The 72,089-nt window shown below is 45.1% G+C and overlaps 2 protein-coding genes and 2 long non-coding RNA genes across 4 annotated transcripts; 1 reads left to right on the top strand and 3 right to left on the bottom strand.

Moving 5' to 3' along the window:
- Positions 1-14,262: 14,262 nt before the first annotated feature.
- Positions 14,263-19,372, bottom strand: LOC125756298 (uncharacterized). Its single transcript, XM_049410780.1, has 5 exons — positions 19,158-19,372; positions 18,971-19,081; positions 15,958-16,208; positions 15,072-15,282; positions 14,263-14,419 (listed from the first exon to the last, which is right to left on the bottom strand). Exons 1-5 carry the CDS (start codon positions 19,333-19,335, stop codon positions 14,289-14,291), a joined length of 882 nt encoding a protein of 293 aa, XP_049266737.1. The 5' UTR covers positions 19,336-19,372; the 3' UTR covers positions 14,263-14,288.
- Positions 19,373-19,816: 444 nt separating this feature from the next.
- Positions 19,817-23,052, top strand: LOC125760375 (uncharacterized). Its single transcript, XM_049420389.1, has 2 exons — positions 19,817-21,214; positions 21,700-23,052. The coding sequence occupies exons 1-2, from the start codon at positions 19,936-19,938 to the stop codon at positions 22,968-22,970; spliced, it is 2,550 nt and encodes an 849-aa protein (XP_049276346.1). The 5' UTR covers positions 19,817-19,935; the 3' UTR covers positions 22,971-23,052.
- An 8,065-nt stretch (positions 23,053-31,117) lies between these two features.
- LOC125756332 (uncharacterized) lies at positions 31,118-33,636 on the bottom strand. The gene is made up of 3 exons (XR_007414382.1): positions 33,524-33,636; positions 33,296-33,436; positions 31,118-31,235 (listed from the first exon to the last, which is right to left on the bottom strand). It is a non-coding gene; the product is annotated as an uncharacterized LOC125756332 (long non-coding RNA).
- An 8,403-nt stretch (positions 33,637-42,039) lies between these two features.
- Positions 42,040-44,090, bottom strand: LOC125756328 (uncharacterized). Its single transcript, XR_007414378.1, has 3 exons — positions 44,068-44,090; positions 42,455-42,638; positions 42,040-42,169 (listed from the first exon to the last, which is right to left on the bottom strand). It is a non-coding gene; the product is annotated as an uncharacterized LOC125756328 (long non-coding RNA).
- Between the last annotated feature and the right edge of the window lie 27,999 nt (positions 44,091-72,089).

Below are 72,089 nucleotides of genomic sequence, written 5' to 3'. Positions count from 1 at the left end.
TGTACTCGCTTACCCTCGGTATTTTTTGGCCCTGTATAAAGACCGCATGGTCTTCGTGATCATTGAATACCATCAATCCACATTTTGTTGCACTAAATTCTAGTCCTAGAGCCTCACATTCCCTTCCGCATATATCTGCCAGTCGCTGTATATCATCTTGACTGTCCGCAAATAAGACAATATCATCAGCATAAAATAGACCTGGAAGCTTCTGCTCAACCATCGTGCCGACCTGTTTGTGTGACAAATTAAATCCAATGTTGCTACCTTCTAGCGCTTTTTCCATCCTCACAATGTACAGCATGAATAACAGCGGGGACAAAGGACATCCCTGTCTCAGCCCCTTGCTAATTTCAACGCTGTCCTTGCTACTTATTCCTTCCCATTCTATACAAACTGTATTTTCTCGGTATATTTCCCTCAAAAGCTTTATACAGTCGTCACCTATGCCCACTTCTTCCAGTATATCCCACAAAATTTCCTGATCAACGTTGTCATACGCCCCGGTAATATCTAGATAAGCTACGTATAAGGGCCTGTTTTCTATTTTCGATATTTCTATACACTGAGTAAGAACAAACAGATTATCGTCTAACCGCCTGTCGATTCGAAATCCATTCTGAAGTTCTCCCAAAATATCATTTTGTTCCACCCACGCTTCTATTTTTAATTTTACTGCCTGCATCGCCAACCTGTATAGCACCGATGTAATGGTTAGCGGTCTATACGATCGAATGTTATCCTTTTCTCCCCTGCCTTTATATATTAAGTTCATTCTACTTTTTCGCCAACTGTCTGGTATTTCCCTCTCCTGTAAGCACTTTTCTACGGCTTTCAGCAGTGCTTCTTTAGTGTTATGTCCGAGTTCGTTAATGAGGCTGACGGGAACCCCATCTAAGCCCGGTGTAGTGCGCTTAGGAATTTTTCCTTCGGCTTTCTTCCAATTGAAATTCTCTAGTACTACATCTTCGTCGGTTGTACTCCTTTGCGTACTTTTACTCGCCGGGGGAATCCCCTGGGCGACCTTTTTAAACGAATCGGCTGTTATCTTTCGGATGTAACCTAGCGCTTCATACCCTTCCAATTGATTTCCTCCTTCATCTACCATATGTTGTTGCATTGTGACAGACTTCCTACCCAGCGCTTTTAGGTGGCTCCAGAATATCCTAGGCGCGGCCTTCTTCTTTTCGCGAATCTCTGTCATTCAGCGTTCACTTTCACCTTTAATTTTTGCCTCGACTAATTTCTGCACAATGGGTTTTTGCTCTAAATATATTTCCCATATTTGGTTGACTTCGTCCTGTGGCCGCTTCTCCTTTTTTGTTTGTCGGTGCTCCCGTGATGCCTCACGTCGCTTCTCGATCGCCTCCCGGATTTCTTTGTTCCACCAACTTTTTGGCTCTCTCTTTCCATTCCAACAAATCGTTTTCTTTTCTTTTTCCATTTCTTTTGTGATTATATGTAGCAGCTCACTATACTTCCAGTCTTTACCTGGTAGTTCGTCTACTTTTTCCTCAACTCTTGCGGCTATATTTGTTATTTGTTTGTCACTTAGATACAAGCTGCCAAACTTTGATTCTATGTTCTTATTATCAGTTTTATATCCCATTTGTAATATTATGCGTTTATGATCACTACCCAAGCTGTTAATGCCTTCCTCGTCTATTCTCATCTCTCTAAGTTTGTCATATATTCCTTCTGTCATGAGACAATAATCAATGCTCGATTGCCGGTTTCCGACTTCCCACGTGATCTGCCCCTCACACTTAGGCCCCACGTTAACTATCTCAAGACTATGTTGCTGGCAGAGATCTAGCAATAACTTGCCATTGGTGTCTGAATATCCGTCAAGGTCATGAATGTGAGCGTTCATGTCCCCTAGAAGGATTATCTCGGCATCATGACCAAATTCTTTAATATCGGTGCTTATGCATTTCACTATCTCCAGATTCTTTCCTCTGCAGTTATTCCCCGTCCACAAGTAAGCTACACCTAGCCACGTTTTCTTTCCACCTACTGTGCCCGAAACCCACATGTGCTCTGAACACGTTTGTTTCACTCTATCGAATTTTGTTCTGCTATGGATTAGCATTCCAACACCCCCACCTCTCCTTTCCGATGTGATCCTGTTACATCCTTCCCAAATATAATTGTCAATATGTGGTGGCTCTTCCAAGTCTCTAAGGTGTGTTTCTGTAACCGCATAAACACCTATCTGTTCCTTGCTTAACTGCTCCTCAATCTCTAACCATTTTGCCTTTTTTCTGCCACCCTGCATGTTTATGTAACTAATTGCAACACGCGCCTTCTCCCTTCTTTTACCTTTTCTCTGGACCTTAGCGAGTCGCAGCGCCGCCATGCGGTGACTATGGGAAGGCATCAGCGGGGTGGCCACGCCAAAGCGCGCGCTCAGCACACTAGCCAGTATATTCTAGGCACTATCCGCCTCGTGCGCTGCTGCTTTCAGTGGTACTGGTGGCGCCACGAACGGCGGACGGTGGCGATAGGTGGATATGCGCGGCTCATAGAAGCCGTGGGCAAAGCGCCTGTTACTCTCCGTTTTTCTATTCATGTTTCATTCTGGTTTGATATTTGTACTGCTGACGCTGCTCCACTAGACAACCATGCCGTCTGTTACGTCGATTGTTCTATATTATTTGTTTTAAAATGACAGGCCCGTTTTTTTATGCGTGCGCGCGAAGTTGTTTGCGTGATCTGTTAACACAGATGAAATAAAAATTGTTGCAGTACAAAACATCATTCTTGTTTTATTGAACACCCCAAACAGTACAACAACAATGACTATTACGGCTGTATGCCTGCTTAAGAAACGCACAAAAGACACGCGATTTTATCTTCGCCCAACACTCGTAGCACTCAACTAGGCCAAGAAAACCAACATCTAACTTGCTGAACGTTTTAACAGCCGTCACACAGCTGCATAATAATGCGTGAAAGTACTTAAGCAAATGACCAACAAACACTCAGACAGCGTTTTTTTTTTTTGTTCACAGACCGTGTTAACATATGAGAAAGTTGTAACTGCATTGCAATCACATATTTCGGAATATCTAATCACTTTCACCATTGAAGCCACAATCCTCTAACACATGCGCTTTAAATTGATCATGGCATTACTCAGACTTATATAGGAAATGCGCACGCGTGGCATTACTCAGATTCATATAGGAAATGCGCACGCGTGTAATGTATCTCGTATGCTAGATTCTCCTTTGGTACGTGCAACAAAACATAAAATGCGATTCTGGAAGTAATGTTCGAGGAGTAGCGAGCATAGAGAAGGGCAACTATTTACAGCTTCACTCACCTTTGCAAAAACGGTATTCCAATTGCAATTCAATATTAACCGACGCAACAACGATAACAACACACTTGTTGCACACAGGCGTACCAGGTTGACGCGCGAGGCCAAGCGCGGTATTTTACGTGTAGCACTATCGTGCGCGTACAGTACGCTAGAATATTCTGGCACAATGTCGTCAAGCTTGCAGTCACTTCAGCGGTTCCCACGATGTAGCACCAGTTGACGTCCTCGCGTCATCAAACTGCTACGACGCCGAGAACTACGCACACAGCTGACTTGGAAAAACGCGGTCTTGCAGGAGGCCATCTTGTCCCGCAACCAACGGACAAAAGTACACAACTGAGGCGTCTGAAACATTGCCGTTGATGAGATGGCAGCTGAACGAAATCAGGGCTCATCGTCCGACGTGTGGCCACCGCCTTAACACAATATTAACGTTGCAACGTTCAAGGAAGACGCGATGAAAGCGACGAGCCCGGCCGGTCTGGTCGGGTGCGCTACAGCACAGCGCGCGCTCTCACGGCCACCGAAAGAAATAAAAGAAAGCGGAGAGAGGGGCACCTAGGAGCATCGCGTATCGGTGGAAGCAAGAGGATGTGTTGCGTCGTTGGTGTGGCGTATTGTCGAGAGATGGCGCTAGTTTGTTTTTGCGCAACGAAATCGCAAACTTCATTCAAAATGCATGAGATCCTATGGGGGGTTGGGAGAGGGCACAACCGTCTTAGCCGAGCGGTGGCGCCACCATACCGATGCACGAGGCGGATACCAAGAGTGTCACTCGTCAACGTCGTCTTCTTCTTCTACTGCATACCAGAACGCGCGCTTCTCACGAGCTAGAGGTGGCTACTACAACGCTACAAACGGAGGATGGACAGACCCACAGCATAAGGAGCTTCGCCCCTAAGAAACACGTGCAGAACGCGTGCAGCGTGCGAGCAAAGCAACGCGTTTTCAAGGCAGCTTGAAGGGGACAGCGGAGGGGTCAACACTCGAGTAACGAGTTTTCTCCAGCGCCCGGCACCGCAGCGCCTCCCACGGCGTGGGTCTCCCCTGTGGCTAGCCGAACGTTCCGTACTGCGTGCACTCACTACAGTCGTTTCGTCAGTCACGGAAGCCGTCGCCGCAGTCGACGTGAGAAACCCCAGGCCCCTATAAACTGTCTAAACCACCAACAGAAGCAAGCGCGCTCCTTGCGTTTTCACCTCGGACGCACAAGCTGGTTGCAGCACTGTGGAAGCTAAGGGGCTGCTTAGCCAATAGGAAGAGCGAACACCCCTGGCGATGTATTCATCCGCGCAGCGTCGTCTGCTCGGCGTCCCCCTAGCGCCTGTGCTTTTACCGTTGCGCAAAACACCAGAGCCGCCAAAAAAAAAAAAAACGCGCGTTGTGCAAGTAATGCTACCGCACGTAGCAACGAACGCTCGTAGCGATGGGCAGCAACGGTAGCGCCAGAACAGTGCCTCTTCGGAAAAAAACAATAACATGGCAGCACACGTCGACGCTGGTTCCTTGTGCCCCGAAATTATGAAGTCGCCGTCGTGAGCAGTGTGCCCCGTAAGTTCTAAACCGACGCTTGTGTTTGCATTATAGTTGCGTCTTGACGCCTCGAAAGCAATGTACTCGTGTCTATTTCGCACTGTTTCCATGATTCATTTTCAAATTCTTGGGTGCAAGGCTTAGCAGCGGTGGCTGAACAAACAAATAATCTCAATAATAAGGTTAAAACATACCTAATGCTTTGTATTCAGCGTGAGATGACACAAAGCGATGGCCGATTCCTCCGTTTATTTATTTTTGTCCGGGCATAGGGCAAGTAGCAAGCGCGAGTTCGGATTGCCTGTGATCGCGTCTGTATGGGGGCTGCCATGTATATTATAATTAAATGCTTCTGACATACATTCGAATCGCGATTAGCGCATCACGTATTGCTGCGGCGTAGCACGTGCCAAACAAACGCAGTTTTCTTAACCTTCTGCAATATAATAAAGCAATTACAAACAGACCTATCTTTTGCTGCTCAAGCGTGTGCTTTGTTTACACCTTGTAGCTTCAACCCTGCTGCAACCAGCTTGCGAGATGGAGTATAGACGATTTTCCGCAGCGGCGCACGGGCGCTGCCATGTTTGATCACGTGATCGTAACTGGCCTTCCCCCAGCCATTTGCCCCAGCCAACGCATTGGGCCAGCGAAGCGGCCGTGGCCGTACTACACAAGCTGGTTGCTGCTGGGTGTAAGCAAGACACATGCTTGCGCAGCAAAACATAGTTCTACATGTAATCGCCTCAGAGTTGAAAACGTTGAGACATTTGCGTTTGTTTGGTACGTACCACGCCACAACGATAAGGGATATGTTTAATCTGCGTCGTATTTATGGTGTATGTCTTTATTTGTTGTATTAGCAACCGCCAGTAGCTGGGGTTACAAGCCGACATGGCAGCACCCATGCAGACGCGACACCCCGCTTCGATCCGAATTCGCGCTTGCTACTCGCCCACTGTCCTCACAGCAATAAATAAATGGCAAAATCGGCCATCGATTTGTGTCAGCTCACGCTGGAGAAGAAACGTCAGGTATGCTTTGTCTTTATTATTGCGATCAGCTGTGTTTATTTAGCCATGCCTGCTAAGCCTTGTCTCGGACAATATGAGAATGAATCTTGGAAATACTGCAAAATACCGACGAGTACATCGCTCTCCAAGCTTCAGGACTTGAATATAAAGCAAATAAATGCGTAGGTTTTGAACTTACGGGCCACGCAGCGCAGGACGACGACGTGATAAATTCGAGGCGGAAGGAAACTCCATCCACAGGTGCCACCATGTTTACTTTTCCGGCGCTGCCGTCTGCGCCGTCTGCTCGCTTTTACTCGTGTGCGCGCAGACGCTATGGGAACGCCGAGCAGACGACGCGACGCGGATGGAGACATATTCAGCAGCGCTGCCAAAGGCCACGGCAGGGGGATGGCCATGGAGACGGCCACGGTGCGGTGGCGCCAGTGGCGCCATCTAGTTTGATTTAATAAACCAGCTGCGGAAAATCGTCTATAGACAGACGAGCCGGCGAACGCGTTCGCTGTAGGCTCGTGCGCAACTGCAACGCACGAAATGATTTCGCTGGTATCGCGCTGGCCCAGCGTGTTGAATTCCGTTCAGTTGGTTTCGGATCACCACGGCACGCGCGGCACGCAGCAACGTGCTCTGCAAGCCGGAGAGAGCGACGTGCCTTTCACTGCGCTTCTAGCACGTAAACAAGAGAGAAGGATATGCCCAGTAAATATGGCCGACTTCCAGTTTCACCCGTAGAGTTTCCTACAAACTAGAGGGAACTCTGGCGCTAGTGTTTATGGGAGCTGCAACGCATGACGCTTCAGCCAGCATGGGAATGACGGGTAGTATACAAATTTGTCTAAACTTCGTACTTTCGTATTGTAGGGTATGTGCGCAAAGCTCGGACGAACACAGGAAAAAACGATGTAGACAGAAGGAGCGCAAACTATCAACTGATTTATTCTTTCTTGAAATAGCTTATATAAGCTTCTTCAAACGTCACAAGAAAAGTGGATAAGGAGAGAAAGCAAAGAAATCATGCCCACCTCATGTCAAGCAAAACCTACGCAAGAAATTGCCTTCTGCCTTATATAGGTTAACCGAAGTATCGCTTACGCAATCATCTCCCTTCTCTTTAATGATAAAAGCTTCCAACAATTCCCGCCCCAATCTGTTCCTACTCCTTCCTAAAATCTTTATCTTTTTAAGCAAAGGCTCGCATCCTAAGCATGTGCCGCAATGAGCGGGCAGGTGCGCTCCATCTTCATTTCGAACCGACAAGGCATGCTCCTTGGCGCGCTCATTTATGCAACGCCCCGTTTGTCCCACGTAGGACTTTCCACATTTGAGGGGTATTTCATACACCACTTTCGTGGCACATTTGACAAAGCTTTCAGCATGCTTGATTCCGCAACCATTGCGTAGGGATTCCTTTCCGCCAATCCTTGAACATAATCCGGCAAGCTTTTTGGGTGCTGAAAACACCATAGCGACGCCATGCCGATTTGCCACTTTTTTCATGTTATGGCCGACCTTGTGCATATACGGCACAACAATGCGCTTCTTTTTCGGTGGGCACTCGGTGCTGCCACCACGTCTTCCATCATTTTTGATCTTCTTAAGAAGATTGTCAGCCACTGCTGTGATTACCTCACAAGGGAACCCGGCCGCTAGAAGCCTGCCAACTTGATTATTGAAACTTTCATGCATGGTATGCGGACATGATTTAGTTAGAGCGGAATGAAGGCACGAACTTGCAATCGCCCTCTTTACAATCTTTGATTGCGCAGAATCAAATGGCATAAGCGGTTTCTGCGCTCGCGGTGCATATTTCCAGCAAATATGGCGTCTTCCGATTTGTAAAGTAACATCTAAAAATTGTAATGAACCATCGGAAGGGATCTCGTGTGTAAATTTCAAACCTTTCCCATGAAGCCTGAAAAGGTTTACAATACTGCTGACTGAATCCGTGTAAGTCCGGGCGCTCTGTCGTGATAAAAGTATCAAAAAATCGTCGACGTATGTAAAGGTGTTAAGAACCCCTTTATTTGAAAATGCAAGCCCTAGTGAGCGGTCAATCGCGGCTAAAAATATGTCACAAAGGACCGGGGCAACACAAGATCCTATACAAATTCCTTTGCGTTGGATATAGAAATCATCATTAAAAGAAATAAAGGTGGATTTTAAGTAAAACTCTAGCAAGGACATGAAACTGTCTACTGACACTCCAGCAGTGTTCTGAAATCCAATAACACCATTAGTTTCAATGCAGTTTCTGACGGCCACAAAAAGTTCACCATGAGGCACCGAATAAAACAAGTCCTCCACATCTATGGAAAAGGCATATCCTACATGTACATTGGAATTCAGAAAACCAACTAGTTCACTGGAGTTCTTTGTAGCAAATGGGTCATCAACATGCAGGGCACTCAAATGCTTCTGCAGAAAGTGGCTAATTAGGCACTGCCAGGACCCCTTCTCGCTGACAATCGTTCTAAATGGAACCGAGTCCTTGTGGGTCTTTGCAGTAAAGAAAACGGTCAGATCTTTCTTTCTACACCCTGTGATTGAACTTGCAAGCTTACTAAGTTCTAGGTCTTTGCACAATGCAGCTGCCCTGCCTTTCACCCTCGTTGCGCCGGGCCTGACACGCACAAAATTCTTGGCGATGGCTTCATCGGCTCTCTTGTTAAAATCATCCTCTCTTAACACTACAAAGCCTCCATTCTTGTCAGCCTGGATCAACCGCAGACTGTTCTGCTTGAAGAAAGTAACGACACTTTCAGTTGGATCCTTGGCTTTCTTTGTGGTCTTTGGGTTCACGGCTTTGTTAAGGGTTTCCACACCTTCTAGAAGGCATCTTTCACGCCCCTCTTGGTCGACCTGGCTTGAGATACTGCGGTTAAACGCCAGCAGGTCTTGCGCAGGCACTGAAGTCTCGTAACTGAACTTCGGTCCTTTGCTGATAGTGCAGGCAACTTCTTCAGGCAAAACCACATCTCCCAGAACTACAAAGCCTTTTTGCCCATTGTTCTTGCGTGTTCCTCTACTACAGCCAAGGACTTGTTGAAGGCACCTGGCCCACCAAAATTCAGTCATCTGTGCAGCAAGTCTTCTAGTAGCTCGTAGGTTGATTTCGGCTTCCCAGACCGGTCTCGACGCATAGCAGATCATCCGCAATAGATCTTGTAACCTACGCACCTGGCGCCATAGTTCCTCTCTTAAGTATCTGCAGATGCGCCTCAAAAGTCCCACGCGCGGTTTGAGGAAACCAAACATCGCACTTACATCTTCTGGTATGAGTCTCTTTCGCAGGCAGAAGGCGATGTACCTGGCGCGGCACGTTGAGCTAACGATGAGGTTCACACAGGCGTTGATTTGTAAAGGTGAGGGAGAAACATTCATGAAAGGGCCCTCGTTGCTGATCAGGTATCTTAGAAGAACTTCTTGTTGGGCGAGTTGGTGCATGACTTATTGTAGGGTATGTGCGCAAAGCTCGGACGAACACAGGAAAAAACGATGTAGACAGAAGGAGCGCAAACTATCAACTGATTTATTCTTTCTTGAAATAGCTTATATAAGCTTCTTCAAACGTCACAAGAAAAGTGGATAAGGAGAGAAAGCAAAGAAATCATGCCCACCTCATGTCAAGCAAAACCTACGCAAGAAATTGCCTTCTGCCTTATATAGGTTAACCGAAGTATCGCTTACGCAATCATCTCCCTTCTCTTTAATGATAAAAGCTTCCAACAATTCCCGCCCCAATCTGTTCCTACTCCTTCCTAAAATCTTTATCTTTTTAAGCAAAGGCTCGCATCCTAAGCATGTGCCGCAATGAGCGGGCAGGTGCGCTCCATCTTCATTTCGAACCGACAAGGCATGCTCCTTGGCGAAGATGGAGCGCACCTGCCCGCTCATTGCGGCACATGCTTAGGATGCGAGCCTTTGCTTAAAAAGATAAAGATTTTAGGAAGGAGTAGGAACAGATTGGGGCGGGAATTGTTGGAAGCTTTTATCATTAAAGAGAAGGGAGATGATTGCGTAAGCGATACTTCGGTTAACCTATATAAGGCAGAAGGCAATTTCTTGCGTAGGTTTTGCTTGACATGAGGTGGGCATGATTTCTTTGCTTTCTCTCCTTATCCACTTTTCTTGTGACGTTTGAAGAAGCTTATATAAGCTATTTCAAGAAAGAATAAATCAGTTGATAGTTTGCGCTCCTTCTGTCTACATCGTTTTTTCCTGTGTTCGTCCGAGCTTTGCGCACATACCCTACAATAAGTCATGCACCAACTCGCCCAACAAGAAGTTCTTCTAAGATACCTGATCAGCAACGAGGGCCCTTTCATGAATGTTTCTCCCTCACCTTTACAAATCAACGCCTGTGTGAACCTCATCGTTAGCTCAACGTGCCGCGCCAGGTACATCGCCTTCTGCCTGCGAAAGAGACTCATACCAGAAGATGTAAGTGCGATGTTTGGTTTCCTCAAACCGCGCGTGGGACTTTTGAGGCGCATCTGCAGATACTTAAGAGAGGAACTATGGCGCCAGGTGCGTAGGTTACAAGATCTATTGCGGATGATCTGCTATGCGTCGAGACCGGTCTGGGAAGCCGAAATCAACCTACGAGCTACTAGAAGACTTGCTGCACAGATGACTGAATTTTGGTGGGCCAGGTGCCTTCAACAAGTCCTTGGCTGTAGTAGAGGAACACGCAAGAACAATGGGCAAAAAGGCTTTGTAGTTCTGGGAGATGTGGTTTTGCCTGAAGAAGTTGCCTGCACTATCAGCAAAGGACCGAAGTTCAGTTACGAGACTTCAGTGCCTGCGCAAGACCTGCTGGCGTTTAACCGCAGTATCTCAAGCCAGGTCGACCAAGAGGGGCGTGAAAGATGCCTTCTAGAAGGTGTGGAAACCCTTAACAAAGCCGTGAACCCAAAGACCACAAAGAAAGCCAAGGATCCAACTGAAAGTGTCGTTACTTTCTTCAAGCAGAACAGTCTGCGGTTGATCCAGGCTGACAAGAATGGAGGCTTTGTAGTGTTAAGAGAGGATGATTTTAACAAGAGAGCCGATGAAGCCATCGCCAAGAATTTTGTGCGTGTCAGGCCCGGCGCAACGAGGGTGAAAGGCAGGGCAGCTGCATTGTGCAAAGACCTAGAACTTAGTAAGCTTGCAAGTTCAATCACAGGGTGTAGAAAGAAAGATCTGACCGTTTTCTTTACTGCAAAGACCCACAAGGACTCGGTTCCATTTAGAACGATTGTCAGCGAGAAGGGGTCCTGGCAGTGCCTAATTAGCCACTTTCTGCAGAAGCATTTGAGTGCCCTGCATGTTGATGACCCATTTGCTACAAAGAACTCCAGTGAACTAGTTGGTTTTCTGAATTCCAATGTACATGTAGGATATGCCTTTTCCATAGATGTGGAGGACTTGTTTTATTCGGCGCCTCATGGTGAACTTTTTGTGGCCGTCAGAAACTGCATTGAAACTAATGGTGTTATTGGATTTCAGAACACTGCTGGAGTGTCAGTAGACAGTTTCATGTCCTTGCTAGAGTTTTACTTAAAATCCACCTTTATTTCTTTTAATGATGATTTCTATATCCAACGCAAAGGAATTTGTATAGGATCTTGTGTTGCCCCGGTCCTTTGTGACATATTTTTAGCCGCGATTGACCGCTCACTAGGGCTTGCATTTTCAAATGAAGGGGTTCTTAACACCTTTAGATACGTCGACGATTTTTTGATACTTTTATCACGACAGAGCGCCCGGACTTACACGGATTCAGTCAGCAGTATTGTAAACCTTTTCAGGCTTCATGGGAAAGGTTTGAAATTTACACACGAGATCCCTTCCGATGGTTCATTACAATTTTTAGATGTTACTTTACAAATCGGAAGACGCCATATTTGCTGGAAATATGCACCGCGAGCGCAGAAACCGCTTATGCCATTTGATTCTGCGCAATCAAAGATTGTAAAGAGGGCGATTGCAAGTTCGTGCCTTCATTCCGCTCTAACTAAATCATGTCCGCATACCATGCATGAAAGTTTCAATAATCAAGTTGGCAGGCTTCTAGCGGCCGGGTTCCCTTGTGAGGTAATCACAGCAGTGGCTGACAATCTTCTTAAGAAGATCAAAAATGATGGAAGACGTGGTGGCAGCACCGAGTGCCCACCGAAAAAGAAGCGCATTGTTGTGCCGTATATGCACAAGGTCGGCCATAACATGAAAAAAGTGGCAAATCGGCATGGCGTCGCTATGGTGTTTTCAGCACCCAAAAAGCTTGCCGGATTATGTTCAAGGATTGGCGGAAAGGAATCCCTACGCAATGGTTGCGGAATCAAGCATGCTGAAAGCTTTGTCAAATGTGCCACGAAAGTGGTGTATGAAATACCCCTCAAATGTGGAAAGTCCTACGTGGGACAAACGGGGCGTTGCATAAATGAGCGCGCCAAGGAGCATGCCTTGTCGGTTCGAAATGAAGATGGAGCGCACCTGCCCGCTCATTGCGGCACATGCTTAGGATGCGAGCCTTTGCTTAAAAAGATAAAGATTTTAGGAAGGAGTAGGAACAGATTGGGGCGGGAATTGTTGGAAGCTTTTATCATTAAAGAGAAGGGAGATGATTGCGTAAGCGATACTTCGGTTAACCTATATAAGGCAGAAGGCAATTTCTTGCGTAGGTTTTGCTTGACATGAGGTGGGCATGATTTCTTTGCTTTCTCTCCTTATCCACTTTTCTTGTGACGTTTGAAGAAGCTTATATAAGCTATTTCAAGAAAGAATAAATCAGTTGATAGTTTGCGCTCCTTCTGTCTACATCGTTTTTTCCTGTGTTCGTCCGAGCTTTGCGCACATACCCTACAATAAGTCATGCACCAACTCGCCCAACAAGAAGTTCTTCGTACTTTCGGCTCCGTTTGGCTCCGCGTCGCCTGCATCCGCTTTGTCGCAAAACGAAGTTCAGCAAAAGTCAGCAGTTTCACTTCGCCACTTTAACTTCTTTAGGCTCAGCGATTCAAATCTGGTCACGAAGTTCACAACGATCCATTCTTTCATGCGAAAGAAAACCAAAACATAGCAATAAACAAAGCCACAAGTACGTTTGAAGCAGCAAGCACGAAGACTAGGTAAATTTGTGTACTATCCGTCATTCCCACGGTAGCTGAACGATCGCAGCGCCAGAGTCCCCTCTAGTTAATTTTAGGAAACTCTATGGTTTCACCGAGGCTTCACCGATGTCCTCCGTGGCGATGAAGCTGACGTCTCTGCTCCAAGGGTCTTTTATAGACGTAACGTCGACGCGCGCGCACGCTCGGCACAGCGACGCTGCGCTAGCAAACGCGCAGTACTCTATTAGCCCCGAGAACGAACACTGGCGGCGTGGCAGTCGCGGTGATGTGGCGTCACGGCAAGGACTCGCTTGCTCCGCGGCCGAGGATCGCCTTTTTCTGCGCCCGCAGCGTACCCGCTCTTTCGCGATACAGTGGCGATTACTGCTCATTCTTGCAATGCTGCAATGCAAATCTCCCAAGGTAGAAGGTGGAAGTTTACGCTACTAGCGGAAGTTTAGTGAGCTGTAGAAAGTTTGGATAGTATAGCTTGTAATGGGCAAACTCCCGTCCGAACGGAAGACTCACTGCGAAAGTGGTAATGCATGAGAGGAAGACATTCGTTGGTTTCACCGCCTACTCCAAGACATAAGGTGCTAAAAAAATTTGCGCTAATGGTTCTAACTCCATCACAACTTGGCGTAGACTACACGGTTAGAGCATGCGTCCTGAAGAATTACAAATGAAATTAGTACGTTTTCAATTCACTAACTACATTGCGGTCTATCGTACAAGTTATGTCTGACTTTGCAGATTATAGGTGATTTGACAAAATTGCGCTTTCTGCTACAGGAGACTCTAGATGAATCTGTCTATCATAAAGAATCACTTAATACATCCGGAACATTTAACAACATAATACTGCCACACACACAACCCTAGCAAAAATTCCCAATAGAAAACCAATAGCCTATTGGTTTATGAAACACCTATTGGTCTATTGGTTCCTATTGGTTCCTATAGGTCTATTGGTTCTTATAGGTCTATTGGTTCTTATAGGTCTATTGGTTCTTATAGGTCTATTGGTTCTTATAGGTCTGTTGGTTCTTATAGGTCTATTGGTTCTGTATAGGTCTATTTGTTTTGTATTTGCATATTTGAACTATATTAGCCTATTGGCAATGTATTAGTTATGTATCTGTCTATTTGCCATTCATTAGCCCATCACAAATGGTCTTGCATAAATGTGTCGTTGGTGTCAGTTTTCATGCAGAAGGCCCACAATGTGGTTGCGCTCCTACAATGACAACAAGAGTAGATGAGTGAGAAGTGTTCAAAATATATTATAAAAACTCAAATCTACAAGGGCCTTTTCTGTCCCTTCATTAGGTCTGCTATTTTACATGCCACTATTTTTCCGACACAACTGTGTCTCAAGGCAAGTTCGGCAGGGCTGCTGCACCGCCGTTCAAGGTAGTGGTGGAAAAATTCTGAAAATAGAGCCGTAAATCAAAATTGAATCAATATTTTTCACATAATAAAATTTAATTCTAGCAATACCAGTTCTCCCGGCCCCTACCAAAACCCTACCCAAATGCCAGAGGGCAGCACAAGAAAATGGAATAGGCGGATTGCCCTGCTTGCCATATAGCATAGCAAAGCTCAGCAAAAATGGAAAGTATGGACTAGCCATATGTCAATCATGAAGAAGACATCACGAAGTTATTTTAGCCAAGAGTCAAACTAAAATGGAAAGTTGCATTTTCTTCTGTCTTGTCATGCATTTCTTTGTCATCATGGGTAGTTTGAGTACTTTTGATTAATGGTACTGAGGGCCTACTAAGTTATCAGGCTTGTTCCAGAGTGTTCCTCTAGCGGTGAAAATAATGTCGCAGATTAGGTTTCCTTTCTCGATTACTAAAGCACTTCTGTGTATATTAATGTTTTTGACATTCTCAAGCATTTACTTACACTTTGACATAAAATGTTATTTGCCTCTCATATACCTATAATTTTGACAGCAATTTTGACGAAGTTCAGGGCGTAGTTAGAAATGATCTAGACATGTCATTCACTGCACATGTGAACGTCATGTGAAATATTACATACCCATTATAGCATTTTAAATAGGCTCGAGCGTACCTTTCAGAACACCATATTTTGCTGGATCCAAGGGTTGCTTGGCTTCTGTTTTAGTTCTATTTGATGCAGCGCCCGTGACACTTCTGTTAAAGAGGCCAGCAGTTGAAAATATTTTTACACTGGCCTCTCGAACAAAAATGCCATCTTTCGGGCGCTGCATCAGATGGTCATAAACTGATTTTTGTATCCACACACCGCTGCCCAGGAACACCTGAAACAATATAACCGCAGCAAGATTGTCACAAACCAAGTTTGCCAGTTACAAAAAATCAAGCCATGAAATACTATTTGTTACTCGACTGTTCATGCCACTGAAATGGGTAATTATGCCACTCTCAATTCTCACCCCACAAAAGGAAGGCAGCTACTTGTGGATAGTCATGAAAAACTTCATGGATATGAATATAGAACAGTGGGTGTATGAGATGGAATAAAATTACGGCGAAAAAAAGGAATATGACAGATACAAACGATTGGCACTGATTTATGAAATCACCCCAAGGTGAATTTTTTCAAAAAACGGTGCCATGCGGTCAGATACAGCACCAACTGGTGGTCTAGTACAATAAGCCTATTCGTTGAGCTCCCCTGATTGCTGCAATTAATATATAATTTAATATTAACAAGATTCTTTCAAGGCTATTAGTACTCTATCTTAATGCTCACTTTTTTCTTTCTGCCATGGAGCTGCACAAAACACAACACAGAATAGCAGACAAGTCCCCGGGCAGTACAACCAGGTAAAGTTCATTGCATGAATGGGAAGATCCAGCACGTCAGGGTCACAAATCTCAACATTTCAGCACAAAACTGAAAAATTTGTTTGAGCAGGTGAACTGGCCATTTGTTTGGCTGTACTAGTAGGAAATGAATGGACTACACAAACCTCATTGCCAATCTGTGAAAACTGCTTTGGGGGTCCCCGCGTCTCGCTGCTTTCAGAGTCCTCCTGGCTTACTGAGTTTTGATTAGCCTCTTCTGAGGACTCTGGCCTGGTCGACAATGCCTGATCAGGTGCAAGCACAGCCGGTGAAGTAGTTTCTGCTCTTTCAGGTGAAACCCGCACCGGTGGTGAAGGTTTTTGCTGGAGTTGATGCACGCAGCGAGGCTGTTTTTCCTTAGACAGCCAGTGGCTTTCTGCACAAAAATACACAGTGGTATAACCATCAGTCTTCTATGCCCACTGCAGGACGAAGATTTCTTCTTTCTTTCTCCAATTAACCTGGTCCTGTGATAATTGCTTCCACACTATTTGCAGTCCAGAACTCTGAACACCTGCTGTAGACGTGCGATGAATAGTAGAGGAGATCATACCTCATTTATCAAGAATTTTATTGCTTTCTTCATTAGGACTATGACAGGTGTGGAGCTGCTATAGATTTATTCCAGTATCTTTACATATGGTATGTGCACAGCCCAATTCTGCAACACCTGCTTGACTGTGGAGGTAATGAATCCAACATTTTCTCATAATCTGTGAAGTCTGTCCACAGGCGTTGGTTACATTCCATGCACTTTTCTGGGCATATTTGACAGTGGGAATATGGTCTACTGTCAAATAGACTGAACAAAAAAAAACCTGGTAGATCAGGTATATGCGGGTCTCCTTAAAAATGATGAACAGATTCTAGAAAAGCGGGATACCCTGTATATGCAATACCTCATAATTAACACTGTACCAGACACTAGGAAAATTCTATCATCTAAATAATAAGAAACAGGACATCAGACTTCAAAAAATACCGGCCAAAATCTTCTGTCCATTGCCTAAAAGGTAGTTACAAAGGCAATAGCCAATATAACTATGACGACCTTCAAGGGGCCCTGCAACACTTTTTGAGCATGGTCAGAAAACGTTGCCAATCGGTAGTCAAGGCTCCCGAGAACACGCGTGCAAATATTGTAGCGCAGCACGTGGCCTAAAATTTACAATAAATTCTCAAAGTAGGCTAAAAATCGCCTTCTGTTCTCTCGATAAATGACGCTACAGGCTGAAAAATCACCGTCTCACAGGCCAAGTATGAGCCATAGACTGATTTGAGCATGGCGCACTCAGTTGTTACTGGGGCCGCGACTTGTCCACATGTGCCCACGCGATCACACTAAAAAGCCGCGCGTTCGGAGAGAAAGGGAAAAAAAAGAAAAGGGCTCAAGGTCATGAGACGTGCATGTGTGATGTATTTTCTCTCTCCTTGCCATCCCTCCCTGCTTAGCTTCCAGCACTTTTATTGGGATGAGAAAAAAAAAATGCAATTGCAGTGTGCTACAAATCCTTGTAACTCCGCTCATACGGGACAGATCCTGAAAATTTTTACGGTGGTGATTTCGTGAGGCAATGAGCTACTTTAGTGAATCCATTCCATGGCTATTTGTAAAAGTGTTGCAGGGCCCGTTTAAGAGTTAAAATCAACAAAAACAAAAAAATCATGCACTCGAGAGACAATCATTATTTTCAGCTGAATAGCCTTTAACGTTCATCATCGATACAACTTCAATATAAGTTAAACAGTCATAACAAACATGAACCAATAATGTGCAAGCTAGCTCTTAAGAGATAAAAATTTACCATCGACAATGAAGTAAGAAATGTGACAAAATGCAAACCTGTCTTGAAGATCCTACTACACAATGCTTTTTCAAGCATTTCCACCCTTCCGTTTAACTTTTCATTATTAGTTTTGAGCTGCTCGTTCGCAGCTTTCAACATGTCATTTTCTTGTAGCAGTCGCTGGGCCTCGGCTTCCCAGTCTGGGTCACTGCGGCCCTTTCTGGGAAAAAGTGCGTCCATTTGCTCCTCTCGAAAAGCATCTTCCGCTTTCTTTCTTGATTTGCGCTGCTTGGCAGCTTTTTTCATAACCTATATTTAAAATAGAGATAAAAGAATGTGACCAAATGATAGGAGGTATTCACATGACGTCATGTGCAAGGGGTGCTAGCGTGGTGGTCACCATACTTGTAGTCTCGCACGTGAATGTAGTCGTCAAACCACAACAAAAGTTCTCTGGAGCACCGCCAAACATCAGGCTGTCAGAAAAATGTGGTAATCTTCACTGCATAAGCAAATTATTTGGTACATAGATTTGCTTAAAGCTGATACATGAAGAAAAACTGTCGTTAACATTAAATTACAGAAAACTCTTAAAAATCTATTCCTATCTGTAATATGCCTTTTTCTGGGATGACGGCCACTAACTCTCAACAAGACAGCATGAAATAAATTAGGATAGGGTATTTTCACAACGAGGCAATAAAAAATACATCACGGATTGTAGGTGCGGCAGCCTAGATTTCATGTCCTTGCCTACCCAATCACAGGAAATGAGCTGGATACCACATATGCTACATAGATGCTTACCCAGTTAAAGTTACTGCTTAAATAAATCGCATGCTGTGCCTATTTTTAAAATGAATTATACACAGGCTTTAGCTGGCCTACATTATATTTTGTTGTGACGATATGTGGAACAAACTTGATAAGCCGCTTGGCGCGCTCTACTGCGTACTACATGCCGCATAGTGTTAGTACGAGACAATAAACGCGTTTTCGACACAAAACGCACGTCGCGCATACAGGACGTTCAGCACAGCGGACGGCAGAAGTTGACCACGAGGAACAAGAAAAGGCTGAATATATGTCCGATGCTTCGGCAGGCAGTCTTGAATTCGCATTTCTAACCTGTTCTAAAACGCGCTAACATGTACTGCGCAGCTCGACAGTTTTCTCGGAGCTAGTGGTCTCAACTTTTCACGCCGACAGGGCGTACACAAAGACAAAGGGTTAGCGCGACTTCTAACTATGGTAACGGGCAGAACATGTGTGTCTGGCTTTTAATCTAAGTCTTCGTTTTGTAAAAGCATACTGAAAAGCACAAAAACAGACTGCGCACAATCTTTCTAACCTCCGCTAGCGAGGCTGCGCTTGAGACCGATGAGACATCGCTGTCGTCCGACACCGGAGGCTTTGGCCAAGGAACTCGTTTTTTCTTGTTGTTCCGCTTCCTCCTGTGTTTCTAAGAGAAAAAAAGTGCTATAAAACAAGGGCAAAATGCAAATAAATACCATGCAAGCGGCATGCGCGAGACTCACCAAACAATCGAAGCACTTGGGCCTTGAAATACCCTTTTTGCTTCTCGTCCTGCCAGTACACTTGGTACCATTTTTTCGAATCGAAATCGTGCACATCATTAGCTGCGAAGTGCTTCATCTTACTCACGCTGACGACAACCTTGGCGTTATCATCGCGGAACCGGACCAGAGCGTACATCGTGTAGGTTAATTAACGGTCAGCCAGAGAATGAGACTCTCACTGTACCACTGTACATCATACACAATACATACGGCTTAGCTTGGCCGCAGTCTGGGCTTGTCTTCGTTCGGCCGAGCACGCACGGCTGGTCACAATATTTTCTCCTATATATATATATATATATATATATATATATATATATATATATATATATATATATATATATATATATAGTTATAGCACAACTTCTACGACTTAGCCTAAATATTTTTATAAAAAATAAATATGGTTCAAAACATTTTCAAGCTTATAACTTGGCTGTGCCAATTAAACCATGAAACGGGTGTTAAATAAAAAATCCGGGGGCGCGCACACATGAAGGCTCCCTAATATGTTCACGCATGCAGCGCCGCCCCGCGTCTACGCCGAACACTGGTTTTATGTCGGGCTTTCGGGCCATGTGCTAGCCATGTGTTCTATTGTAGTTCTGTGCGTTCTGTGGTGCGAGTTCTCGATCGACAGAAAGGTGCGTCTGTAAGTTCCCTTTGTTGCACTCCTACGACTCGTCGCCCTTTGCTGGATCATCGTCGTCGCGTCAAATTAAAGCTACTTGCTTCAATGGATGAGAGCGATGCAGAAGCTGACTGCGCTTCTCAACCTCGCCTTAAGAAGCGGAAGCAGTACTTGGAACCCGGAGAGCATTTCGTGGTTCCGCGAACAACGCTTTGGCGGCTCGGGTTCCAGACAAGTGGTTCCAGCGGGGTTCCAGCTCCGGTTGCAGGCTGCGGTTCCAGCCAGGTGACTCTAAACGCAGTGCCAACAGATTGCTTCTCCAGTCCAGTTACCTCACACCCGGAGCAGAGTGACGATGAATCTAACGATAGTCATCGGTCAGCACGTTGCGCCGACGATGCAGTGTGCGCGGAGGACGGAGCCAGCACGCACAGCGCGGGCTTGACGGAGGATCAAGGCGCAAGCAGGCCAAGCGATGAAGACACCGCGAGCAACGTGGGAGACTTTTTAAAGCTCTTCTCGTGTGAACCTTTGCCTAACTCAAAGTTAAGCGTTGCCGACGCTATGGTCCTGTTGATGGCCTATGCGACATCAGCAGGACTGAATTGGAGTGACATGGAGAAGCTTGTTCAAATAATTAATCTTCTACTTGGAGCTGAAGTGCTGCCGTCATCGCAGCATTTGCTACGAAAGGCGTGGAAGAACTGGCAAGGGGAGTTGATTCAGCGCCATTACTTTTGCACATCATGCAGTACGCGCGCTGTGAATCCAACTGGACGAGATTTCGTTTGCTCGAATTGCGATGCACAAAATTGGGCTCACAATTTTTTTGCTGTGTTGAGCTTAAAAAAGCAGATAGAAGTTTTGCTTTCTAAGGAGGAGTTAGCCGTGGCACTGTTGGATTCCCTGAAAAGAAGAAAAGATCGAGGCAGTGGCTCGGGAAGTTGTGGAACTGTAATGACGGACATCACAGATGGCGCCTTGTACCATAGGCAGATGGAAGGCTGCCAATGGAACGACTTATCGCTTGCCTTCAACACTGATGCAGCAAAAGTATTCAATTGCAACAAGACTGCACTGTGGCCTATTCAATGCGTCATTAATGAGCTGCCTGTGGCATTGCGCTGGGGCAACGTGTTATTGGGGGGGCTTTGGTTCGGCAAAGGCTACCCAAAAATGGGCCAGTTCTTGGATGTTTTTGTAAAGGAGCTCCTGGACACCGGTTCCGTGAAGTGGAAGTGCCATGAAGAAACGCTGCAGTCACGCATCGAAGTGGTCTGCTGCTGCGTAGACGCGCCAGCTCGTGCAGCAGCGCTGAACTCGAAGCAGTTCAGCGGGTATTTCGGCTGCAGCGTTTGTCTTCACAAAGGAGAAAGACACAGCGGTAAGTCACAGTTTTGTTTTTCTTGTATATAAATGTTTCTTACACTGTATGCCACAGAGAATAGCAGTCTGTATATTGGACATTTTGTGCAACCCTATTAGGCAGCTAACATCAATTCCCCTAGTATTTGTTGGTACTTAGTAGCCTATTCTGCATTTCTTTGTGTGACTGTTATGTCGTGCACATTGATACAATCTCTGCACCATTTATCGCCATAAGTAGACAAAAATCGGAGAGGGGGGTTGGAGGGCTTGGCTGCTAGGACGCTTGCATGCTTATAAGCGTGCAAGCCCCAAGTGTTCAGTGTGCAACAAGCCCCCCCCCCCCCCCTTTCTTACCTGCTTCCTAGGAACTCTTAAGACAACCTTGGATCAGCTGCTGCCTTAGCTGTCTGATATTGCTCCTATATACTTTGATGATATTGATTTTAAGACTTGCTCATTTTGTGCTGTACCCTGATTAGTTTGAATGCCTCACTTATTCAGGGTCCATGAAGTATCCAGTGCTTGGAAGCCCAATGCCTGCCCTACGGACAACAAGTCAAGTGAAGTTGGACATGCAAACAGCCGTGACAACTGGTGAACCTTCGCATGGTGTTAAGGGACCTACGCCACTTGCGAAACTCTCAAAATTTGATTTAGTGTGGGGCGTATGCCCAGATTACATGCATGCTGTGCTTGAGGGTGTTGCCAAACAACTTGTCGAAATATGGCTAAGCCAGGTCCAGTCGCCAGCTTACATTGGGGAGCCATCAAAGTGCCAAAGAGTGACTGCACGGCTTTTACGCCTAAGGCCACCTCAGTTTTTCACACGACTACCACGTACACTGGATGACCGCAGCATGTGGAAGGCCAGTGAATGGAAGTGGTGGCTTTTATTCTATGCCGTTCCATGCCTTGATGGTATTCTTCAAAGGAAGTACCACGAACATCTGTGCCTTCTAGTCAATGGCATTTTTTTTTTGCTGAAGGACAAAATTTCGGAAAGTGACCTCAAAGAAGCGATGGACAACCTTTCGAAATTTGTGCACAGGGTTGAAGATCTGTACGGCAAGGCGGCGATGACATTTAATGTCCATCAGCTGCTTCACCTGCCACAGAGTGTGCAGCAGCTTGGACCTTTATGGTCCCATTCAACATTTGTGTTTGAATCTGGAAATGGCACATTGTTGAATTTGGTTAGTGATGCAAATGGTGTCCCCCATCAAGTTCTTGAGCGTTTTGCAATGCGCCTACAGCTTTCACACCTGCTGCAATCTGCGGCTTTTTCTGAAAAAGCACGGGCACTGTGCAAAAAAATGACTGGCACCTGTGCTTTAGAGAGCCCGCCTGACAGGCCACTAGGCAAAGGCATTTTTTTTACAGAGATTTTAAGTGACGAGACAGTTTTCATTGAAAAACTGGGCTACTGTCCCAAAAATGTCATGGAATACAAGAGGGTGTGCCTCAAAGGACAAGTTTTCCATGTGCATAGTTATCAGAGAACAAAAAGAACGTGCAACTCCTATCTGAGGAGCAAAGATGGTGAGCACTACGTGCTGAATAATGTTTTTGTGCTGGAAGATGGAACATGTGTCCTTTTATGTCAGAAGCTTGTATGTCAGAAGCACAAAATAGTGAACCACATGCACATCTGTGCTGATGTTGGAGATCAAATGGTTTTGCTTGGTGCTGATGTAGACAGAGTTTGTGTCGCGATGAAAGCTGGAAAGACATTGTACATTGCCGACATACCTAACATGCACGAACGGGATTAAGTGTAAAAGTCGCAGAAACTGGAGCATATCTGCTTTTACTACTGTATTTATCATGGGCTTTCTACCGTACGCATTTTGGTGTGTGCTACCATTGCTGCTGGATTGCCTGAAGGCATTGCAAGGATATAAAGAAATTATAAGGACCTGCAGAGTCCCTTATGTACACGTATGATATAACAAGTATTAATTGTTGAGGTTTAACATCTCAAAACCACGAAAAGATTATGAGGGACATTATAGTGGAAGGCTCCAGAATTTTTGACCACCTGATGTTCTTTAACAGGCACCTAAATCTATACACGAGACTCAAAACATTTTTGCCTCCATTGAAAATGCGGCCACCACGGCTGGAATTCAATCACGCTACCTTCAGGTCAGTAGTTAACCACTAAACCACTGCAGCAGGATCCTTACGCATGCAAGAAAAATTGGTTGCACACAAACTAGACGAGGATGCAGAAGGTGGGGACAAGCAAGCGCAAATATGAACAAACTGGCCCAGCAGGAAGTTCTTATGATCCTTTGTGCTCAAGATGACTCGAAAATGAAGGCCAGCCAGTTTAGCCATATTAGTGGGCACTTTTTATCTCGCTTAAGTGCTGTAATAGTGAAGTAAAGATGGAGCTTGTGCAGTCATGTAATATTTCCATTTTTTGTGTACATATATGTTTTTACTAATGTGAATGCAATGAAGATGAAGTGGGCAGCTCGCACTTACCTCACAACGCAACCTTGAAATATATAGGTCTAAGGCTTTGGCCATAAAAATATTCATATGCCACATGTTGTAGGAATCAGTGTTATATGTGAAGCATATTGCATATATTTGCTCATCCCATGTAAGTAGGAGTTCTACAAAGCATTACCAAATAGATTAATGCATTTGTGTAAGGTGTTTGCATGGTGCAAGGGGATGTGTGTTGACACTGTTGTTATGACAACAGTGGCATATAAATTTTTTTTGTATTCTGACGAATGAATGCTACCTCTTCCGGTACCTCCACCAATCCTGAAGTTCATGTAACGTCATGCAGTCACAGTGTAATAAGGTATAGTTGCTTTCGATAGCCACAAGGTCTGCTCACCCAAAATAAAAGCATGCATGCGTAAATCGGAGATCAAGGGGATTTTTATTCTTTTTTTTCCAAAATCCATTTTCCATCAAGAATTTGACAAGGAACTGAAACAAGGAATACTAGTGAGTTTGAGGAATGTTGTGTGAAGTAACAGGCCTGAATTTTGGGGAAACGAGGCATGCATATTGCACCATGACAATGTGCTGGCTCATACATTACTGCCTGTTTGCAGCCCCACTGAGAAAAACATTTCACTCTGATTGGGCCTAATCACTGCTGTCTCCAGAACTAGCATTAGAAGATTTTTTTTTGTTTCGCAAATGTAAAGGCAAATTAAAAGGACAATTTCCAAGACCTTGAGCAATTTAAAACAACGCAGCAAAGTACCTGTGCAGTGCCCCAAGAATTGCATTCCAGGAGGCTTTCTTAAAACATGGCAGAATCGCCATTATAGAGGGCTACTTTTATGAGTGCGGTGCTTAAAATGTGCAATGAACTATGAATTTGTAGAAAAGTTTGGCTTCTTTTTTAGCATGCTTGGTATATTTGTGTATTTCACTTTTTTGTTGTTGTTGAAATGTGTTATTTGCATATTTGCGTATTTATAAGCAGTGATATAAGTGCTGCCCCAAACAGTTTTGTTGGTAACTGCTCCAAATGTGCTCCGAAACAGCACTGAGAAATGTAGATGGGGGTCTTTGACCATGTAACCAACTCACAAACCCTTAAGGAATTGAAAACAATCTGTATGCTGTCCATGTAGTATGCTTGTATGCAGTTTTCTCGACTCTTGATTTATGCAACCAGAACTGGCAAATCAAGCATTTGTTCGTTTAGCTGTTGTTTTTTTTTTCAACTTGGCACACAGGCAATTTTGTTGAATTGTGAAAATTACAAGATTGCTTTTATGTCATAGCTATTATGAACTGCTGTTTTGGCAACAGTTGTGTGTGACTGTTTTCTTCTGTAATGTGGTATTGAGCTTCACTTGTTTGGTATCATTTCTGCTAGAAGTGGTGGCATTTTAAATATACAGCTGATTTCACGGCACGTTTGATAACTAACCAGGTTTTTATTTGTTTTTTTCTTGCAATTTACATTGACTGCTGTTCGTGAAATACATTTCATAATAAGTATTGGTATTTCTGAGATACTTTGGCAATGCTTTCAATTCCAGGATTTGTATGACATATTTTGTCATACGCTCGTAAAATATCAATGCCTACTTCAAACTAGCGTTTTTTCTGCTACAAAAATACCTATGGCTGGTCCAAAGTAGTACTTCTGCTCCAAAACCTGCTCCGAAAAGTAAAAGTCACTTATATCACTGATTTATTTCCATATTTGATATTGTTTGTATAGTTGCAATCCTCAACATATGCAAGAAAATAAAAGTAAACTTCATGTTTGCTTATTCCTATGTAATAAATGCTGTTTTTTGGTACTCTTAATATCTGCAGCACCTATTTGAAATAAAATCTGCTATCAACGCATAACCTTTGCGCTTAACTACAACTGCATAAGTGATAGTAGCGTTTCTCTCAAAGGGCAATGGTGCCTATATAATAAAGCTATTGTTTTTTGAAGTTGTCTGTGCGATCATTTCCTGGCAAGCTTCTGGCAGAATCTAGCTCCAGCTTGCTCACATCTGCATGATATATCCCAGTAAATCATGAATGTCCATTAGATATCCATAGAATGCTAGTCTCGGGATATTCAGTACATCTTCTGGATATCTACATTTCTCCATATGACATTTCACGGATGTACTATAGATCATCTAAAATGCACCCGCATAACGCTCTCAGTACGTTGTATGGATATTAAGGCTGGATGTTCTGTACATTTAAAAGATGTTTTTTCGAATAGGCAGCACACAAAAGGGCAACAAATACGCACACATAAAAGACGCAAACACAAGCACTGACAGCGCTTGTGTTTGAGTCTTATGTGTGCGTATTTGTTGCCCTTTTGTGCACTGCCTATTCGAAAATCCCCAGTAAACCACGAATGTCCATGGTACGTAGCGGTATAATCCAAACATCTAGGACGAAAGAAGACGTCTTATTTGCGTCTGAAAGATGTCCAATTTTCGCTTTGCGCAATGTGGACGTCTAAAAGATATACAAAGGCTTATTGTAACGGACGTACAATGCACATGTACGCTGTGTGAACGATGGACGCATTTTGGACGTCAGTGACAGACGGTGCACATTTGTGCTTATTTTTCACAAAACACCGACCTTCAAGGGATTAGAAATAATCAACGAATGTTTCAACGACACCAGATCGGCGCATCCACTGAAGTCTGGCATTAATTCCTCGCGTTAGTTGGTTGGTTGGTTGGTTGGTCCTCAGTTACTTGGCGCAACCCACCACGGGGGATCGGCCATGAAACAGGCGGTACCTTATTTTAGAAATTAAATTGTTTTACAATACGAATAAGTTTAGGAATGAATGTTTTAAAAAATTAGATTCACTGGTACAATCCAGATGCTAAAAAAAAAAAGCTCGCAGAAAAGGATGCAACAAAAGAGAAAGAAAAAGAACGGAATAAATTGGGCGTTTGCTGATGAAAACACCGCTGTCGTCTGCTCCTCAACGCTGCCAAAGGCGCGCGCTGCGTGTTCCCCCACCTCTGGGCGGCTCGCGGTTTTTTTTTTTCCCGTCCCTTTTTGGTTTTCCTTTCTGCGTGGCCTCCGACATTAACCGGCGGTGCACGCGCGTGCCAATCTCGGAGGCCATGCTCCCTGCACCGTGGTTGCGGCTCTGCGCCGCAAGGCGCCTTGTCTGTCGGTGCGGTATGAGTTGTGCACACTGTACCATCGGTGCATTTCATTTGTGTTATTTTTGTGATGTTATCTGGCCATCCACGGACGCCCGTTCTAACGGGAGAGTGATATTTGTTGATCCCGGCCCACATCTTGAAGCTTACATTTTAAGTCTCAGAGGCTATGCTTACTTCCGTTTGCAACGCAAAATACGTCATGGCCGCCATGGTTTGTACAAAAAAGCATTACTTTTGTAAAAACTTAGTACAGTTACTTTGAAATTAAAATTAGTGGCAATACAAAGCATGAATTTGTACGTAACCTTTCCCTAAGTTGTGACCATTGTTGTGACCACTGAGGTTGTGACACGCGTCGACATCGTACCCATCACCGCCATCGCCATCACGTTTTCTTTCGCACATGTACGCACATTGCGCATTGCCAGCATTGCGCACATGTTTGGACCAGTCGTGGTTTGATATTGAGGTTTGGTCCTGCCAGGGCCAACGCTGCCAGCAGCGACGTTTGTCCGCCGCTTTTTATCTGACGTATGTGTACTTACGTTGACCGCTGTTGGGTGTTGTGTGGTGGATGTTCTCTGGCTGTGTCGCGTACAATAAGAACGGTAGAAGAGTTTCTGAACTCCGGTCGCCTCGGCAGTGCGCCATTGGCCAGCAAAGGTACGTTCTCTTATGGTTTCCTTTAGTGAATAAGGCCGTTGTGTATTGCGTGAATAAATGTTTTTGTTTATTTTCGCAGTCGCGTTTTCCTAAACGCACAGTTCTGTATCGCCGTGCATGTCTCGGTGATATCGACATCATTACTTCCGCTTCGTTTCCTTAACACTGTAGTTTCCTTGATGTAATGGTTTGTAGCTGCCAGAGTAGCCATGATAAGCTTAGTTTAGCGTGTCCTTTTGTAGTACTGTGCATTTGTTAGCGTTGTTTTTCGTGGTATGTCGCAACTGTAGTTCTGTTTTTATTTGTTTAGCTGTGTGCGCTTGCTTGTTGTCTCTTTCCCTAGCATGCCAAAGCTTAGTTGGAATAAGCGCCGTGCTCAAATCAGCCAATGGTGGAACTGTGCACAAACACGCTATGATTTGTGGACTAACACATCATTTGTCGAGAGAAGAGGGAGCAATGTTTAGGTGACTTTGAGAATTTATTGTACAATCCAGGGCTCGTGCTGCGCTATAATATTTGGCTTGTGTGTTCTCGGGAGCCTCGACTACCTATTTGCAGTGCTTTCTGATCATGCTCAAAAAGTGTTGCAGCGCCCCCGTAAGGTAGTGATACCGGCTAGGTGAACTGATTAGCTCCTATATTGAGAATTAGAAAAGGGAAAAGTACAGTTTGCCTTCATGGAATGGGGAAATTTTCTTGCAGTTCATTGCAGTCAGCGATCCAGTTCCTTAATTCGCTCCTGAATACTGCTTGATCGCATGCTTATTCAAAGGCTGTTACCCAAACAATCTACACGGACCTCATCGAGGTTGTGTGCAAGCTAGTATTTGGAAATCTGATATATATATATATATATATATATATATATATATATATATATATATATATATATATATATATATATATATATATATATATATATATATATATATATTGTCTCGCAGAGAAAACGAGCCCTAAAAGTAATCGTCTGTCCTATATATATATATATAATCCAGCGTTTGCAGCCGTATTTAGTGCATAACACACCTTTCCTTTCATGTTAGCAGTTTTAATAAAAGCAGCGCTTCATTGTTTGCACCTGATTGGGAACTAATGCATCACACACAAGGCTTAGTCGTGTCCAGTATGAATGTTCTCAAGCTTGCAAGAAATGTTCTCAGTCACCATTTAATGATGATGACACCATACTTGACACCCTTGATGGAAGGCCGTTTGTAGCAGGTTTCAGCTTTGTACTTGACTCTTCAGTGCAGTTAATGCCCTGACTCATTTTATCCTGGAGAAAAGACATATTACATTGGATAATATTTAACTTTCACCTCCTCCAGTTAATTACTTAGCTGTCATGTTTTTCAAATAATTTAACCTACTTTTCTTGAAGCAGTGCGCCTTCATGTCAGATTTTTTGGGGGAAAGACCGACAGTCTCTGCGTATCTTAATACTTTTTCAATTTACGATAGTTTTGGGTGCCCCCTCAAAGTCATAGAATTGGGGCTCCATTGATGTGTTTTGCAAGAGAGCCACTTTATGCATAAAATGGAAAGAGCAATGCGACAAGTTTCTCTGGTTCAAGCAGTTTCATGAACTCTCGAGTCCTTTACTGTACCGGCTTTATTTTTTTTTACCTTCCTTTCTACTTGAATCCAGGCACACAGCGATCGGACTGAGCATATCAAGTAGCCCCTCCTGTGACCCACAAGACCACACTAATTTGGCCAAGGAGCCTGTCTGGACTTATGTTGGGACTGCTGGCAGACAGTGTGTTTTTTCTGGACTTATGTTGGGACTGCTGGTGGACAGTTTCTGTTTTTATGGACTTATGCTGGGACTGCTGGCAGACAGTTTCGGTTTCAGTCTTCAGCTGGTGCACAGTTCACTTTTATCATACTGCCTCATTTCTTTTTAGTGTATCTGCGTTCTCTAGACATTTAGCCTGTGTTCTTACAAGTTGAGAGTACTCTTATGGTTTACAGCATTGCTTTGCTTATAAACTTATGTGATACTGCCTTGTTGCTTTCGACTCACTTCATTCTCTTGTCATTTCGCCAGTATTGAAACACTCTTATGATTGTATGTGCAGTAATCTTTCAGGGCATTGCATTGTACTCATTGTGTGTAACAAAACATTGCAATAGCCTGGCAAGAGTATTGCACATTTGATGTGTTATCAGATGTGTTATGTGCTATATACCTAAAAGGAACAATGTGAGGTATGCAGCGTGCTCTCCATAGAAGGCAGTACAATACAACTGCTCTTTTATGCCGAGACACCTGCACCTACTTCCAAAATCATAAATACTAAAATTTACATAATAGTGATTCGCAACAGTTACTTTCAGGTTACAACAGTACATATAACTAGCACTCAAGTGAGCGAAAAGTATTGTGGCCTACAGTCTGTCGAGCGTTCGTTTTTGAGAGCCATAATTAGTGCACCTCACAAGCCGCTAGACGTCATGCGGATGCGTGTTTAAGGAATGAACATCTTTTAATATGTACTGATGGGCTAGTTGGTGAGCCATGATTTTCGAATAGGCAGCGCACAAAAGGGCAACAAATACGCACACACAAGACGCAAACACAAGCGCTCACAGCGCTTGTGTTTGAGTCTTATGTGTGCGTATTTGTTGCCCTTTTGTGCGCTGCCTATTCGAAAAACATCTTTTAAATGTACGGAACATCCAGCCTTAATATCCATACAACGTACTGAGAGCGTGATCCGGGTGCATTTTAGATGATCTATAGTACATCCGTGAAATGTCATGTGGAGAAATGTAGATATCCAGAAGATGTACTGAATATCCCGAGACTAGCATTCTATGGATATCTAATGGACATTCATGGTTTACTGGGTCATGGCTCACCAACTAGCCCATCAGTACATATTAAAAGATGTTCATTCCTTAAACTCGCATCCACATGACGTCTAGCGGCTTGTGAGGTGCACTAATTATGGCTCTCAAAAACGAACGCTCGACAGACAGTAGGCCACAATACTTTTCGCTCGCTTGAGTGCTCGCTATATGTAATGTTGTCACCTGAAAGTAACTGTTGCAAATCACTATTTTGTAAATTTAGTATTTATGATTTTGGAAGTAGGTGTAGGTGTCTCGGCATAAAAGAGCAGTTGTATTGTACTGCCTTCTATGGAGAGCACGCTGCATACCTCCCATTGTTGCTTTTAGGTATTAGCACATAACACATCTGATAACACATCAAATGTGCAATACTCTTCTCAGGCTATTGCAATGTTTTGTTACACACAATGAGTACAATGCATTGCCCCGAAAGATTACTGCACATGCAATCATAAGAGTGTTTCAATACTGGCGCAATGACAAGAGAATGAAGCGAGTCGAAAGTAACAAGGCAGTATCACAAAAGTTTATATGAGCAAAGGAATGCTGTAAACCATAAGAGTACTCTCAACGTGTAAGAACACAGGCTAAATGTCTAGAGAACGCAGATACACTAAAAAGAAATGAGGCGGTATGATAAAAGTGAACTGTGAACCAGCTGAAGACTAAAACCGAAACTGTCTGCCAGCAGTCCCAGCATAAGTCCATAAAAAACAGAAACTGTCCACCAGCAGTCCCAACATAAATCCAGAAAAAACAAACTGTCTGCCAGCAGTCCCAACATAAGTCCAGACAGGCTCCTCGGCCGAATTAGTGTGGTCTTGTGGGTCACAGGAGGGGCTACTTGATATGCTCAGTCCGATCGCTGTGTGCCTGGATTCAAGTAGAAAGGAAGGTTAAAAAAAAATAGAGCCGGTACAGTAAAGGACTCGAGAGTTCATGAAACTGCTTGAACCAGAGAAACTTGTCGCATTGCTCTTTCTATTTTATGCCTTAAAGTGGCTCTCTTGCAAAACACATCAATGGAGCCCCAATTCTATGACTTTGAGAGGGCACCCAAAACTATCCTAAATTGAAAAAGTATTAAGATACGCAGAGACTGTCGGTCTTTCCCCCAAAAAATGTGACATGAAGGCGCACTGCTTCAAGAAAAGTAGATTAAATTATTTAAAAAAACATGACAGCTAAGTAACTAACTGGTGGAGGTGAAAGTTAATTACTATCCAATGTAATATGTCTTTTCTCCAGGATAAAATGAGTCAGGGCATTAACTGCAGTGAAGAGTCAAGTACAAAGCTGAAACCTGCTACAAACAGCCTTCCATCAAGGATGTCAAGTATGGTGTCATCATCATTAAATGGTTACGGAGAACATTTCTTGCAAGCTTGAGAACATTCATACTGGACACGACTAAGCCTTGTGTGTGATGCATTAGTTCCCAGTCAGGTGCAAACAATGAAGCGCTGGTTTTATTAAAATTGCTAACATGAAAGGAAAGGTATGTTATGCACTAAATACGGCTACAAACGCTGTATTATATATATATAGGACAGACGATTACTTTTAGGGCTCGTTTTCTCTGCGAGACAATATATATATCCGATTTCCAAATACTAGCTTGCACACAACCTCAATGAGGTCCGTGTAGACTGTTTAGGTAACAGCCTTTGAATAAGCATGCGATCAAGCACTATTCAGGTGCGAATTAAGGAACTGGATCACTGACTGCAATGAACTGCAAGAGAATTTCCCCATTCTATGAAGGCAAACTGTACTTTTCCCCTTTTCTAATTCTCAATGTAGGAGCTAATCAGTTCACCTAGCCGGTATCACTACCTTACAGGGGCCCCGCAACACTTTTTGAGCATGGTCAGAAAGCGCTGCCAATAGGTAGTCGAGGCTCCCGAAAAAACACAAGCCAAATATAGCGCAGCACGAGCCCTGGATTGTACAATAAATTCTTAAAGTCACCTAAACATTGCTCTCCCTCTTCTCTCGACAAATGATGTGTTAGTCCACAAATCATAGCGTGTTTGTGCACAGTTCCGCCATTGGCTGATTTGAGCATGGCGCTTATTCCAACTAAGCTTTGGCATGCTAGAGAAAGAGACAAGCAAGCGCACACAGCTAAACAAATAAAAATGGAACGACAGCTGCGACATACCACGAAAAACAACGCTAACAAATGCACAGTACTAGAAAAGGGCACGCTAAACTAAGCTTATCATGGCTACTCTGGCAGCTATAAACCATTACATCAAGGAAACGAAGCAGAAGTAATGATGTCGATATCACCGAGGCATGCACGGCGATACAGAACTGTGCGTTTAGGAAAACACGACTGCGAAAATAAACAAAAACTTTTATTCACGCATTACACAACGGCCTTGTTGTTGTTGTTGTTGTTGTCCTCTGTACATGGCTAATACCCAATGCAGGGGATTGGCCGAGTAGAGGGTGAATTTTGCTAAAATTATCTTCAGGGTGTCGTTCGTAGAAGCTATTATTAACTAATATACTGAATTGATGTTTCAATTATTGGTAATGAAATATTTACTCAGGCAGAATTTAGATAGATATTCTTTTAGACTGTCGAATGAATTCCTCAATGGCGAAGAAAACATCCCTGTGGCTGTATCCCAGAGTGGTGGCCCTAAAAGAAAGTATAACCGACTCCGATACTTCCAGGCCCAGCTTTCGAAGAGGTGGTTCTATGATTTTTTCCTCAATGTCGTGAACCGTCGACAGGATAAAAAGAAATGATCGATTGTTTCCTCCTGATTGCAGAAGAGGCACAGTGGGGAAATCGCTAGACCTGCTCTATGTAAGTAAAAGTTGAGGGAGCTAACGTGGCAACGAAATTTCGTCATGACTACTTCCATTATTCTTGACGTGGATAAATCACTGCGCCAGGAAACCATAAGAGAACGTACCTTTGCTGGCCAATGGCCCACTGCCGGGGCGGACAGGGTTCAGAAATTCTTCCACGGTTCTTGTACGCGACACAGCACCCAACAGTGGTCTACGTCCACGCCAGACGACACGGTATGAACTATGGGTTTAGGAAAACGCGACTGCGAAAAGAAACAAAAACCTTCATTCACGCATTACACAACGGCCTTATTCACTAAAGGAAAGCATAAGAGAACGTATGCACGTACCTTTGCTGGCCAATGGCCCACTGCCGAGGCGACCGGAGTTCAGAAACTCTTCTACCGTTCTTGTTGCACGCGACACAGCAAGAGAACATCCACCACACAACACCCAACAGCGGTCAACGTAAGTACACATACGTCAGATAAAAGGCGGCGGACAAACGTCGCTGTTGGCAGCGTTGGCCCCGGCAGGACCAAACCTCAAGACCAAACCACAACTGGTCCAAACATATGCGCCATGTGCGTACACATGCGTACATGTGCGAAAGAAAACGTGATGGCGATGGCGGTGATGGGGACGACGTCGACGCGTGTCACAACCATGGTCACAATTTAGGAAAAAATTATGTACAAATTCATGCTTTATATTGCCGCTAATTTTAATTTAAAAGTAACTGTACTAAGTTTGTACAAAAGTAATGATTTTTTGTACACATCATGGCGGCCATGACGTATTTTGCGTTGCAAACGGAAGTAAGCATAGCCTTTGAGACTTGAAATGTAGGCTTCAAGATGTGGGCCGGGATCAACAAATATCACTTTCCCGTTAGAACGGGCGTCCGTGGAAGGCCAGATAACATCACAAAAATAACACAAATAAAATGCACCGATGGTACAGTGTGCACAACTCATACCGTACCGACAGACACGGCGCCTTGCGGCGCAGAGCCGCAACCACGGTGCAGGAAGCATGGCCTCCGAGATTGGCAGGCGCGTGCACCGCCGGTTAATGTCGGAGGCCACCCAGAAAGGAAAACCAAAAAGGGACGGGGAAAAAACAAACCGCGAGCCGCTTAGAGGTGGGGGAACACGCAGCGCGCGCCTTTGGCAGCGTTGAGGAGCAGACGACAGCGGTGTTTTCATCAGCAAACGCCCAATTTATTCCGTTCTTTTTCTTTCTCTTTTGTTGCATCCGTTTCTGCGAGCTAACGCGAGGAATCAATGCCAGACTTCAGTTGATGCGCCGATCTAGTGTCGTTGAAACATTCGTTGATTATTTCTAATCACTTGAAGGTCGGCGTTTTGTGAAAAATAAGCACAAATGTGCACCGTCTGTTACTGACGTCCAAAATGCGTCCATCGTTCACACAGAGTACATGTGCATTGTACGTCCGTTACAATAAGCCTTTGTATATCTTTTAGACGTCCACATTGCGCAAAGCGAAAATGGGACATCTTTCAGACGCAAATAAGACATCTTCTTTCGTCCTAGATGTTTGGATTATACCGCTACGTACCATGGACATTCGTGGTTTACTGGGATGCAGTTGCTGTTCGGATATATATTTTAGAAAATGTGCATTTGTAACTGGGAAGCATTGCATATTGACAAACGAGAATTGCATCTATCTGTTCCAGCCTGTATAGTTAAAACAGGTAGCTGTGCCTGCTGGACCAGTTTGCTATTTTTAATCAGATATAAGGCAAGTAAGGCATATCGTGGTCGACACGCAGCCTTTTTATAACTCCTTTAGTCGCGCGAGTTGCTAACTGCACACGGTGCCTCACGGTGTACGATTAAGCTCAATCGGGATCAGACTTATCAATATAAGTACTTATTTGACCAATACAACTTCTATTGGCCCAATAAGTCACCAATAGGCAGCACCTATTTGACCAATACAACTTCTATTGGTCCAATAAGACACCAATAGGCAGCACCTATTTGACCAATACAACTCCTATTGGTCCAATAAGACACCAATAGGTGGTGGCTATTGGTATCTATTGGTACCAATAGAAGTCTTATACAACCAATACAGCTCCAATAGATGTCCTATAGAACCAATAGCGATTTTCTATTGGACCAATAGAAAATCCTATTGGTATTTTTGCTAGGGAATGGTTTCGGAAGCGCTGAGATGTTAGTATACTTGGATTACGTAAAGATTTCTCCTCCACACTCGTCTGGCATTATGTGGCCATATATCCCGATTTGCATGAACTACTGGTCCGATCAACCGCCGGGTAAAAGCGGTAATGTTAAATTCTCGTGGGAGCACTGTTGATAGTAATCGTCTGCGAAACAAACTCCTGAAAGTAGAAATGAGCGTTCTGAACTGTTTCGATGGCGCTGTCAGTGGGGTGGCCCACGTATTAATTAAACGTCCTTCGCCTCAATAAGTCAATGAATGGTCTCGCACGTCATGTCCGCATAAAGGTTGATGATGCTCAGGGGTATATCAAGTACAAGGAAAAATAATTTACGAGCTGGCTATCTAAACTAGTAGTACTTATACAAGTGTAACAGCGCCGTTGCTGCGATGCTGCATGAAGACACAATCTGACAGCAATAAGAAGTTTCCGCAATTAACCTCAACTTGTTTTTGTAGTGAAATGACGCCATGAAATTATTGCGAGGGAAACGCGAAACTAAACAACATGATGACTGATCGAGTAGACAAGAAAAACAAACACAACAACTGCGGCGGTATTCTCAGGCGAGTGCTTTCGATATTATTTTGAGAAACTCGATACTGCATGCGTTTTTGTAATCGTGCGCGAGGCTTGGCACACCGGCGTAAATGCTGTCCGCAGATCGCGGATACGTCCGATGCAAATAACACTTGTGGAGGTGAAGCCATCATATTTTTTAGAGGAATCGCCCGTGAACAACGCAACCTAATATTGGGAATAAGGTGCCTTGCGTGCCAAGACCGCGACATGATTGTGAGGCACGCTGCAGATTAATTTTTCCCGCCTCGAATTCGTTAACGTGCTCCTGTATCTAAGCTGAGGGATGTTGCTTTTCACACCCATCGGAGTGCGGCTGCTGTGGTCGGGAATCAGACCCACCCCTGAGGTTAGCAGCGCGACACAACAACAAACCTGATCACCCCTTTCAATTAAAGCCCTATACCTTCGGGGCTTTACTTTATAGGGGCTTTGCTTTCAATGTGTGCACGACGGAGCGCGGGTACCGTTGGCGACTGTGAAGAAAAAATGTATAGCTTTTTGTCGTTTTACTGGAATATTATCGATGCTGTTTTTGTCATTCGTCTGAAGCTTGAGAAAGGCAAAAAGCAAGCGCAAACAGCGTACGAAGCAAGCGCATGATGCGCCGGCGCGTCACGGCGGGAGTCCGTGCCGTGACGTCATCCAGGCCTCCCCGCCAGGCGGCGCCACCCCAAATTCTCGGGGCTATGCGCGACCGACGCGCCCGGCGTCCGTCAGCGCGCCACGGCTGCAGCCGGTGCGACATGCTGCATTCCGCGCCGGCGCCGTTACCCAGACTCCACTGCGTCTGCGTCTCTTCGTGACGAAGGGACGCCGAGTGCGCTCAAATGCGCATGCGTCAAGGCGACGTAGAGCGTCGCACAAGTGGCAGTATTCGCAATGCCCATAGACTGTCGCGCCGCCTAGCGGAATTCAGGAGCGTCCTCTCGAGGAGGGTTAGTATAGATGAGAAAATGGCTGCCCTACGCCGTCGCTCCCTTGTTCGGCTGTGCAAGCCTCAGTGTTAACGCGTTAGCAAGAAAGAAACACTTGCTGAACAAGTCGGACCCTCCGTGACAACCTAAATATGATCCTTTCTTGCAAGACGTGAAGTTTTCGTCAAAATACTTGGTGAAGCACCCTTGTCAAGCCACGCTACCAATGATGGCCCACAGCGTATATACTTACGTGAGCATAGGCGTATCTGCCGGGGGGACAAGGGGGGCGCTAGCCCCCCCGCTGAGAAACATTAAGGGGGCGGAGCCCCACCACTTTCGACCGTGGTCATGGTCGGCTGCAGACTGGGAAACTCAAACTAAGAAGTGAGACGAAGTTTTACTTGAACGTAATCACGTAATTATGTAATAAAATTTGTCCTGCGATTCTGCTGTGACTACTGTCCGTGTATTATGACCACGCTCTGTAGGCTCTCTGCGGTGCGGGCTGCCTATGCGGCGCTCTCGCGCCTTGCGCTCGAGCAACGCCTCCTCCTGGCTCGAGCATTGCAGAGGAGGCTACCGCTCACCAGGGAATCAATCTGTCATGATTTTATTTTGTTCTGCCTGGCCAGAAATTTGCGTAATCGGCGACGCAAATACGCGCGGGAACCAGTAAACGTTTTAAAGCCCGATGAAACGCTCTTCCTGATTCAAGAAAATTAGTTTCTTTATTTGAAAACGAATAGCATCGCCGCTGCTCCATATCCAGTTTTTGCGAGTTGATGAGTGTGCAGAAGTGTCGATTATTTTAGTTGTGCCGTGCCAGGAGAGCTAAAAAAGGTTCCCGCTTTAGTCTCTGATTATCCTGTCGCGGGATCGAATCCCGGCCGCGGCGGCTGCATTTTCGATGGAGGGGAAAATGTTTGAGGCCTGTGTACTTAGATTTAGGTGCACGTTAAAGAACCCCAGGTGGTCGAAATTTCCGTAGCCCTCCACTACGGCGTCTCTCATAATCATATGGTGGTTTTGGGACGTTAAACACCAGATAGTAGTAGTAGTCTCTGATTATCCTGCTTCACCTTGCTTATCATGTGGTGCCTACAGCGATCGCGGCGGCTTGTAACAAGGCGGTAAATAAGGCAGTGGACTCGAGCACATTGAGAACCCCAGCTTTCAAGTTTGCCCCGTAGCTTGATCTACCTGACTCGGGCGATTATCAGCGCCCATCGTTTTCTGGACTAAGAAACCTGCCCACCTGTAAAAAATTGTGTCTTTTCCTAATAATGTTTATTTCTCTCTCTGCCTCTCTAAGCAAGGATGAGTTCACAGACAGTTGTATACGCACAAAAACAGCTCCACATCGTTATACTGCAACTGAAAGTATCTATTATACGCATATCATTCCATCTCGCCAGCTGCTATAAGTATCCGCTGCCAATGTGATTGGCGAGCAGCCTTCTTGAATTACGTTCATAATGAGACACTGTCTGCCTATTCCAAAAAAGTTTAGTTATTGTGCAGCAGAGTAATGCGCTGTTTATTGTGCACACTTCATTTTAGCGCATGGAGGCGAGAATGCTTGAGGCCCGTGTACTCAGATTTAGGTACACGTTAAAGAACCCCAGGTGGCCAAAATTCCGGAGCCCTCCACTACGGCGTACCTCATAATCATACCGTGGTTTTGGGACGTTAAACCCCAGATATTATGATATTCATTTTAACCATGCAGGGTGTCGGAACGGCACGAAAACCGAAAACGAAAAGCAAAACGATATTTTTAACCGGAACGAAGACGTAACCGAAACTTTATCTGTTATTTCGTTCCGGAGTGAAACCGAAATTTTTTCCATCGTTTTTCGGTTCACGAGAAAACTTCGCAATCCGGAGCAACTGAGCTCATGCAATGTGAGCATATCTGAGGGTACGGTATTAGTGCGTACCTCAGGCAGTAATTCCAAAGCAAACACATGTTGAAATTGTGCGAAAAGTGAAAACAGTGGCAACCAGAGATGTTTACGTTAACGCAAGTGGACTCTTTCGCGCTTGTCACGCAGGCCACAGTGGAGAGGGCATTGTCGGCACTGTATTTTGTTACAGCGAAAGCTGTTATGAGATCACAACAGCTGATTTTGGCGCCATAGTTGTCCGCCACCGCCTGTGTCCGTGACCGCTATCGCGTGATATAAGAAAAAACTAAATTAGAAACAAATATCTAAGATCGCGTGGAATTTCAACCCGCACCCTCTGCGTGGCAGTCGGGTATCTCACCACAGTGCCACGCTGGTGCTTGTAACTTCTTCGCAAAAAAATTCGGCAGATCCCACGTGCCGTGGGAGTCGATGTTATGCGAAGCATGCGGCGGGAAGGTGGTTCTGGTGTAATTTTTTTTTACTGAGCGACACGTTACAAAATGACGCTAAAGATTTGTATAAATTTTATACGCACACATATATGTTGAAGAGCCGCATATGTGTTATATAACCAGTTGTTTACGGTTGGGTAACGCTGCCAATGGCAACGTGGGTATTACCAACACCAGAAGCGGTAAGCTGATATGTAGTGTTTATACGTGTTATACGCACGCACGTTATAGGTTATACGCACGCACGTTTCACGAACTCGTGTACATGTGTGGAAGAAGTTCTTGACAGTTCTTGAACAAGGGTATCATCACCGTGATCAGTGAGCACCAGCAGCTGGTCATGACTTGTTATAGGATCCGGTCGTGATCGTGGTGACGATGGGTCCATGTGTAGTGAAGTATGTGGTATAGTAGAGCTGTTGGAATTCGTGGATGCCTCGGTCATTTCGTCGACAAATTATCTCTCGATAGAGCCGGCGACCTGTCGGAACCTGAAGCCACCCTTCGCGTTGGTGAGGTATAGGCCGTCGAGGCTTGTAGGCCTGGATAGTGCTCGTAGACCAATATCAGTGGATGGTGCTTGTCGCATTCGGAGACTACCTAGGCGGATGCGGCCTGCGTAGCCTAGTCTACAAAGCGGCTGCCACTCAATCTGGCATCATCCTCGGTCAGCATGAGGCCATCGCCCAGCCTCGTAAGAAATGAAGAGGACACTGCGTTGTTCTGGCGGACGAAGTGCACTTTACGCTGCAGTGATGTGGATATCATATATAACTTTCGTTATTGTATTCATGCGGGGTCGAGCAGTGCTTTAATATAGCTTGCTGAATCATAGGCATACAAACGTAATGTTTATTAGACTGCTATAAAAGTGGAGCCAACATTGGAACCACAGACGTTAATTTGATATGATGCCTGTATCGTACACTCTAAGAAAAAAATGATGGCTGATCCCTCCATCATAGGAATCGGTATAACACGAAAGTGAAACGTGTCGTCACAGAAGTAGTTTATTGTTTATGGTGCATTGGCATATGACAGCTTGTACAATGTCTACTGTTGTTTGGCAGATATAGCACCGCTTGATGGTGGACGCATCTCACACACGTTGACGCCTAATGGCACATCTCCGTACCGACGACTAACGCCCATGATCATGATTTAACCCTTGCGGTAGCTGAAGTTCTTAACATATACGTGGATACCGCATATGGTGATTCCCGCGCAAAGATGGCATCAACAAGCACATAAACACTGATACTCGATATGTACACTGTCGTCCTTTATGAAAGGGAACACGCGAGCGCGCGGCCTGCGCGCTGCGGCAGCTAGCGTACAGCACTATCAACAGAGAGCTGAAGAAAGCACGTCCGTTTTTGGCGGCATCGCCCGCTGCGCGACCGAAGCGGGAGCGTAATCTAGCAGCGCTTGTCCACCGGCCATGACTCGTTATTTTGTTTGCCGATAGATGACGCCAAAAGCGGGTGCGCTTTCTTTCGCTGTCGGTTGATGGCACAGTAGGCAGCCGCAGCAGAGCTCAGGCCGCGCGCTCGCGTGTTCCCTTTCATAAAGGACGACAGTGTACTCCTTCAAAGCGTCGTGAAATGCGAAGAGAAACGCTACGTGCGTCGTGTCTTCCTTCTAGCCTGGCCGTTACTTCTCACAGGGCGAGCGGGGAACGCGGTAGCCAGGCGAGCGTCGGAGAGCTATTTTTCGATATGGATGGATGCTATGAGCGAGGCTTGAGCTAAAGCTGCCACCTCACGGTTTGTTAAAGCGTTGACGAAATTAAACTTGTATCGGAAACGCCGAATGGGACGGTCGTAGCAACGGCGCGTATTTTTGTTTTTTCTTGCCTGGTGGCACAGATGTCACCTCCCCGTTATAAAGGGGACGCTCATAGCATCCATCCATCAATTCAAGAACACTGTGAGAGGAAAGTGTGAAAGATAAAAGGCGCGTTCATGTAGCCTCCGTAATGTGTTTGGCGGTAGCTCAGTGGGTAGAAAGCCCGCGAGCCATCATCGCGCGGATCGAGAGGTCATGGGTTCGACTCCCGTCAACGGAACTTTTTCTTATAGTTTTTTTTTCTTTGCCATCTGATGGCGTTCATTTTGCTGACGTACTTCCGTGACGGAAATACGTCATGAAAGTCTTGGTGGACCCCGGCATAAAACACTCTCGTGTTAAAAAAAAGAGTATGCGTGACTCTTTTCGGAGAGTTCTGACTTGACACGTATAGGACTCTCTTTAAATAGTCACGGTGACTCTCTTGGTGGGTCAGGGTCGGCGCGCTCTAGGAGAGTCCCCTGACCCTCTAGGAAGAGGGGAAAGACTCTCATCCGAAGGATCACGTTACCACTTATAGGGAGTCAGACGACTCTTGCCAGTAACACTCCTACGGGGGTCAAGTGACCCACACCGAAGCGTCAAGCGACTCCACAAGTATTTTATTATTTTAAGCTACTCATTTGACCCTTGCTCTACTTTTGCGCGACTACTGTTTAAAATAGTGGAGTATTCATTTTAAGCAAGTCCAATAATATATTTGCCGTTCTGCCCAACGACTGCAAAAAAAAGAATAGTTCAGTTTTAGCATTATTTTAATAAAACTCGTCAAAACAACACATCTTTTCAGCAAAGTTATAAAGCGCGAAAAGATGGTCTTTGATTTCCAATTAAGAAGTTTGGGTATTCCTCATTTACATGCTTCTATGAGTATAGCCAACTAAAATGAGTGACTGGTGTGCATAGTGCCGTATAGCGCAAAATAAACTGCAGAAATAGGCATCATGTTTCAATTTTTATTCCTTATGATTATGAATAAATCAAAAAATGGTGACGGCTGGAGGCATCAGACTTGTGGCTTGCTAGGTTGTCGCTCCTGTTCAGCGTGAGCACCATGAAAAACGGTATCTGAAAAGCAGAACGTGATATGAGAAAATGAAATTGCAGTAAAGTTTTGCGAAACCTACAAAATAAGTGGTTCACATAGACACAATGAAGGCTCACAACAAAACAACAAATGCAAACACGTATGGTAAGGAACCAAGTTTTTTGCCGTTATCATGTAAAACACAACTTGCAAATAGTACCTCTTGTAACACGTCACTTGGCGACAAACTTGCAGCACAAGGTGATGTGAGCCTCTTTTAAACAACAAACGAAATTGGTAGGCTTCTTTGCGTGGGTGCTACTCACCTATTTTCCTACGTCGTCTTGTCCAACCAAAAGAAATGTAGGACCGACTGCCTCGTTGACAGGGCGAACGCCGCTGCTGATTTTCCCATCACGAGCGGTGAGGCGCCAGACCAGAGCGGCACATTCGTTTCCCCGAGTGTGGCTGTAAACTGGAGTGAAGAGGCGGGAGAAGTGATCCGGGATTCTGAGAATAACCAAAACACAGATTGTATTTAAAACCACCCTTTGTTCAACACGCCGTTATTGTACACACATCTGCCACGAGTGTTTAGTTCAAATTTCGCAAAGAAAACAAATTTTCACGTAAAAGGCAGCGGGAACCTCGTCTCGCAATAGGCACTGGCTATACACGAATGAAAGCACTTCTTTTCTGAGAAATCGCTTCAAAATTTGGTTTCAGAATAAACACGGTTTTGCGCCGGCTTACCCCGACACCCAAGCACATCCTCCGGAAGTCAGGGGCACGCCGTGAGCGGTTACTGACCGCATGTTTTACAAACCTAACCCATACTCAAATAAACACATGCGAGTACGAGGGCCCGAACGACACCCAGCGCGTGCGGACACCGTCTACGTCGAGATCAGACATGTCATATGCTAGAATTAGCACACATAACTCCCACAATCACGTACACTCACTTGATTCTGTTATAGCGTCATCGCAGATGTTGGCAAACCATGAAAACAGCAAAAAGTAACGAAGGAAAAAAAATGCCCCCACCTCCCCGAAGGGAATCGTGAGGAAATGCGAATGCATTTCTTGCGCCGAGAGTACACGGCGCAGTAATTTTAATGGCGTACATTAATGACGAGACGAGGATTTGTACCGTAACCATTTATTTACACATTCATCAGCACCTCTTTGTGTTGTCATTGTACCTGACGGCCATAATCTCAACCTTGTGGTCGCCGTTGGCGTTTCACAGCGGCGTCTCGAGCACACATTTCGAGAGGCGCCCAGCCAGCGGACGGGAGAGTGGGGCGCAGGGAGGAGAGAGAGCGAACGGCGAGAGAAGGAGCGGCGAAGCACTGCACCCAATGCCACCTAGAAGAGCGGTGCGGAGCCGGCGCGCGCCCGCGCAAACCGCGGCGAGGAGGCGGAGCGCGCGCAGTCACGTGGGGTGTGACGTCGCTGCGCCGTTGCTACAGACGCTCCTCTCCTTTCCTCGCGCCGTTGCTATGGGACGGCGGATTCAGGGTCGCTTATAAAGTGCATTCGCACTTAAAAGTGCACGGCGGCGGCCGCAACAACGGGCGCCGCCGTTCCCACGCGCGGAAGCACGCAGCACACTCAAGGTCGATAGAAATGTTATTATGAAGTAGACTAAAGTGCATCTCAAAACGACATCTTGCACCCTCAGTAGTGCAGACACAACGTGCGATCAGCAAGAAATTACCCTTGATAATTGTTTGCATCGCTCACTTTATGGGAGCTTGTACAGCAACGCGCATAACGGTGGCAGCGCGTTAACGGACAGCTTTAGTTGGGCATCCGCAACAGCCCCGCGGACACAGGCTGCTGTTGGAAATGGCTGGCAGATAACTTCCGCAGAGCTGCTGGAGACGCCCAGCTAAAGCTGTCTAATTAGTGCCTACGAAAGCAGTACACTCACCGTTAACTGGCGCCCGTTGTCCGTATCCGCAGCTCCATGAATATGTCGCCCTCCAAGCGTCACTTGTGCACGCAGCCGACGTCAACACCACCGAAGACGCGCATGAACATGAAACTGATGGTGGTGGTAGTGGTTTGAAGAGGAAAAGGCGCCTAATTTCTGCAGCCCGGTCGGGAGTACGGTGCAGCGCCTAGAAACTGATGAAACTTCAAAACTATTGGAATGCGCTGCGTGGTTGCGTTTGCGTTGGCTGCGCGGGTTGCATGTCTTGAAACTGATGAAACTTCAAGACACGCAACCCGCGCAACCAACGCAAACGCAACCACGCAACGCATTCCAATAGACGAGGAGGCTGAGACGACTGAGAGAGAAGGCAGAAGCGGCGCGCCACCCCGGCGCCAACCCCGTCTCCGTCGGCGAGCAACGCGCCACAACGGCGCCAAAGGGCAAGTGCGCGATATGTATGGCGTATTCGCAATGCCCATAAACTCACTGGAACGGGAAAAGTACCGCGACCGTCCTGCCCGCCGCCATATTTGGTCCAGCGCGGCCGAAGCTTCGGCGGCGCGGTGTTGATTTCACGCGGAGTAACGCATGTTTTACGCATTGCGTGCGCTTTTGCAGCCCCGAATGAAGCATACCTTTGTTCTCTAACTGATTAGGAAAGAAATAGCGGCAGTTTTCACTTGCCTACATGCGCACGCACGCGTACTAACGCGATAAAGAAATGCGAACTGCGCAGCATTTACGCGCTAGGCTGTCGGCATTTATTACATGCGAATCATTTCTTAGCGAACTTCTGCGAGTTTGAACGTAGTATCTATCTATCTATCTATCTATCTATCTATCTATCTATCTATCTATCTATCTATCTATCTATCTATCTAGCCGCCCACGACTACGTGCTCGCCAGGCCGTTTCGTTAATGGGATTATACCAAATTTGGTATGACATAGCATGACTGTATGACGAATATAAACTACAGGTGGTAGCATGGAAATAATGCGGCATTATTTACATGCCACGCTCGTAGTGCTCTCGCGGCCGCTTCGCTAGCGTGATACACACCAAAATTGATATGGCGTGACAAGAGTGTATGACGAACATAAGTTACTGGTCATAACGTGCAAATCATGGCAGGCATACCCTGTAAAACATAATTTACATGACATGACCTCAGGATGCTCGCGGTCGTTTAGTGAAATGCATATATACCAGAATTGATATGACGAGATATTTCTGTATGATGAACGCTAGTGACAGGTGGTAACATGAAAATCATGACTTGTATGTCATGTACAGCATCACTTACTTGCCACGCTCATGGTGCGCTAGCGGCCGGTTCGGTAGCTTGATATACACCGAAATTGGTATAGCGCGAGGTGACTGTATGACGAACATGAATGACAGGTGGTAACGTGAAAACCATACATGCATTACATGTATGGCATGGTTTACATTACACTGTCTTCGTGCGCTTCTGGCCGTTTTGTTAACCTGATGTATACCAAATTTCGTATGGCAGGACGTGAGTGCGTAACAAACATAAATTACAGGTCATGCGTTGTATATACTAGATTCTACATGCAGGCATGCATGACAAACATGCGATATATAGTGAACTAGATGTCATGACATGAATGATTTCATATGCCTCAAAGACGAACAAGGCGATATATGGAGCTCTTTGCTGGCTGCTTCGCATTAGATTGATTCCCACAATGCGTGGGATCTGCCGGATTGACATAAAAGGCACAATTATACAGTCACGTCACGCGCTACCAATCTTGGAGCATATCAAGCCAGCGAACCGGCCGCGGGTGCACCATAAGCATGGCATGTATATCATGCCTTACATGACATGCGTGCCATTATTTTCATGTTACCACCTGGTAATTATTTTCGTCATACAGTCACGCCACGCAATACCGATTTTGGTGCATATCAAGCCAGCAAACCGGCCGTGAGTGCACCATGGGCTTGGCATGTAAATCATGCCTTACATGACATGCGTGCCTTTATTTTCATGTTACCACCTGGTATTTATGTACGTCATACAGTCACGTCACGCAATACAGATTTTGGTGCATATCAAGCCAGCGAACCGGCCATGAGTGCACCATGAGCATGGCATGTAAATGAAGCCTTACATTACATGCTTGCCATTATTTTCATGTTCACACACTGCTATTTATGTTCGTCATTCAGTCACGTCACGCAATACCAATCTGCAGCAGTCAGTTTTCATGGCGCACTGATCGTTATATGTGAGCTAAAAGGTGTCATTTATGCCAAACATAATTAAGAGCTGCCCGGCAATGTTATTGTGCACGAACTTTCTGCAGCAACCACGCGAAACAAGCTGCACTAGTGCAGCTGAGACGCCAACATTCCCCAAAACAGCATTTGCGAATTCTCAATGAAACGCTTGCCTCACAAAGGCGGGTATAAGTCGTGGGAACAAATTTTTTGCGCCGTATTCTGTGCAGCCACACAGCCCGTCGCTTGGCATCCTTTTTCCCGCTGGGAATAGCAAAGAGGGCTTTGCCCGTTTCCCGCCGGTTGCTGCTCCCGAAAGCGTAGCCGGCGCAGCACCCAGGCATTCTTCGATGCCTCAATTGGCTTGCGATGAAGTGTCAAAACGATACGGGATGTCGTAATGTTCCTGTACGTTTTCTGAGGCTATAAAAACAATCGCCCTTCAAAGCGCAGTGCGTCGGCGGCCGGGAGACGCTAGCGAGGCGAGCGAGCTGGACCATTTATGTGGCGAAGCCGCCGAAAGGGCGCGGCGGCGAAGAGAAAAAGAACGCGGTACTTTTCCCGTTCCAGTGACTTTAAATGCCCATAGACTGTCGCGCCGCCAAGCGGAATTCAGGAGCGTCCTTTCGAGGAGGGTTAGTAGACGACAAAATGGTAGCACTACGCAGTCGCTCCCTTGTTCGGTTGTGCTAGCCTCTGTGTTAACGCGTTGGCAAGGAAGGAACACTACGACTTTGCATGTTCCCTGCATCAGTGAACAAACCGGGCCCTCCGTGCCACGAGAAATCTGATTCGTTCTTGCGAGACGCGAAGTTTTCGTGAATATACGTGGCAACTCACGCTTTCAATGCTAGCCCACAGTGTACACATACTATCAGCTTCGCGAGGCTTTCTGTAGCCACGTAGGTTAGTTAAATGTTATCGTCGGACATATTCAGTTGAAGCTCACCCTGTTTTACTTGCATATAGCATTGGTCAGTGTTCCTTGTAGGGCATGAATCCCATAACACTGTACGCGGGAGCAGGGGCGTAGCCAGGGGGGGGGGGGGGTCTTATGGGGCTTCAGCCCCCCCCCCCTCGAAATTTTTCGTGCTCTCATACACCACCGACCAGGGGCGTCACCCGGGGATGGGGTTCATTAGGCTTCAGCCTTATTATTATTTATTTAATTATTTATCTTTTTCAGACCCTCAAAATGTTAGCAAAAGCAAGTTTGATATCGGGCTCTACATAGATGACCCAAAAGTGGATGATCAGACAAAACATCAATTGCTAACTTCTCCTTGAATTCCTCCGCCAGGCATAGGTGACGAAACGTCTGTGTAGTTTTTGTTATATTTTGTTATGTTAAGTCGGAGTATCTATTTTAATCATGAACGATTTGAAGCAGAAACGAAGGTTTCAGGTGGCTTGGCTGGACAGGTACCGATGGCTTAACTACTCAGCGCTTCAAGAGGGTGCGTTTTGCTGAGTGTGTGTCCTTTTTAGCAGGAGTGAGGTTGGCAAGGGCCAACATGCGCGCACTGGGGCCCTCGTATCCAAGCCATTTCAAAAGTGGAAGCACGCCCTGGAAGTCTTCGGTGCACATAAAGCCACTAAATATCACACTGACGCTCAGCTGGTAGGCGATAATTTTCTTCAAACCTTCTCAGGATGTGTGCCCAGTGTTGTTGATCAACTGGAACATGGCAGGCAAATTCAAATAAGAAAGAACCGAAGGAAGTTACAGCCTATTGTTGAGACAGTTCTCTTTTGCGGGCGGCAACATCTGGCTCTCCGTGGCCATGGAGACAGTGGTCCCATGGATTCAAGCACAGCCTCCTCTACAAATGCATGCAACTTCAAAGCGCTGCTTCGCATGCGAGCGGATTGTGGCGACACAGATGTAAAAAAAAGCATTTGGAAAGTTGGGCAAATAATGCCTCGTATTTATTTCCAGATGTAAAAAACCAGATTATAAAAATCTCTGCTGCAATCATCAAGGAAAGCCTAGTCGCAGAAGTAAACGCTGCAGGCTGCTTCTCCATTCTTGCTGATGAAACGACGAATATTGGTGGTATCCAGTAGCTTACTGTTTGTGCAAGGTACCTTAATAAAGTTGCGAACGAAATCGAAGAAGTGTTCTTAGGCTTTGTGCCAATTCACGACCAAAGTGACCGCAGGCCCTCACTGACACCATCATAAGGTTCCTTACAGACATTAGAATTAACATGCAGCATCTCCGTGGTCAAGGCTACGATGGTGCAAGCTCGATGGCCTGCAAAACGAATGGTGTTCAAGCTGCTGTTCGGGAGAAATATCCAGCCGCACTCTACACTCACTGCGCCAGTCACCCCCTTAATCTAGTTCTGTGTGCGGCATACTCCATCACAGACATCCGAAACTGTTTTGGGACTCTAAAGGCGACGTCAGTCTTTTTCCGTAAATCTGTTAGCCGCACACACATTTTGCGAAAAATGATAAGTTCGAGCTGTCCTGAGTCTACAAGGCAGCGCCTTTTGGGACTATGCGAAACGCGCTGGGTGGAGAAGCACAATGCAGTGCTTTCATTTGTGAGCATCTTTGAGCAGTTGATCGCAGCACTAGAGGAGATTAAGTTTAACGGAAAGGTCGAAAGTCCAGTGCAGGCAAACAGTCAAATGTTGGCACTCTTGACACCAGCGTTTTTTGTAAGCCTGCATGTGGCGGAGCACGTGTTAGCACTGACTTTGCCACTGTCAAAGAACCTGCATACGAGGAGTATCGACATGAGCGCTGCCCCTGACGACATATTAGCGGTACAGCAGACAATTGAAAATGACCGCAAGAACGCGAATGTTTCTTTCTCAAAAATATTTGCACAATTGCAGGTATTGGCAGAAAAACTGAATGTGGAGATCACCAGCCGCCGAGCCGGTGTCCGGAAGCAAAACCTTGGGAACAATGCATTTTAAAGCGCGGAAGAATATTTTCTCAGAACCCTGTTCATTCCGTTCATGGACCACGTATTAGCCCAGTTAAACCAACGGTTCGCGAAGCACAGGGCCCTTCTAAAGGACTTTTGAGTAATTGTACCACCCGCAGTACCACCAATGCAAGATGATCGGGAGAAAGGAGCAGAAAATCTCCTGACCGTTTTTGCGCACGACGTCGAAACGAGGGCTGCTTTGGAAGAACTCCGACTATGGTGGACAAAGTGGGCGAACAAAGCAGCAAACCAGCGCCCCAATACAGGAACCGATGCCCTCTCTCACTGCGACAGCAGGTCCTATCCGAATGTGTACAATTTACTCCAGTTTCTAGTCACCCTTCCAGTGACCACTGCCAGCGCAGAGGGAACGTTTTCAAGCATGAGGTTACTTAAGAACTACTTACGCTCCGAGATGTCTGAGGAACGCATGGTTGGCCTGGCACTTCTGTACGCCCACAGAAACGTCGACATAGCGTGTCAGAAGTCACTGACCGCTTCGCTCAGCTTCCTCGCCGGTTCAATTTTGTCCTTTGATAGCGAGCAGGACAAAAATCAACCCAAACGAAAGGAAAAGACACTGCTGTTCCATAGTTCAAGTCAATGTCACCACCTTTTAAAGCAGTGACGATTTTGTACCTTTTAGCAGGTAACACCGTGACCTAATATAAGCATACGAATACGGGCATCAGGTGGACATTAACAGCCCATCGACAGCTTCACCTTGTTCACTGGGAGGTCGGCATACGCGGCGTTACCAAATTCAGCTATTGGGAAGCCGTAATAGCGGTATTGTTTGTTACTTTCATTTGTCGTTTTTGTTCTTCATTGCTTTTTTACTAGAAGCGACAACTCTCCTTTTATATTGAGTGCACATTAGTGGTTCACACTTATGAAAGAGTTTCGGAATAGTTTCTTTCGTTATTTCTGCGCTCTTCCTTTATAGTTCTGTCCACATGGTGCATCCGAGACAGCAGCTTGGCCCAAGGACATAGTTTCTGTGATTGTGCAGCATGTTCTTTTGCCTTATTTTGGGCATTATGTCTACTGATAATTGTTTAGTTCCGTATATTGATTGCATATTTAAATGTACATTTGTGATGTTTTGTGCAAGCATACTGCGCACTGTTTCCAGTGGCTTATGTTTTGCCCGTATTTTGCCCGTATTCGAGGTGTACTTTCCCATTCTTGTTTTTCCCTGGCCGCACCATTTGTGCAAAAAGATGAACATTTTGCGTAAACAATGTGCATTAAAATATTTGACCTCGTCATGGCCATTTTGCGGACTTCACTTTTTTTGTTATCAGGCGCTTCTTCGGTTGAAAACTGATGCAGTTCCAAAGATTACATGATATTTGCCGTACCTCTTACACAAAACAAAATTGAAAGAATTGAAGACAATTATTCGTGGAGAGATTCTGCGGGCATGCCAACATAATATTTTATGAAAAAACTCATTTCTTACTCGTTCTTGACAGTGCATAGCATTAAAAAAGTGATTTGCAGCATCTAATACAAATTGTCACTGGTAATACATGTTATTCATATACTTAGTCGTTCGAAAAATTCAGGGAGGAAGTCGCGCTGCAACGTCACCCCCCCCCCTCCCCGAACAAAATTCCTGGCTACGCCACTGCGCGGGAGGTCGCGCGGGCTCGCGATGTGCTCTTGTGTAACTGAGCGATCTCAAGTTGGGGATACATTAAAATAGGGCCTCTATCCTTTTTCAGCAAAGCGCTGTTACGAATCGTGCGAGCGACGTTTCAATCATTCGAGGACGCATCTGCTCGACGCCTTTCGTGGAGCGAACGCTTTCCACGCCGTCCTTCGCCAGTGTGTTGGTTTCATAGCCAGCGCTGCGCGGCTTGTTTTTGTACGTTTGTTGATAGGTGGCAGCACACTGCAAGCGATTTTAAAGCCCCTTGATGTTGGAAAGTAGCGGCGCTCCTTTATCCACACCGCCTCACCCTCGCCGGGCCGTCAACCTCCTCTTTCTTCACCCTCTCTTTCGCGGAGCCGGCGCATCCGCAACGCTGAATGGCTGCGACACGCGATACCTCCCAGTCAGGTGACCCTGACGTCACGAGAAGCGAGCGCAAGCAAACTTCGCGCGCTTTCAGTTGCTCACGCACGCCATGAACGCTCCAGGCGTCAACCCTCCAGGCGTGTGTGTACGGGTGTGTGCAGGTGTACGCGTGCTTGTATGTGTGCATATGTGCGCCTGCGTCTGTATGTGCGTGTGCGCACGTGTTAACGTGTGAGTGCATGTGCGTGCGTTTGTGTAGGTGTCTTCCCGCGTGTTTGTGCGTGTACGCACGTATGTGCCCAGACAACAGTAACACATCTTCAGCACGTTTTCAAAACGTTCTCGTGAGGACATTTTGACGTCCCGAAAACATGCTCAACTAATCTTGATAGAGTCCAAGAAAGATACTATTGTCCGGCCTCAGCATGTGTTTTAAACATGCACAAATGGTTCACCGGGGCATTTCTGGCACACTTTCAGGATTCACTGAGGACTGAAACATACTCAAATGGTCCACCAGGACATTTCTGGCACAATTTAAGGATTCATTGGGGACTGAAACATACTCCATTGGTCCACCAGGGCACAATTTAAGGACTTATTGGGGACTGAAACATACTCAATTGGTCCACCAGGGCACAATCTCAGGATTTATTGGGGACTGAAGCATATTGATCAATTGGTCCACCAGGACATTTCTGAACATGCAGCGTACCGACTGGGCTACACACCAAGATTGGTTGCATGCTTAATTACTGGATTTTATATTTTACTTTTACACGAATTTAATGTTAGAGCACAGTTATGTACCACTGACTAGTTAGTATAAGGAATGTCACATAGTATAGAACAGTGTCGGTGCCTATGCAGAAAATGCACATGCAAGGTACGTGGCCGTGCCACCTGCTAAAGCAAGCACAAAAACAATATGTTTCTAGGTAATACATTTTTATTTCGATGCCTCCAGCAAACCATAAAAACTCTTCGAGGGATGAGCTCGGCGAGGTATTCGATGAAATGTTCATTCAGCTGAATAATCTGGCTGTCCTTCCGGTGATCGTACAAGAAAGTCAAAAATTTTTTATGAGGACATATGATAACAGTTGTTGAGGGTACCACCGTAAAATCCCGAGCAAGCGCAGTCCCTACGTCGAAGGATAATTCGACAAGATTTGGAGGGGGACACGCTTGCTCAGTCATGAATCAAAATTCAACATGGTGGCGGAGGAGCTGTTAAGAATAAGGAATGCACACCTGTGCTAATGAAATGCTTTAATGATTATGCATGTGTTCACCCTCGCCGGGAGAATGAAAACAGTGAATGAAACAGTGGAAATGGGAGAGGGGCGCTTGCTAGGTATACATATTTCGCAAGCACAGCACAGTGTCACTCTCTAATAAGTGCACCCCCGGCCCACCTCTTCAAATCACCTGACACTCAATGCAGAAGTTTAAATCTAAACATTTATCAACAATGGTGCCAGTTTTAGAAATATTTTTCCGTTTACTGTTCATACATGGCTGCATATTAGCCTTATGCAGACAATAGAACTGAATGAGTCTTTACGAAACAAGATAGTTCATGGAAGAAAAGACAGATCAACCTAAGGTAATAGGTCTCTGGCCAGCTATTCTGCTGGGAGGAGAGAAAAGGTTAGAAGAGGAACGATGAGAAGCAACAGCGAGCAAACATACAGGAATTCGTGCCCAAATCACATACTCGCAACCTGGTATCTGTGCTAGTGTTAGCTAACAAAACCTAAGGGAGATATGGTGGTTCAAGTATCTTTTCATTCAATGGCATGTTAGCTGTTCAGTCACATTTGGAAAAATCAACACTTATTTGCTATACTGTCTAGCATAATTTGCCGACATCAAATGAAGTCTGAGAAGTCCACACATTGGTTGCGATATAAATATTGCCATTTAGAGGCAACATGTACTCACTTGTATAGCAGCCTCACCATACAAGGTCTATTTATTGCGGATCACGCTTACAAGCAGGACAAATAAAGCATGCAAATTATAACTACTAACACAAGGTAATTCTCGTGTTATATTTCAGGATAGTCTGAATGTGAAACACACCTGCACCTTCATGTCTGACAGCCTTGGCCTGTAGCTTTCTTAATTTTTCCCCAGAGTGCCGCAGCCAAGCCTTTACCACATCCTCGACTTCGCTTCGCTTCGATCCCGGGATGTTTAGCATTGCAGCCCCTGAAACACGCTTTGAATGTCACTCACTCATAGCATGTACACGAGCTAAATGTAAAGATAAATCAGGATATGAAAACATACTTGATGCAGATGCATGTGTGACATAAAAGAACAGGTCACAATTGATGCAAGCCACTTGACGTCTTTATCAAGTGCATCTAAGTATATCACTCTGCTAGTTCTGCTCCACAACTTGCCAAATTTATCAAATCTTTAGGCCTGTACTCATTTTCACTTTTCAAAATCATGAATGAAATACCTCCCATTAGTTCTTAGCCCTCATCTAATCACTGAAGCAACAAACAGCTTACTTGCGATTACGTCGGAAACATTTAGGGCAGAAAAGCTCTTCTTCCCTTTCTGCCCAAGCCAGCTGTATCTGACGGCAACTTCCTGAGTGAGCAGGACACTCAGTATGCACCGTGTTGCAGCTCCAATGTTATTTCCACCATAGCTGCGAAACTGGCCCATCTGTAAAATGTAAAATTACTCAGTTTCGTGCACTCACGCTCATTTGATAAACCAGGTGGGAAAAAAAGAGGGAAAAAGCAAACCAGAAGTGTCCTCATGCTCTCATACTCGGAAATGTCCGCGTCAAAATTTTCGAAGGCCCCAATGTCGTCGAAAGGTTTTAGAACCAGATCTTCCCTTGTGGCACCGATTCGCAGACGGCCATTACACAGTTCCTGTGTAATGGCGTGAAGCTGGCGGCCTTGGGCCTCAACCCGCATTAATATTGTCTGGAGGATCCTGAACTTTTGCAGTTCAAACTCTACGGATTGAGATAACCAGAAAATTTATATAAAAACATACTCATGATGAAGCAAGCACGAAATCTGCAGGCCACATTAATCTTTTAAATGAGGAGCCTGTAATTGCTTTATTTTGGCAGTACTAACTCAGGCCATATTACTTAGGTAGCTAAAAGCTGATAATTATGCAATCAGCAAGAAAACAAAGAACGCTAAATGCAACTATCAAGGCAAATACAGGACTTGAAATGAAGGCAAGGCAAAAGGTAGGTAGATGATACGTCAATATTAAGTGGAAACTGAGAAAACTTAGCATGTATGCTAAGAAAAAGCGACAGATAAAGCACAACCAAAGTGAAAATGCAGTTGATGAAGCAGAGGATCAGGTATATGAACAATGGCATGAGAAATTTGCAGTCATAGGACAGGTTTCACAGATATAGCACTTGGTAGAAGCCGTGATCCTGCTGTAGAGGAAGTGGGCTTATTATGAAAACCCCCTTCTGCACACCTTGCATGCACCGTTTCTTGTTTATCACGCATAAGCAGAAAAAAAACAAGTAAAAAATTTCTAAAGTTTCTGTCAATTGCTATGTACAACTGTGCTTTTGGGTGCTGGACATCTATGCTCGAAAAAACTCGAATGTAATAAATGCAATGCATAAGTTATGCGGGAGCAAATTATGCAAAAAAAACATCCAAGTTTGCCGGCAGCATCGCTCAAATAGAACACCAATCTTAGGGAAGTGCAGTTTGCTCATGCTTACCTGATGGCTCAAGTCTCCATGGGATTGACCCGATAGTATGCCTTGCGCTGGGTGCTGCAAGTTAGTAAGGTGTAAATTATCCACATGATATGCCCATCAGTTTGTGAACAAGGCCTTATAGCTCGAAAGGTGGCACTTGCATGACATGCAAATGTCAATGCTACATTATGAACCGCACCAAATCCTGAGTTTACTAATACAAAATAGCAGTACAAACTATTTGAATTGCAAATGAATCATATAGGAAAGCTATATAAACGGCCATGCTCCCTCATATAAAAGAGCAGTTAGAAACTTTACCAGCAATTTATCACTTAATGCAAACTGTAGGTAACACACACTCACTAGAAAGTCGATCAGCTGCAGACACCGAGGCCCTGCTTGGACAATATGCAGACTCTCTGGGAGTGGCTATACCACCTGAAACTTACACCAAAATAAGTAAAACCAGTTGAAACTTATTCTTACTCTCACCTGAGTTGTCGCTCACCAACACTGAGGCACACCTGAGTGGAGAATAGGCATGTGTGTTGGCCCTGTAACTGCACCTCTCGAGCTCTGTTTTTGAAACAAGTGTTCACACAAAAAATGAATAAGTACGGATAGAATGACACTTGAAGGAATGCACTGAATATACCTGACTGGTCCCACTGTTGCAGCTGACTCTACGTCCTATTTGCATGTTGCCCATGAAAAAGCAGCACAAACAAAGCATAAGAACAACAACTCTAGCAAGCTTGATTTCTCGAGCCATGTACTACTACCAGAGCTTGGTGTTTGTGGCAGCCTTTCAAAATTCTCCATGTTGGTGCGAGTTTTTTCTGTGCTGCCACCAATATAGGAAGAGGGCACTACATAGGCAATGTGGAAGTAAACAATATTTTAGAGGGCACTTACAACAAATATAAAACGTATGTCTGCTTTACTCACAAGAATTTGCAATTCCATGAGTACCCCTTTCATGGGGTGCTGAGAGAACATCCGGAATATGATTTTCTGCAACAGAAAAAAGAACATCACCTTGGACTCATAATGATAAATTTTACAAGCTCAAATTAAACTCAGTCAGCTGCAAGTGCCTGCCTATAGAAGAAAAAAAATAAATTTGCCATTAAATGTGACAATGTATTTGCGTATTCAAAATCAACAAAATGATATGTCATTGAATGCACACCACTATAACAAATTTTTATGCCACTGGCTCCTTATATAATGCTGGTTATGGGTTCAAGCAATCAACATTTCACAGCTGCCCAACAGGACTCTGAAGGTATGCTCAACTGGTTAGCGTACCTTCAGAACACTACCAACTTCCTAGGTGATATTAATTAATTTTACAAGTTAAACAAATAAATAATTGATCAGATAAACAATTGCAAACATTTAAACGTTCTGCATTAAAATGCATAATTATCATTACGCAACAATATCAAAGGTTGAACTTTTGTTTCGGAAACAACTGTTCAAGTACTAATACAAAGCAAACTGGACGTCTTACCATCATATGAATTCCGATCTGTGATTTTTCCAGAATTTGCAAAAGCACCAAGCTTTGATTCTGTACAAACCAAACAGGCCAAAGGCAAAATGTGAAACTATGCAGGGCTGGCATTCATTAAAGCCACGTAGAGTTTATAGCACAAAGATGTTTTGTAATGTGTACCAATGCACTGGGTCTATTTTTAGCAGGTACAGCGCCAACTATGCAAAGTGTATCACTGTGAAGCATTACTGAGGAGGCAGCTGCACAATGAAAACCCTACAGTTGGTTTTAGTGCTTTCTATTCAGTGATGTTACGATACACCAAACTAAGATACAAGCTCTATGATGATGCTTAAGGCAAAGTTTACACAAAAACATATTAGCCTGCAGCAAACAATCCTTTCATTTGGCAATTAAAACAGTAAACACAGTTAATGGTCTTGCAAACAGCATCAGTATTGCACCTGCACACCAAACAAGTGATGCCAAGAATAATGTACGTAGTAGGTGGTGGTGGTAATAAAAACTGTAGGAGTGAAATAAGCAGCTTTTACTAAGCATCAGAATACGATATTTAAATAATTATTAAAACGACAGCATATTTTATGCACTACCACTGCATGGGGAATACCGTACCACTGTATGTAGAATGCTGCAAATAGGCAGACGCACGTGCCGGCTCTGTTCGCGTTTGTCGATTTCCAGTACTATGTGCTGCTCCAGTGTGAAAATCAGTCAGAATTCTCAGAGTTCTCTCTTTTGCAACTTCTGCCATGATAGTGATCATGGTCAGAAATAAATTGGTCTATTTTAACACATAATGCAACATCAAATGCCAAGGTGAGCTCACAGAAACCAAAGAGAATATCATCATCCGCTTATTTACACCACCAAGCTACAGGAAACTCCATTTGGATTTCTTAGAAGGCTTTTGCATTGACAAAGGTTAGCCCTCGTCTGATGACAAAAAGAAGAGTTGCAACAGACTGGGATGAATTTTCAACAGTTAAACCTTTTTTTTCTGAAAAATCCGTATAAATCTCCTTGCAGCATCATGCTTCGAACAAATGCATGACAGCTTTCCTTATTTGCGAGCCTTCGTGTGCATACCAGGCTTCCATAGAACTGTCCATGTACTCACGGAAATGTTCATAGACATGAAAAAATTGTGAATTTCACGCAGATTCAAAGCACAACTTTGTCAGTGCATCTAAATGTAGCTAAGCATTATTGGCGTAATAGGTACGATTATGTGTTCCAATAGCTTAAGTGTTACAATTCAGAGCCTATGTTGCCTTTTTGAGCAACATGTTAACACTTGAGAAAACGGTTGCTTGGGCTAGTTGGTTATTTGGAATTTAAATGAGTGCATAGCGTGAAAAAATGAGGACATAAGAAATGACACAACACAGGCACTTGTCCTTTATGTGTTTGGTTTTTTTTTGCGCTGTGCAAACATGTCGATGTTAATACTGTCACTTCAAGAAGCACATGGAGGGCTAAAGTAAAATATGAAAATTGTGCAGCTTTTCAGAACTTCTTGGAACAGATGAGAGACCAAGTTTCTAGACATGAAAACTGTTAGCTCTTCTATTTTCAGTTGACTATTCAGGTGAAATTTGGTTGTAGTGCAGCAACTTTAGGGGCATGACTGTGACAAGAACCGAGAGCTCGCATGTTCCAGCTCCCATTACGGAGCCTTACTAAGAGTATACATAGATCTAGTGGCCCTCCATTATGGTATATGCTATCCCATCTTGGTAGCCCATCTCCAGAAAGTTGAGAACACATACTTTTTAGCATGGTCTGTGGCGGCTGAGATAGTGGCATCTCGCCTTCATCATCGTAGTTCTTCCTCTTCTTTTTTCGTTTTCCCCTGCCCCATCCAGCACCACGTTCACTAGCACAGCTGTCTTCAGCTTTTCGGAGACCCCGCAGTGCATCGTCATAATTGTCTGAAAAATATCATATTGACACAAGCATCTTGGGCACGCAATCTCATAAGGGTATTCACATTTACAACACATTACCTGTGCAAGCTGATAACTGCACAACTCTAAAGGATTCTTCTGCTTTTCACAGGCTACAAATTTTGTTTTAGCCACACAATTTACTGCTACAGGATGCACAATTTATGTTCTTAAACATAACATGTGATGAAACAGGGACACATTAAAGATGGAAAAGATTTTATAAAGGATTTAAGTCTGTGCTTGCAGTAGCTCCCTTAAGGGAAACAGCATGCATGAAATGCTTTCCCACCTCACATGCTTAACAGTCATAAATTAGTAAACACAATGTTGATTTCTCGCATTCAGTCCAGAAGACTAGCTTTGTGCCAGCAAGCGCATGAACTTGTTCGACTAAATGCAAGCAGGCATCTTTGACATTCTGGGCTCGTGCGGATGCTAATAATCAGTAAGAGCTCCTAAAGTCCATGTCAGCTGTTTTGTTTGCCACATATTTTATACAAATTTGCATGAAAGCCCAACTTTTTGGTTTGTCAGAAGCACACAGGTACAATGAAGTCAGATAAAATAACCGTGCTACATGATTCAGATGTAGAAATAGCAATGCAAAAGAATACTAGACATGGACAAAAATGTTACATGCCCTTTTTGTCCACTTTTATTTTTCTTTAACATGTCAATAATCCTGTATATCAATGAACAAAACTTTCACTGCAAACACTAAAGATCGTTTCACATAACCAAGAAATTAAGATAAAAAGAAAATACACGTGAGACAAACTTTAACATGCGCATACTAATTTCTAAACTGCTTTTGAATGCATGCAATACTAGCAGTTTTAATAAGAATAGCATGACTTCACTAAACTAAACTTATCACGACATAATGTTCTCGCACAGTAAATTATCTCCTCTGACCTATCAGTGTGTTAGCTCAACATGTAAGTATATTGCTAATACTAATGAGATAATGGGTATGATGATGACAGTGCCAATTCATAAAGCAATATATTGGCACGCTGCATTAAACCAACAAGGCCCAATTATATTGCAAAGAACATCAATGTTCAACTTAGCTGCTGGCTAAGGCATTGGTAGCAGCATTTTATTTGTGAATATATGCAAGATAGCCCCTTTCTTTTGACAAGAATGTTCAGCAATGGAAACGCTTCTAATATGTTGTTAAATGCAGCATAATTACGTGGCATAATCAGCGTAGGCATTCATGCTAGTGTGCTCATACACTGTGCTGAGGCTTTCAATCAGGATCTACAACAAAACAGCTGCAAAAATATGCTTAACAGGCTTGAGAAGCAAGCAGCCTAACCTTCACGGCAGTGAATGGTGCTTCATTTGCAAGAGTGTATTTGCAAGTTGAGTGAAGGTTGAGCCTTCACTCAACTTGATCTGAAGCTTTATCATGATCTACTCTATCGTAATCATGAACAGGGGGCATAACAGAACAAAATTACAACACAATGTGATGTGTTCATAGAGCTAATTACTCAAAAATGATAAAGGTACATAAAATTCATTATGTTATATACTATAGAACCTGAATAAAAATTTATGACTTTGAACATCAAATATATAGAATCATAACACAATGTGAGGTACTTCTAGAACCAATTACAAGTAAATTAGTAAAATATTACATTGCTTAACTTAGTTATACTAAGACTCAGCCAAAAAATTTAGTTGACTGTGCACATCAACTTGATAAAATAATAAGCATTACCATGCGCACTGATGACATCAAAAGGAACTCTCTTCCAATTACTTCCTGGCATGGCCCCCACTTTCAACAAGCTTCTTATTTGCTTTGCACGGCGAGGCCACATGCATCTGTCTCCATCGATCCAATTTTTGTGAATGATGGCCAGTGCTTCCTCTTCTTCAGAAAATTCAACAACTACGTAGCGGCCATCTTGCACAAAGGGAAGAATACTGTTTTACACACAAAATGAAAGTGAGGTGCAACTTTAGAAGGCAGTGACATTTCCACCTCAAGGACCGATCTACACAAGCCTGCAGCAACGTGCGCGTACTAGAGACTGATTTCATGAGCCAGACGGGCATAGACCCTGCTGTTGCAAAACACATGAGGTGGACAATTTAGTTAGACAAAGAGCAAATCGGCTCCCACGCATTGGTCATTTTGGCAGCGCTTTTGCCTTTTAAAGTTGTACCTGACTGTAGTCAAAACTATAATGTGAAAAAATATATATGTACAGGTACTTCGCAGCTAGCACGAAATAGCAGTATGCAGAAGTGGAAAAATACAGCTAGAGAAAAAGTACACCATTTCCCGCTAAAGGGGACCATGAGGCGATGCGAAGCCGGAGCACTTGCACGATCGCGTTCTGTTGGCGTTCGCTGGGCATGCTACCGACCTCGCGTCGTGGAACGCGAAGAGGAACGCTACGCGCGTGTTGTCTTCCCTCTAGTCTGGCCGTTAATTCTCACAGGGCGAGCGGGGAAAGTGGTCGGCAGGCGTGCGAGAGGGGGGCAGCGTAGGAGAGGAGAGAGAGGCGAAGGGGACGCGCATGCGCTAGTGCTCATCGCGGCGTTGCGCAGGAGCGAATTTCGGCATGTCTAGCCCGCGTTCAGAGGAAGAGTGGAAAGGCGGAGGGGAGAGGGAAAGTGGAGAGGGGGAGGGGAGAGGGGTAGTGGAAAGAAGGGTGGGGAAGGGGAAGTGGAGAGGGGGAGGGGAGGTGGAACGTGGAGAAGGGAAAGGGGAGAGGGGAAGTGAAGTGGGTGAGTGGAGAGGGTATGCGCATGCGCAGTAAGGGTGGTCACGCCGCACACCACCACCACCACCACCACCACCGGATTGAGCTCCGCCAAAAGATACTTCGCATCTAAAAACAGCAACATGCAATAGTGGGAAAATAAAGCTAGCGCGAAACAGGGTCATGCAAAAATGGGAAAATAAAACTAGTGAAAAACGGTAGCATGTAATAGAGGAAAAATAATAACTTCCCTCTTGAATAACACTTTCAGACATTTTTGAACTATGTCCTGAACTGGCCAAGAGCGCAAACCAGAAAGCTGTGAAACAATGCAGATGCCAAGCATTGTTGACTGGCAGGGCCTTGAGTACAAATCCCTTTTTTGTAAGAACTCCTTACCTATCACAAAAGGTACACCTGACTGGTCATACACAAAGTCATTGATAAGAATAATTGCTCCATCATTTAAGGTGCAACAGCTGTTCTTCTTGTCAGCTGCAAGGATAACATTGCCAGGCAACTTGGCTTTCTTAAACTGTGGGCCTTGAAAGCGTGGAACTAGTGGACCACATTCATGTTCTCCAGCAAATGCAACTTCAGAAGCTGCCGCTATGCTTCTCCTTGGGGCACTTGTGAGCTCTGATGATCTATTAGAAATCTGCTCAAGAGGATGTTCAGGCTTTCGCATCATCCTCTTAATAGTTCCCGTATAGTTCTCAAACGGAAATGCACTCCAACTATCCAGGGGTCCCAGGTGCAGCACATCATCTGCAATGTGGCACAGGCCATGCACATTGTGCGACACTTGCTCTCTACCATATATGTCGATGAAGTTAGTCACAAAGAATCCTAACATATTACCTGCATAACTGATCACACACGCAGTTGAGTTAGGCGTGGCAAGTATTCTGATGGCCTGATGCAGTGCTAAAAAATTCTCATACATGTGAGAAGGGATCACTGACAGTAACACTAGAGGACCTCCATACAGCAAGAAGAAGCGAAGTTCAGTAGCTTTCCAGCGATCCAGTTCAACTAAACTTCGTGGCTTCCTATTGAAGTCACAGGGAACGAACCTTTCCAGTTTAAGATTCCTCTCCGAGATTTCATTTCGGACTTGGGTGCCAAGTCTGACTTCCCTCGGTCCTCGTACCCACAGCATACGAAGCTTCAGCGTCACCCCTAAGCAGACAAGATGCATGTAATCGAGAGGTACGTCCTTGACCATATCTATAGGTAGTTCCTCCAAAATGGTGCTGCCTGTGTGGTGTTGCTCCTGACTCTTGTTCCGAAAACTATGATCACTGCGCAGAGTACAAAAGTTGGGAAACAAACTCTTCCTTCAGCATACGTGCCCTTCACAGTGCACTTAGTGCAGCTGAAATAGCCTGTGTGGCTCCTGATATACAGGACAAAGGCTTTGGCAGGTGCATCGCAAACTATGCTGTGCAGTTTCACAGGAACTGACACGCCATTAATCAAAAAGCCCCCTGCAAGCAGTCCCTTGGTTTCTTCAACGAAGGCCTGCAAGAACGCATTTGCGTTTTGTGGTTTGGTTTCGCCAAAAAAAAAACGCTCACAGCAAAAGGCTCTTTGTTTTCCGAATTCCGTACGCGACCAAGGATGGTCCAAAATTGGTCCCTCGAACTCCTGGCTAACGACAAACCGTCAACATTGAAGCAAAGGCTGAGCTCGTCAGGCAAGTGTGTACAGTCCAGCAGAGTTTGCTGCAGTCCTGCCTCAAGGCCAAAATGGCGAAACTTCCCTCCTGCCAGCTCTCTGATGTTTAGGACTCTACCTGGAGTTTGCAAGAGCGTCCTAGCAGTCGACGGTAGTGACACAAAACAAGTGTGGCTCCGCAAAACTGACAGCAGTGACGTGACAGCGGCATGTGAACACCCCGATTCAACCGCCCACGCTTGTAACCTTTGTCGAAAGTTCACATTGCTTTCCTCGTCGTCAGACGTAATAGCTCCACTAACGCGGTCGTAATCTGCACTCTGCACATCGCTGCTGTGGCGGCGTCGCTGCAACGGCGGCAAGTATATGCTGTTATCGCGCGAGCCACAACTGATCGGACTACTTACTGGCCCTACAACATCCTGACACACCACGTGTAGTACATCATCACTAACAAAGACGGCGGAATCGCCACATAACTCAGGAGCATGCGCTACCGTCTGTTCATTTTGCCGAGTCCCTTCGACTTGATGCAGGGCGCGACCACTAGAATTGGTGTCGGGCAGGGACTCGGTCGGACTTTGAATGCGACACGCCGGCTGAGCGAGGTCATTGTTCATGCTCGCAAGCTGAACAGACGCATCGACGCGGCGTTTTCACTCGCGGCGAAATAGTCGTTCACTGCTCTCCGCCATCACCAGAACCCAAAAAGGTGGCGGTGGTGATTAGAGGAAGAAAAAGACGCCTGGATCGAACTCACCGATATTCAGTCCGGCATGCGCCATGTCACAACTTCTCCGTGAAGACACAGCGTGGGGACTGCTGGTACCACCAGGAGACAACTGTTTTTTTTTTTTTGGTCACAAGGGTCACAGTGTTGCCAGCGGTCGAAGTGTGGGAAATTTAAATATATGTCACCGAATTTTAACTTCGCGAAGCGTATTTTCCCCTTAAATTGGGCTTTTTAAACAACAATTAATACATCGCATTACCCTCGCCACGTTGGCGATTATTACATGTACTCATTCTGAACAAGGAGAAACGTGTCCGTCGGCAATCATAATTATGTCACCAGATAAAGATGTTCTATTTTTTTAAATAAAAAAATAACATGCAGTCAAAAGGTGTTCATTGCACAAATGCTGTAATTCCCAGTTCAGCGCAAGCTTGTTGCTGTCCCGAACACGTCCGCATGAGAGCACGTTTAGGATAATCCTGCAAACGAGGTCCTGAGGACTTACTCAGAATGCTGCCAAGCGGACGAAGACGTTTGTAGCTTTTGAGCACGAGCATAAGATGTCGACTGGTGTGCATGTATGCGCGTGCGCGCGTTTGTGTGTTTTCGCGCGCGTGTATGTGCGTGCGTGCCTGTATCGCGTATGCATGTATGTGTGTGTGTGTGCATGTGCATGTATGCGCGTGCGTGTCTGTATCGCTGTGTATGTGCGTGTGTGTCTGTATCGCGTGTGCATGCATGTGCCTGCGTGTCCGTATCGCGTGCTTATTTATGTGCCCGTCTGTATCGCTTCTGTATGCGCGTGTATATGTATGTATGTGCGTGCGTGTCTCTATATCGCGTGTGTATGCGCATGTGTATGTAAGTGCGTGCGTGTCTGTCCGCATGTACACGCACGTGTGTCTGTATCACGTGTGTACGCGCGTGTGTATGTATTTGCGTATCTATACCCCGTGTGTATGTGCGTGCGTATGATTGTATCTATGTGCGTGTGTGTCTGTATCGCCTGTGTATCTATGTGCGTGTGTGTATGTATGTGCGTGTCTTTGTCACGTGTGTATGAGCGTGTGTGTGTGCCTGCGTGCCTGTATCGTGTGCGTGCGTGCGTGTCTCATAGCGGCATTGACAAAAAAGGCTTCGGGCCCACTCGTTTGGCCCAATTCAATTTAAGTAAACCACCACATTCCTTCTTGGCTGTCTCCTTGGAGCTAATCAAGACCACAATTATGAAAAAAATTCTCGCCTATACTTTATGCTGGTTACATTATATGCGCTTAATACAACTTCGCGTTACGCACAACCGAAGCGGCGACGGAGAGGTAAACCGCTCAGCCGCCAGTTGGTATACTCATTTTTTTTCGAAGCGCTCACTTGTATTTATCGAAGCGTCTTAAAAAAATATATTTGTCACTAAATTTGTTCTAGCGGAAGCCCACTTTCGTCATGACTATTGTTTAAGAGACAAGTTCTCATTTAATGCTTCAAGGGGCCGATTAAACAAGCGCGCGCAGTGATTCTAACGCGGCTGCGGCGAGCCAGTGGAGGGTTCAGCGTGCCGTGCGCAGCGCGCCGGCCAGAGGAGGGGAGAAATCCGAGGAGAATTGAGGAGGAAAACGCGCGCGCGGAGGAGAGTGTCGCTACTTTCTAGATCAAGGGGCTTTAAGCGGTTTGCTTGTTGACCGGTCTGAGAGCAAAATGTTCTCCGCGCCCAGACGTGTCTCTAATTGTAAACAGGGTGACGCGGAGTGGTCGAAGTCGTTCGGCGGAGGAAATTCTTCAGATTTCTTTCAGCAGTGATGTAGAAGGAAACGATCTTGACGACGAGGATTTTTCACTGGACGTAGAAGACTGAAAGCACCGAGAGTGACAGCGACGATGAACGATCAGCTACTAACTCACGAGGAACGAGTTGCACTTCACGTCCCCTCGTGCGTTAATGTTGTTTCACGCTAGTAAGTCACTTTGATTCTATTTATTGTAGATTATCCTTGAACGATAAAAAATAAAAGCATAGTTCCTCTTGTGCATTGCATGTATCACAATTATTGTGGATATTATGGAGCGCCGCATGCCCCCAACACGATCGAGCTCGACCAGCCAAGCGAAATGGTTAGAGCGATGGAACGTGCAGTCACGTCCACAATCCACGCCTCTCAGTTAATTTTTTCGACGTTGCGAAAAGCATACGTGTGCATTCCTTTCAAAATTCATGTTTCGATCATGCTGATCAAACCTGCAACATACGAGTGAAGTGAATTGCACACGCTAGAGCATGGCCGTGTCACAAGCGCTACTGAATGGGATGTTAAATGCTTGTGTTCCGTTGAAGACGTAACTCCGCGTTGCCGACTGCGCAAGTAATGACGACGGCGTATTATGTTTGCAAACCATCACCACGCGCAGCAGCGATGGCGCTACTCGCTGGCGGCCTACTACTGCGGCAAATCCGTCAGGCAGGCTCGATACGTACTACCTCGGAGTGCCGTTCAGCTCATACGTCAATTCTAGTTCATGCAGTTTTATGTAGCACGCACAGGATTTCGCAAAGCATCGTTATGCACGGTAACGGAGCTGAAATATAACCTTTCACACCGCAGCAAATAATTAGGTGGCGAGTACTTAGCACTTAAATTTCCATGGTTTGGGAAAGTATTTTAGTCTGATATCCATTTCAGCGCAGCTCATGACTTCGTCCGGTGAGAGTGGCACGGGCCGTACGTCCGCACGTCCTATCTGTTCCTATGCTAACAAACGGGTTCACCTAGAGTTACTGTATATGCTACCTTTAGGTAGCAGAGTTGCGCATCTGTCTTCCAACGCCGCTAGCAACCATGCATTGCGGAGAAGCTGCCGTTTGGGCCATTTTTTTTTATTTCTCGACGCCGCCGCTGCAGCGAACTGAACTAACACTCGCCATCGACAGCCAATGTTTATCGCCGGTCTTCGACACGCCAGACAGGTTAATCGGCGGCACGGTAGGCATGCCGCCTGCAAAAACGAAGTGCGACTTCACCGCATAGTTGTGGTTGCTAGCCGGACCTATGCGCAACTCTGCTACCTAAAGGTAGCCTATACAGTGACTCTAGATTCACCCTCCTCCTGGCGCCATCTGGAAAAGCACGGCGCACCACCTATAGTTCGTGGGCATTGCGAATACGGCGGCTCTTTCATGATGGAGGCAAATCGAAACGCGCTTCAGGAGCGTCCAGTGACTCCGACGAAATGCTAACTCTTTTTCTCTGTCTGCACCTTCCAAAAGGGGTCACATGGACGCCCGAAGAGAGTCACGGTTCCATGACCCTCTTTTGACTCTTTTTTTTTTCTCTTAGAGTGTAGGAGTACACATCGTAGGAGTATCACGTACACTCTAAGACAAAATCGAGTATTTGGGGAGTATTTCTGCCACACAACAATAATCGTCATCTGGCTTGCTCGCGTTTCCTTTCTTGAAAACCCAGCTCTCGTCACTTTCCTGTCAAGAATGCTATGTCACGCTGATAACGCGCGCGCCGTTCGTGACCGGGAAGTGCCGCGACCGCGGTTATAACGCGAGGAAAGCACGCGAGGTGGATGACGATTGTTGTTGTGTGGCAGAAACACTCCCAAAATACTCGATTTTGGCTTAGAGTGTAGTGTTTATTGCTTTCTTGTAAAATTAGATACCAAGCACCACAACCACAATTGACGTTGCACCGGTATTACGCCTGCGTAGGCTGTTTTTCCAAACCAGTTTATAGACCTGGCGTGGCTCAGTGGTTGAATACCTGATGGCCACGCAGAACGCTTGGGTTCGATTCCTGCTGGGATCCTAATTTTCATTCTTTCCATTCGTCGAGTCAACGCTGTCGATGTTGGTTTTCCTTAGCGCTCTAGCATTTAAGTTACCAATGTCTGTTCTCGTCGTTCCTCGGTAGATATAAACTGTCACTCACCTGTGGCGCATACCCGTACACCATGGCCCGTGGTAAACGGGTATGTGCCACACGTGTCTGGTGGAAAGGGTTTGACAACGTACGCGACAGGATTTTCACGTTATTCGTGTCGTGACTCGACAATCATATTCGTCAAATCCTCTTACCCTTAGAATAACAGAGAGCTGAGCTAGTTGGTAAGTATTCATTCTAAAAAGACAGGGCGTGCAAACACGGACACAAGAAAGAAGTCAGGACACCACAAACGCCGACTAACAACTGAAGAGACGCACAACGGCTGAAAAGAAAGAAGGCACGAAAACTTATCTGCGCATGCCCATGCAACAGGCGAACCTATCAATCCGGCACGCGCGGTGGTCTACGTGGAAGATAACTGTTAAGGCATTTGATTTCATCTTTATGCAAGTTAATCGACGGTTGGCTCACGCATGCACTACCACTATTCTCGATATGCCATGCTTCAATCATCAGGCGCGTTTCTTCATTTCTATGCCGGTACAACACTGCGCATTCATCAAATTTTGGCGTGCACTTACAATCTCTACAATGTAAAGACAGTGTCGGCGTGCCGGATTGATAGGTTCGCCTGTTGCATGGGCATGCGCAGATAAGTTTTCGTGCCTTCTTTCTTTTCAGCCATTGTGCGTCTCTTCAGTTGTTAGTCGGCGTTTGTGGTGTCCTGACTTCTTTCTTGTGTCCGTGTTTGCACGCCCTGTCTTTTTAGAACCTCTTACCCTTCCATTCTGTTCGAGGAATTAGAGGGTGTTAAATGGGATGTAATAGGGCTCAGTGAGGTTAGGAGACCACAGGAGGCTTATACAGTGCTGAAGAACGGACACGTCCTATGCTATCGTGGCTTAGCTGACAGAAGAGAACTAGGAGTGGGGTTCCTTATTCATAAAAATATAGCTGGCAATATAGAGGAATATTATAGCATTAATGAGAGGGTTTTATGTATCGTGATTAAGTTTAATAAGAGGTACAGGATGAAGGTGATACAGGCCTACGCGCCTACATCGAGCCATGATGATCAACTGGTTGAACGCTTCTACGAAGACGTGGAATCAGCAATGAGTAGGGTAAAGACACAGTATACTGTACTGATGGGCGACTTTAATGCAAAAGTAGGCAAGAAGCAGGCTGGAGATCATGCAGTTGGGGAATATGGCATCGGCTCTAGAAATGCCAGAGGGGAGTTACTAGTAGAGTTCGCAGAACGCAATAATTTACGGATCTTGAATACCTTCTACAGAAAACGGACTACTCGTAAGTGGACGTGGAGGAGTCCTAATGGCGAAACTAAAAATGAAATAGACTTCATAATGTGCGACCACCCGGGCATTATACAGGATGTGGAAGTAGTTAACAAGATCCGATGCAGTGACCATAGAATGGTAAGATCTAGAATTCAACTAGACGTGAGGAAGGAACGGCAGAAACTGATACGCAAGAAGAAGCCGATTAATGAACTAGCTCTGCGAGGGAAAGTACAAGAATTCAGAGTTTCACTTCAGAATAGGTACGCGGCTTTAACCGAGGAAACCGACCTTAGCGTTGACGCAATGAATGATAATCTGACTAGTATCATTAAGGAGTGTGCAGTGGAAGTCGGGGGTACAGTCGTTAGACAGGACACTGGTAAGCTATCCCAAGAGACGAAAAACCTCATTAAGAAACGTCAAGCTATGAAAACATCAAATGCAACAGACAAAATAGAGCTGGCGGAGCTTTCGAAGTTGATCAATAGGCGTAAAGTAGCCGACATAAGAAAGTATAATATGGAGAGAATTGAGCATGCTCTAAAGAACGGAAGAAGCCTCAAAGCTACGAAGACAAAACTGTGCATAGGCAAAAATCAGATGTATGCATTAAGGGACAAGGATGGCAAGGTCACAACCAATATGGATAGAATAGTTGAGGTAGCGGAAGAGTTCTACAAAGATCTGTACAGCAGCCGAGACAGTCAGGATGATAATGTAAGAAGCAGTAATATCCCAGAGGAATCTGACATCCCACCAGTATTAACAGGAGAAGTAAAGAAAGCCCTAAAGGGAATGCAAAGAGGCAAAGCCGCTGGTGAGGATCAGATAACATCAGACCTGCTGAAAGACGGTGGAGAGATTATGTTAGAGAAACTGGCCACCCTGTATACGAAGTGTCTCTCGACAGGGAGGATACCAGAATCTTGGAGGAATGCCAACATCATCTTGATCCATAAGAAAGGGGACGTCAAGGACCTGAAAAATTACAGGCCCATCAGCTTACTGTCCGTTGTCTACAAGCTATTCACAAAAGTAATTGCTAACAGAATTAATAGGACATTAGAGTTTAATCAACCAAGGGACCAGGCAGGATTTCGTACAGGCTTCTCAACAATAGACCATATTCATACTATCAATCAGGTGATAGAGAAATGCGCGGAATACAACCAACCCCTATACATAGCCTTCATAGATTACGAGAAGGCATTTGATTCGGTGGAGACATCAGCAGTCATGCAAGCACTGCGGAATCAGGGCATCGACGAAGCCTATATAAACATAATGGAAGACATCTACAGCGCATCCACAGCCACTATAGTCCTTCATAAAGAAAGCGACAGAATCCCAATAAAGAAGGGCGTACGACAGGGAGACACGATCTCTCCAATGCTATTCACCGCGTGTTTACAGGAGGTTTTCAGGGCCCTAGATTGGGAAGAATTAGGGATAAGAGTTAATGGAGAGTATCTCAGTAACCTGCGATTCGCTGATGACATTGCATTGATGAGTAACGCGGGAGACGAATTACAGCTCATGATTACTGAACTGGATACGGAAAGTAGAAGAGTAGGTCTGAAAATTAATATGCATAAAACTAAAGTAATGTGGAACAATCTTGGCAGAGAACAGCGCTTTGCGATAGGTGGCGAGACGCTGGAAGTTGTAAAGGAGTACGTCTACTTAGGACAGGTAGTAACCGCGGAGCCGAACCATGAGAGTGAAATAACTAGGAGAATAAGGATGGGATGGGGCTCATTCGGCAAGCACTATCAAATCATGAATGGTAGTCTACCACTATCTCTCAAGAGGAAGGTATATAACAGCTGTATCTTACCAGTACTTACCTACGGAGCAGAAACCTGGAGACTTACAAAGAGGGTTCAACTTAAATTGAGGACGACGCAGCGAGCGATGGAAAGGAAAATGATAGGTGTAACCTTAAGAGACAGGAAGAGAGCAGAGTGGGTCAGGGAACAAACGGGGGTTAAGGATATCATAGTTGAAATTAAGAAGAAGAAATGGATATGGGCCGGCCACGTAGCACGTCGGCAGGATAACCGGTGGTCATTAAGGGTAACTGACTGGATTCCAAGAGATGGCAAACGCGTGAGGGGGAGACAAAAAATTAGGTGGGTAGATGAGATTAAGAAGTTTGCAGGTATAACGTGGCAGCAGAAAGCACAGGACCGAGTTGATTGGCGGAACATGGGAGAGGCCTTTGCCCTGCAGTGGGCGTAGACAGGCTGATGATGATGATGATGACCCTTCCATGCCAATTTTCGTCTAGACCAAGTTAATGAGGCGATCATGAGAGCTCTAAGACGTAGGCGGCTACATAGATAGATAGATAGATAGATAGATAGATAGATAGATAGATAGATAGATAGATAGATAGATAGATAGATAGATAGATAGATAGATAGATAGATAGATAGATAGATAGATAGATAGAAACGCTCAAAGTGCCAAAGGTTCGCCAAGAAATTCTTCGCATTTAGTACTCTATATAGGCTTATTTGAAGTCTAAGGCGCGAATAAAACACGGACGAAGATAAGGAACACACACACGGAGCGCCACTTCCAACATAGATTTATTTCGAAAGAGCACAGAACATATTTATACACCACGCGCGCCGCCATCGTGCCTCAATGCGCAGTAGCATTCAAATAGTGTAACTGTTTTGGCGATAATGAAATGGAGGCAACACTGACGCATAGATCACCTGATTCGATTATTTTCTTAGCCTCAATTATTAGTCGTACTGATTTATCGGGTCTTCGGCCGACTACCGCGCAGGCGCTAAAGTCAGGAACGCAATGACAATCTCGGCAGTGTATCGCGAGGTGGCCCTCTCTGCCATTTCTGGCGTTATTATTATGCTGTCTTAGCCTGTCATTCAGGCATTGTTCGATCTGGCCTACGTAACTCCAAGCTTGTCAAACGTAGCGTTGCCAACATGTGCCTGCTGAATGCTTTCAAGAAATCCTGCCCACACAGAGCAGCTGACAGTTTCCCAAGCAGGTTGACCGTCTTGAGGAGGCAGGCTACCCACAGCCCATTCTGGTGTCTGTGGCAGAGAAGATGTTGAGGAAGTCGCGGAACCGCCACGTAAGTGAGGAGCCGCCCCAGAGCAATGTCAAACTTGCTGTGATTCCTAATGTACACCGCGTATCCTATAATTTGAAAAATATTGCCGATCATGTTGATGTAAAGGTAGTCTTCTCTGCCCCGTTAAAACTTTCCAGGCTCTGCAAGATG

The sequence above is a fragment of the Rhipicephalus sanguineus genome, chromosome 11 (assembly GCF_013339695.2).
Source record: "Rhipicephalus sanguineus isolate Rsan-2018 chromosome 11, BIME_Rsan_1.4, whole genome shotgun sequence".
Classification (NCBI taxonomy): domain Eukaryota; kingdom Metazoa; phylum Arthropoda; class Arachnida; order Ixodida; family Ixodidae; genus Rhipicephalus; species Rhipicephalus sanguineus.
The sequence above is the reverse complement of the archived record's forward strand: the minus strand, read 5'-3'. Positions and strand labels throughout refer to the sequence as shown.

What these genes read in the sequence shown, in the direction of transcription:
- LOC125756298 (XM_049410780.1), bottom strand. Translation starts at nt 19,335, where the DNA reads ATGTACGCTCTGGTCCGGTTCCGCGATGATAACGCCAAGGTTGTCGTC. An exon ending in GCGCAGCCTCGCTAGCGGAG is followed by an intron (nt 16,209 to 18,970) that starts GTTAGAAAGATT and finishes ATTTTTGTGCAG; the next exon opens with AAAGCCACTGGCTGTCTAAG. An exon ending in TTTCACAGATTGGCAATGAG is followed by an intron (nt 15,283 to 15,957) that starts GTTTGTGTAGTC and finishes ATATTGTTTCAG; the next exon opens with GTGTTCCTGGGCAGCGGTGT.
- LOC125760375 (XM_049420389.1), top strand. Translation starts at nt 19,936, where the DNA reads ATGGATGAGAGCGATGCAGAAGCTGACTGCGCTTCTCAACCTCGCCTT. An exon ending in CAAAGGAGAAAGACACAGCG is followed by an intron (nt 21,215 to 21,699) that starts GTAAGTCACAGT and finishes TCACTTATTCAG; the next exon opens with GGTCCATGAAGTATCCAGTG.